General features: G+C 33.0%; 5 protein-coding genes across 5 annotated transcripts; 2 read left to right on the top strand and 3 right to left on the bottom strand.

Moving 5' to 3' along the window:
• The first annotated feature begins 28,967 nt into the window (after positions 1-28,967).
• LOC131629634 (uncharacterized) lies at positions 28,968-33,416 on the top strand. Its single transcript, XM_058900420.1, has 10 exons — positions 28,968-29,359; positions 29,445-29,510; positions 29,629-29,809; positions 29,929-30,125; positions 31,468-31,518; positions 31,623-31,714; positions 32,196-32,338; positions 32,639-32,721; positions 32,833-32,937; positions 33,143-33,416. Exons 1-10 carry the CDS (start codon positions 29,054-29,056, stop codon positions 33,278-33,280), a joined length of 1,362 nt encoding a protein of 453 aa, XP_058756403.1. The 5' UTR covers positions 28,968-29,053; the 3' UTR covers positions 33,281-33,416.
• A 205-nt stretch (positions 33,417-33,621) lies between these two features.
• Positions 33,622-34,450, bottom strand: LOC131629635 (dirigent protein 18-like). The gene has a single exon (XM_058900421.1). It carries the CDS (start codon positions 34,405-34,407, stop codon positions 33,709-33,711), a length of 699 nt encoding a protein of 232 aa, XP_058756404.1. The 5' UTR covers positions 34,408-34,450; the 3' UTR covers positions 33,622-33,708.
• A 5,345-nt stretch (positions 34,451-39,795) lies between these two features.
• LOC131629633 (spliceosome-associated protein 130 A) lies at positions 39,796-44,513 on the top strand. Its single transcript, XM_058900418.1, has 4 exons — positions 39,796-42,944; positions 43,264-43,755; positions 43,943-44,098; positions 44,205-44,513. The coding sequence occupies exons 1-3, from the start codon at positions 39,930-39,932 to the stop codon at positions 44,078-44,080; spliced, it is 3,645 nt and encodes a 1,214-aa protein (XP_058756401.1). The 5' UTR covers positions 39,796-39,929; the 3' UTR covers positions 44,081-44,098; positions 44,205-44,513.
• A 2,924-nt stretch (positions 44,514-47,437) lies between these two features.
• On the bottom strand, positions 47,438-50,939 carry LOC131629632 (caffeoylshikimate esterase-like). The gene is made up of 6 exons (XM_058900417.1): positions 50,747-50,939; positions 50,493-50,649; positions 50,244-50,390; positions 49,835-49,965; positions 48,021-48,158; positions 47,438-47,904 (listed from the first exon to the last, which is right to left on the bottom strand). Exons 1-6 carry the CDS (start codon positions 50,747-50,749, stop codon positions 47,521-47,523), a joined length of 960 nt encoding a protein of 319 aa, XP_058756400.1. The 5' UTR covers positions 50,750-50,939; the 3' UTR covers positions 47,438-47,520.
• Positions 50,940-56,148: 5,209 nt separating this feature from the next.
• Positions 56,149-61,294, bottom strand: LOC131629651 (uncharacterized). The gene is made up of 3 exons (XM_058900435.1): positions 61,072-61,294; positions 60,314-60,942; positions 56,149-56,334 (listed from the first exon to the last, which is right to left on the bottom strand). The coding sequence occupies exons 1-3, from the start codon at positions 61,292-61,294 to the stop codon at positions 56,149-56,151; spliced, it is 1,038 nt and encodes a 345-aa protein (XP_058756418.1).
• Positions 61,295-72,089: the final 10,795 nt, after the last annotated feature.

Raw genomic sequence — 72,089 nt, 5'->3', positions numbered from 1 at the left:
TTTCTTTGGAGGGCTTTTTAATTACTTTTCCTCCAATGTTCTCATATCTCATTGTAGCTAGAGCTTCTTCTCCTATTTTTATGACATCTTTTTCAAATTCTTCATCCTCAAAGTTGAATATCGTGTGTTCTAGAATTTTTGTGATCAGGTTACCATATGGTAGGCATATTCTTTTTCTCTTTCTTCCTGACATGTATTGGACTACTTTATTTTCCCGATTTGTTTTTATCATCTATTTAGTTTTAACATCAAACCTAATTATGAGACCTAAATTTCTTTTCCTTGGAAAGTGTGTGTGATTGGTCATATGATGGATCAGACAGATGTTAGGGTGAATATAGCCTATAGTGAAAGGATTGGGTATCGGGGATGATGAGTCTTTCAAAAGCGAGGATGCGACAGTCTTGAAGTTGAAGTTATCTCCTTGTTCTTTAGGATTTAAGATGGGACCTTCATGGGGAAGATCCATGATGCTTACAAATTCTTCCAATGATAGAGATATATTATGTCTTCTTACTTTGGAGTAAGCTATTCCATTAGTGAATTATAGGTTTGAGAAGAACATCTTGATCAATGATGGATACACCTTTCTTCATGGGCTGCAGAGGAAGGTGGACAATTTTAACTCTGTAAGGAAATTGAATAATTCACATTATTTCAAAACTCCTGAATCCAAAGTGTAAATTCTCGAGACGATTGTGTTAGCAAATTCTTGGGAGAATCTTCCTTGTTATTGTTGGGAGTTGAAATCATCGGTGAGAGTGCTAGAGGCAAATCTAAGCCTCCCAGAAGCCATGATGATGATGATGGAGAATTTTTGAAGGACTAATGTCACATATAACTAGAGAAATAAAACATTTGATGCAAAAGAATGAGAAACGGTTACCTATTTATAGCGGAGCTTCTGACGATTTTGAGCGTGAAAAACTTGCACAAAATCAATGGAGATCATGCTCAATAAAATTCAGAACCAAATCTTCCCGAAAATGCTTGCCCAATCGACTTTGTTAAGGCTCTAATCGATTGGATCATCAAATCTTTAGAGATCTTGAGTAATTTTTATAAATGCGCAAATTTTATTAACTTGGAGACAACGTTTCAATCAAACTTAATTTGAAAATATATGTGCGAAGGTGATCCAATTGAATAGCATAAGGCTTTAATCGATTGGGGTTTTGCAATTCAGCTTTCTTAGTGCTTTTTAGGCCCTGTGCTAGATTTTACTTTGGCTTTCTTATTTTTTGCAACCCCGGTCAGCTTATTTGCACCCCTTTCTATAAAAATACTAAAGAACTCATCCATTTGGTTAGCAACAACATTTTAAATGATGCGGAAATATGAAACATATTTTTTTAAAGTATTAATTAGAGTTTTCCAATCGTTCAAACTTTAAAATAGTGTACTACCATAATTACCAAGTAACTTTGATAAAACATCCCCCTTTAGAGGGAATGCCAACATAACGTGACATGTCCTTCTCTATGGATCTTTGGATACTAAAGTTGGTTAAACAATGAGATTAATATGTCCACCGTAGACTTGTCTTCTCAACCTACTAAGGGGTTAGTAGATCATCATATATCAGATATGTTGAGACCATCCTCAACGAAATATTTGTTTTAATCACGATCGTTGATATACATCATGAGTGGGAATCCTTAAATCTGAGACTTTACGCTAAAACTACTATATATTCGAGATTATATTTTCTACTTTACACGTCTTCATTTAATATGTGCTAAGGCTTCATAAACGCTGCAAAACATTCCTTTAAAACATAATAGGATTTCACCTTTGGTACCCAAATTTTCTTGCGTCCTGGTGCGTTAGTAGTTCTAGAAGGTCCACAGTTACTAACTTTAGACCTTTTCAATTTATCAAAACAAAATGGCTCCAAGTGGCCAAATCCATTGCAACGAGAGCGTTTATAAACAAGCCAATTCAGTTTTTCCTATTTAATTCTTTACTATGTGCTCTACCAGATTTAAACCCTAATCCAATTTTATTTAAGGAATGTCTTTGACTTGATAGGATCAAGTCAAAGTTTTCTTTCCCCTTAGTAAATTTACTTAGTGTTTCATGCAAATCTGTAACTTCCTTTTTTATTGAGACAAAGGTCTCGCATGTTCCAGCTGAGCTTCTAATATTAACTATTTCAAACTTAAGTGTTTCATTACTCTTTTCAAGAAATTTTAGATAATCTTTAAGGTATAAGCTATGCTCTTTGATCTTATTATTTACTTCAATTAACTTAGCACTTAATTTAAACTGTTGCTTATAAGATATCTTTGTTACCTCATGGTCATCTTCCACGTGATATACATTCAAGCAAACTTCATCTTCTTCGTTGGAAGAAGATTCTTCGAGGGTTATTCCTAAGATTGACTCTTATTCATTTATTGAGGTTTTGTTCTCTCTTCTTCTCTAAAAGATTCCACTAGATGATACTTCTTCTTCATATACTCTCACATATGAAGTTCCTTCATTTGATATTGAATTCTCCGACGATTGTTCAACTATTGAGACTCTTCTTGTGAAAGAAACCACATGAGTTTTTTTGTAGGAGTTTGATGAAGTTGTCGAGGATTCTTTAAGCTTTGAGCTTATACATAATTAGGTGTAGCTTTGTAATGTATACATTTCATTATGTCATTAATTCGTCGTTGTATGTACTCAGTACCAAGTTTTTAATATCTTACTAAGATGATTCTAAACACATATTGGTGGGGTGTTACAGTTGGTATCAGAACATATCGATTCTAGACCCAACCATGAGACATTATTAGCAATTATCTTCTCCATGATTGACCACATCATTATCACACAATCTTGCAACCTTCTGATAAGATATGAACTTAAAATAATTTATATTTGATATGTGTAAAACATACAAATATCTATTAGGGTGTGTTTGGTTGTGAGAAGAAAGTGTGAAGAGAGAAAGATGTGAGAAAGAATATGAAGAGAGAGAAATAAGTGAGAAATAGAGGTGATTTGATATGTTGATTGGTATGAGTGAAATATAGAAGAAATAGAAAAGAAAGAAGTATGTATTATTTTTAAAAGTACTAAAATACCCTTGATTAAAAAATTTAATTTTAAGTTATTTAACTTTTAGTTTATTTAAGTTAATTATTATAATTAAATTAGCTTATAGAAAGAAATAAAACACAATAATGTTTTAAAAAAATTTACAAAATTTTAGAAAATCTCTCATTGTAGTATACTGTTTGTAGCATATTATTATTAGATACAGTAATAAAATAACTAGTTGAATTTGATTTTATATGGCTAAGGGATAAATTAGTAAAATAACAAAATATTACATGTCCATATGCTTTTCGTTGCAACTTCTTCTCAAGATTGGAGAGAAAGTATATTTGAGTGGGTCCCAGTATTTTTTTTATCTCTCTCCCCTATTTCATCTCATTCCAAGCAGGAGAAGTTGCATAGATTCTTTCAACTTCTCTCTTCACAAATTCCCTCTTCTCAACTTCTATCAAAACAAGCAGACCCTTAAGATTATTTTTGTAAAAATACCATATTTAAACAATTTCATTGGTTTTTTTAATACTCTTATTTTATTTATTTTACTTGATTTAAGAAATTAATTCTTTTATTTTTAAATTCTAATATTTGTTATTCTTCTTCTTTCACATTTTGCATTGAAAATTATTGAAGTGTCTATTTTCTAACTTAATTTTTATCTATAAATTTCACAAAAGATTAATATATGATAATTTGTCTCCTCTCATAAATAACATGCCATTTAAAAATATACACATATTCAATTTTGAATAAAAAATTATAAAATTATTAAAATTGTTTAAATTTAAAATAAAATAATTAATGTTGTAAATCAAATAAAGAAAATATCAAAACTATAATTATTTTTAATCCCAAAGACTTCAAATATAATTTGGACATCCTAAATTTTATATTTAATATGGACATCCTAAATTTTATATTTAATTTAGCCAATTAATATGGCATTGACGTGTGGTCCGCGGAAAAGGACAAATGTTCTATCATGTCACCTTTATATATTTTAATTGTTTCTTTCCATTGAAAATACTCAATTGTTAAATATGTGTCTCAAAAGTATTTGATATAAAAAATAATAATTTGAAACATTAATTTTGGGGAAGTTGTATTCTTTATTATTATTGTTTTTATTTTTTTGATATCTTTATACATCAATATTATTCTTACATTGCACGGTAATTAGGGGTGTTCAAAACCAAATCAACCCAATAAAAAACTGCAAACCAAACCAAACTAAATCCAAACTGCAAAAATCGCATTTGGTTTGGATTAATTTGGGTCATCTTTTAACAAAACCGTACGGTTCGGTTCGGTTTGCGGTTTGTATTTTGTAAACCAAACCAAACCGAATCAAACCGCATTATGTTACAACCTAACTTTTACTTAACTCACATCCAACTCAAACTTAAACCTATTATACCTTAGCCTTATGATTACGAACAATTTTCTCATCCTTACATATAAAATTTCAGTCCCGATCTTCTCAGATTATCGCACCTTCTTTGTCACATACATCTTCCAACTTCTGCTATAATCTCTACTCTCTTATATTCTTCTTTTTTACCTTCTTATTTTTATGTAAATGTTTCATATTTCAGTTTCGTTTTTATCGCATATCTTCTTCTCTAATCTCTCAACTTTTTTTTTCTTTTTCAACTTCACTAATCTCTCGCCTCTTCTATTTTTTGTTTCATTATAATAATTTTTATATTGTTTTATGCTATTATTTTATGTTTAATAATATACTTTTGTCTAATTTAAGTTTTACATATTAAATGAAAAATTATTGTCAAAATATGAAGAATTTTGTTGTTATTTGATAGTGTATGAATGTCTAAATACAAAATTATGTTATCATCTATATGTGGATGTATGACTCAATAAAATATTTGTAAATAACCGAACCGAACCAAACCGCATTAGTTTGGTTTGGTTTGGTTCGGATTTTTTTTAAAAGTCAACCGAATCAAACCAAACCGCACGATTTTTTCTCTTGCGGTTCGGATGATTTTTTTCGTCAAAACTGTCCAAACCGCACCGCGAACACCCCTAACCGTAGTTACTTTACACGGTATTTTTTGACATACCTTTATACAATTCGTATTGGTGAACAGTATAAGATGATATAATGGAAAAAATAATATTTATTATTTCTATTAATATTATAAAAATAAGTTGAATATAAATTTACATGCTAGTATGATTTTATAAATAGAATCGGAGGTAGTATGATTTTATTCATAAATTTCCACAAACTTAAAACGTAAATTTGATATTATAAATAGAATCGGAGGTAGTATGATTTTATTCATAAGATTTACTTGAGCGTTCTTATGAATCATCGTGAAGGAGAGAAACACTTATATTGGGTCAAACGCTCATATAAAAATGTTCATTCAAGCAAGTGAGAGATACACTACACACTCACCAAAACCTTAAGGTGTTAGGTTGTATGAGTCTTCTCACTTATAAAATAATCAAGGAAATTTCTTCATTGACCTCCTAACCTTCTTGGTCACCTCCGACGAAATTCTCATAATGCCCCTATATTTCGGAAATGCATCTCCGAAATCACTTTTTTTTTGAAAAAAAGTTGATTTTAAACACAAAAAAAAAAGGTGTTTTCGGAGATGTATATCCGAAAACACAAAAAAAGAAGTGTTTTCGGACATGCATTTCCGAAATCACCTTTTATTTTTGGAGAGGGGGTGTCTTCGGAGATGCATATCCGAAATATTCCAATATTTGGTCTTGAAATGTTTCGGATATGCATTTCCGAAAAAATTCAATAATTATTAAAAAAATTAAAATAAATGAGAATCAATACAATTAATAGTATAATTAATTGTATTAATTAAAAGATATTATTAAATATATATCATTATCATTAAAATATAATAATAATTATTAACATATTTTTTTAAATTAAAATATTTTGTAGTTATTATTTATAATTAAATTTTTTATGCACTATTACTTTATTTACAAATAAATTATTTGATACTTTATTTTAATTGAATAGAATAGAATTTAATTTTAATAAAATTAAAAAAACAATGAGAATATTTTTAAAAAAATTAAAAGAAACTTTTTATTTCATATAAAATCAATTTGATAGAAATTATAGTAATAAATGTAAATAGTACTTTGTTAAGTGAATAGAATTAAAATTTAAGTGGATCTCTAGTATAATTATATATATAAATATTAATTTTATTCTTTAATTTAAATAAATTTGAAGAAAATAAACTACTGTATTCAATTATATTTATGTCTGCCAATTAATAATTCTTTTCATTCTGGTACTTTAATTCTATACATAAAACTTTAATTATAAAATAGCTAAATTATAAATATAAATAGTTTAATAGTTAATTACAAAATATAATTTTAACTTTAATTAAAATTTATTACGTTAATTATAAAATATCTAAAAGTAATAAAATTTATAAAAAAATACAATTAAAATTTTAATTTTAACAATTAAAACTTAACTCAAATTTATAAATAAATTAATAAAATTTAAAAATTAAATAGAAAAATTATTAAAATAATAATAATTTAAATTTTTATTGATGAAATGTCATAAAAAAATCATTTGAAATACACAAGTGCACCACGTGAAACTTTGCAAAAAAAAAAAAATTAAGTTAAAATAGTAGTAAATAATTTAGAGGAATCAAAATTTATAATTTTTTTAATATACTAAAAATAATAGTTGATAGATTCAAAAGAATAAAGAAACAAAGTATCAAAATGAAAAAAATTATTAATTAATAGAAATAAATGAATATGACAGTTTTTGGGTCATTCTAATATAATAAATTCATTCTAATTTTGTGTATAATTATTAATTCAATATAACAAATTTCCAAAAATATTAACATATCTTTTTTTATTATGTACTTATTCCATTTATAAGATGTTTTATTTCATCGATCCAAAATTTGAAATGGTTGTTCCCTATAATTAAAATGGATATATTTGTCTTAATTAACTAATAAATAGTATAAATCTTTGAAGATCTTAATTTTAAATCACAATTTCAAAATAATTCTATAATTCAAAACTTCTGCGTTTTTTCGGAAGTGTATTTCCGAAATCCCAAAAAATGGGATTTCGGAAATGCATTTCCGAATTCTGAAAAAAATTTGAAAAAAAAATTATTTCGTAAATGCATTTCCGAAGTAGGGGTATTTAGGAGTTTTCGCTGGGGGTCAGCCCCATGGGGAGGTGAAGAAAGAAATTCTCAATAATCAAACATTCACTTTTCGAAATAAAGTAGGACTTATAACACACACTTGTCTCTTAACATAACTCACTTGTTTCTCAACAATCTTCTCCTCAAGTGTGATTTCATCAACTATTCTCTCCCTCATGCTTCCAAGTGTGAGTTCATCGATTATTCTCCCCTCATGCGGAAGCTTTTCATTCACATAGAAGTACCGTAGTTGACAAACATCCTTATCATGTCAGAGACACTTCAATGTAACACACCGTCTGACCACCACCGTGTAAAAAAAAACTTTTGATTCAAAGAGTCGATCTCTTACTCAAATATTACTAATGTGTTACATGATGATAAAGCATTTATATTGAATCAAACAATCAACTAAAGATCAAAACCAAAGAAATGAGAGAGACTAAATTATTAAATAAAAAAAATCATACTAAACATATTAAAACCAATCATGCTGTTTAAAAAAAATCAAACACATATAATCTAAATTCATAAATTAAAAAATTGATTGATCACTTTATCGATGACAAAAACGTGTTGAGTAGTATTTGTTGTATGTATATAAAAAAAGAAGTGGGTAATAATTCTGGTCCCAGTGTAGATGTTATCTTGATTCATCTGTCGACATAAGTGGCCAAGTTCACCATACAAATACATACCAGTGTCCAAGGGCACGTTCATATCAGTCATAATTTCATCTTTTTACGTAGAGGAGGAGTGTGAGTGTTATCTCCTTCTCTATTCATTTATTTGGTTGGGTGGAGGTGGGGACCCATAACACGTTTATGTTGCATTACATTCATGTCAACATCAAATCACATCAATACAGCAACAAAAGCTTTTAGGGTAATGTTTAAATATAAGAGTGTATGCAACTTAATTCCATTTTAAATTATTGTTGTAAACAATTTAATTTGAAATGAATTAGTTGATTATGTTTAAAACAAATAAAATCATAAAAAAAAATTGTTTTTAAAAAATTAAAAATAAATATTAATAAATTAATATAATATGACACTAGAAGGTATCCGAGTTAATATTTCAATATAATGTAGTTTTTTTTTTTAACAAATTAATTTACAATTTTAAATAAATTGAAATTTGAACACCTATAATAGCAATAAACATATACAGTGCAGATTATTTTACCGAAAATGTTAATATATAGTACATGTTTCTTTATAGTACAAAAGAAGACAAGATTTTTTAAAAATAGTTCAATTAAAAAAATATCCAAAATACTTCATATTTAAAATACTACTAAAAAGGAACCAAAACTATAGTAAAGAAAAAAAAAATTAACACATAATCAACCATTTACAACCATTTACTCTTATTATTGTACTTCTTATCCCAATTGTCATTTATTTTCGATTTGCTTTTATTAATCATTTATCTACTTAAGTATATAAAGGAGAAAGTGTCTAAAATATCTTGTTCTTTAAAATATTTATATTTTTAAATCAGGGCCGTCTCAAACTATTTAGAAGCCCTGTTCTAATATTAAAAATAGGCCTCTAATAAAAACACGTTTTTTTTTTAAATATCAATTTTTTTATATATACAATAAATTATAAATGTCACTAAAAAATACAATTAATAGTTATATGTTGCTTAGTCAAAAAGATAGAAATTCAATTAAACTTTTATTTTGAATTTATTGTTTAACTTTAAAGATAAAAGAAAAAATATATAATAATTAGAGTATGTATTATTAAAGATTAAAACAAGTCCCACAATGATCAATACAGTATATTTTAGTTTCATTTTAAAAAGGATAAAAAAAATTAATTTAAGGTTCACAATTGTTGAGAACTCCCACATCGTTTGTTTGTGAAATTGGAAAAATGAGATATGTTATAAATACCAATGCACATTGTCATATTTATCCCATGAGGAAAATGATTATTTCTCTTAAAAAGGAATCTCAATAAATGCATTAGTGATGATTCGTTTCCTTTTACAAAATAAGCTTTTTAAGATTTTTAATACTAATGGACTGGGTTGAGAAAAATGAGGCCCCTAAAATCATGAGGCCCTGTGCTAAAGATCAGTTTGCACTGGTCTATCACCGACCCTGTTTTAAATAGTCATCTCAAACTTTTGAGAGGCTCTATATAAAATGCAGAAGTTAGTTTCAGTTAAGTTGTGAATTTTTTTCAAAAGGCTCTATGTGTATGGAGCGGAGCCCCTTTTTACTATATCTTCATAGTAAAAAAATGTGAGCCATGTGTGGTACGCCGCCTTACACACCCTCAAAGACGGTTCTGCTTCTAAATGTTTACTTGTGTAATTGATTATTTTGTTCCCTTTCATAATTATAAATGATATGTGAAATAGTGAAATAATCTTTTACTGTAGCGAATTTGTGGTTTTGGTGCGGTGAGAAGAGGGCTGACTTATAACGTGAGCAATACAATACTCAAGTTAGTGAGAGAATTTAAAGTAATATGGGAGTGAGAGTGGATTTTAATATTTCAAATGGCATATTTTTCTCTTTATATAGTAAGAACATTTTAAATTTTCCGCGTGGGTTAAGGTGCGTTGTGCAGATAGTTATTTATAGTGAGAGTAGTTAAAACTGTCTATATGGGTTGAGGCGTGTTGTTTAGATAGTTGTTGGATCTTATCAGACGATGACAGACATGTCAAAGGGGTGGAATTTATTGTCATTGAATGAATGAGGGGTCAAACGCTTCATGCGCTTTACCACTTCGTGGCGTTCTTTGGCTTTTTGCTTTGAACCTTGTGAACGGACCAAAACAATTACCTCCCTAAAAAAACTCTTGTCTCTGCTTTATAAGACGAGGGTTTATTCTATACGTCATAGCCTGAATACTTGGCTTGAGTAGACGAAGAGCCTTGATGGAACGTCACTATCATTGAGAATAGACACATCAAATGTCTTTAAAAATGTAACAGGTAACGTTTCACATGGAGTCTTTGACGCTTGCCCATATACTAGTGAGCAAGGATGCTTCCTCTACCTCAGAGTACGTTGAACAATCTTCAATGATATCTTGATTGTTGGTAGTGCGACTAGTATTTTCCAATGTAACGGATCGAATGATCCGTTATGGTTGAGACACACATGAAAGGGTTCCTGAAGCATCGTTTTCCCCTTCTTTCTTTTTTTTTTTCATTTGTGAATTGAAGAAGTTCTTCTTCTTTGTATTTCCAACTTCGTCCTTTATTGTGAGCTCTTCTGCACTAATTTTTTATTAAGTTCATCAGTGACTTCTGTTGAAGCGGTAAAGCGGCAAGCAGCAAAAGTCTTGGAAATATTTATCCAAGAAATTATCGTGTCCACAGAGATTAGTGCTATTGAATTTCCGTTTGACAGATTCTTAGTTCTTGAGCTTGGGTTAAATGGGTTTTAAGTAAAAACGGAAAATATAACATATGAACATAAAATGAATATATTATTGATATAGAATAACTTATCTGGTTTGAATCTAAACTACTCCTCACAAACTTAGACTTATCACTCCGCCGCACTTAATCTACAATACTCATCAGAATCACCACATATCACTCACATCAATGTCCAATTCTGCAATACCGACGAGAGTTCAACTATATTGCTCTTTCGACGATGTCTCAACCGACCGAACAACAGAGAAGCATTAAACTCTAATATTATATGGATGTTAACCCCAAACCCTATTTCTAGAATCTAGAACTAACAGGTATTCTCCAAATAAAGATTCATGAAACATATTTCTATAACAATATAAATCCGAAGCGATTAAGCAAAAAGATTAGAAAAACACCGATTAAGATTTGTAAAGCAAACTTTATACAACTAGTAGAAAGAGTAACAAACATCCATGGGTTTAGAGTACTTACATACAAACTCAATAAAAGAGAAATACAAAGAGAAGAGAAGAAGGGTCCAAACATTTCTTGGTTTGTCAACACCAATCGATGAGAAATCCGACTCCGGATCATCCGTATGCAAGCTCCAATGGTGTTTTCTAAGCTATCTAAACCAAAAAATGAAGGTTGATGAGTTGGGGTTCCAAAATACCCAAAACATAACCTAAAAAAATAATCTGTTTTCCTCTATTTATACAAAACCTGCAGAGTGTGTGTCGCGCGGTGGGAGGGTGCATCGCGCGGTCTGTGCTTTCACAAAAAATTCAGCTTTAGTAAAATTGCCATAACTTGAGAACCGTAACTCCGATTTGCGCCCTGTTCGAAGCGTTGAAAAGCTTATTCAATTTCCTATATAAAAATGAATAAATAACAACCAATTGATGATTTATTATTCTTTGATTTTGAGCCTTATTCGTTGATGAGTTGCTCAAAATCGCGCGTTTGAAGCCGTGTCTTCGACACTTTATTGCTCATGCTCCAAATATGCATCAATACCTACAAAAATGCACAAAAACCATCAAAAGGTATACAAGTATATGAAAATACAACTATTCACAAAGTATACGGATTTACAAACAAAACGGGGAATTATTCAAACGGTATTAACAAAAAGTATCGATAAGTGCAACAAATTATATACACAAAATAACGATATTTTTGCACTTATCAACTTCTCATTCTGTGGTATCTCTAAGGCGCATAAGCGATCAATAAGGATCTTTTAAGGTAAAATCTATATCTTTTATTATTGTTTTCTCTTTTTATCTACTAAGGTTTCTGGAGAGTGGGTTTATGATAACCCTAATGTTCGAACTTCTGTTATCGGCACATTTGATCAGAGTTTTGTTTCTTTATATTTTCCTTTTTTGTGTCGACAACATTCTTCATAATGAAAATTCCACTTACCATGCTTCGTAAGGAAAAATGGGATAATTCGTCGGTATGGGTGGACCAGGAGACGTTGGACATCGCCTTTACATTCGCCTCTGAGAGTGGTATCGATCAAGCTTTCATACTAGTGGGAGTATTTATTCCCGCAGAAGATAAGAGGGTGTGTAGCAAGTATGATATTGTGATACCCTTAGTATGTTGTAATTTAATTTTGGGCATTCGTAGTTGAAGTAATTGGGTCATATCCTCAGGGACTTTGATAAACTGCAGATGGAGTTTACTACTAATGGTTGCAAGTTTATGCTTAGAGGCGCCAAAATTCCTAGTTTCAAACTCATCAACGACAAATCTTTTTCCCAATTGGTGCACAAAGGTGCAGAGTTATGTTTTATCTCAATGAGTGCTGATGCGTATTCCTCGGGAATGCTAACTTGTCATGCCTTAGAGGCCTTTGAAAATCCTAGTTTTCTTGCCTAGCCCCATTGTTCAACCACTTGAGCACTATGTAGACATTTTTGTTGAGCCAACTGCCTTACCTCCACCTCGCCCTGGATCCAACCACAAGATTCCTATTAAGGAGGGCACACAACCTTTCAACTTACGCCCTTATTAATTATCACCCATGCAGAAAGATATCATTGAAAATATTGTGCAAGACATGTTAGACTAAGGTATTGTGCAACATTCCCATAAAAAAGGTATTGTGCAACATAGCAATAGCCCCTTTGCGTCTCCCACAATACTAGTGCGCAAGAAAGATGGATCTCAGTATCTTTTTGTAGATTTTAGAAGACAACGACATCACAATAAAAGGTCATTTTCCATTCCCTTGATTGAAGATATAACAGATGAGCTTTATGCTTCCATTGTTTTTTCCAAGTTAGATATGCGATCAGGCTATTACCAATTACACATGGATCAAGGTGAGGAGCAGAGGACTGAACTCAAAACTCACAGTGGATACTTTGAGTACTTAGTGATGTCTTTTGGGATCACAAATGCACCTGCATCCTTTTAGGCACTCACGAATAAGGCTTTTTAAGCAATTTCTCAAGAAATTTGTGATTATATTATTTGATGATTATATCACATTGCTCATTTACATATGATATTCCAAACTATTAGGGAGAATAAATTGTTTTTGAACATAAAAAAGTGCTTTTGCTGAATCTAAAGTAGATTATTTGGGACACTTTATTGCCAAAGAGGGAGTCTCTACTGACCCAACCAAAATTCTTGTTGTGAATTCTTGGTCAATTCCAACAAACCTTAAGCAATTGAGGGGATTTTTAGGCTTAAGTAGGTACTATCACATGTTTGTGAAGGACTTTGGCAAGTTAGAAATGTCATTGACTGATTTGTTACAAAAAGATAGCAAGTCTTAATATCTGCACCTGTTTCCAGCTTACCAAATTTTGCAAATACATTTACTGTGGAAACTGACGTCTTTGGGAAGGCCATTAGAGTAGTTTTAATTTAGGACCAACATCCCATTGCTTGCATTATTAAGTCCTTAGGTCCTAAGAAACATACCATGTTTCTGTATGAAATGGAACTTTTAGCTATAGTGTATGCAGTTCAAAAGTAGGGATCATATCTTTCACATACGCCTTTCCTTGTAAAGACTAACCAAAAAATTATTAAATAAGTCTCAATTTTTTTTCGATATAGTGTATGCAATTTTTTTTTCACAGCAGGATGTTTCAATTTTCGATAAGTCTCCTTCATAGGTTTTGACTAAACGGTTTTTTTCTTCTTCTTTTTTATGGATATTGACTGCCTGACTTAATGGTCACGGGAATCCATCATTATTTGCGTAAACAACGGCTAGTATAATTGAGTTAACTGAGTAACTACACTGCCCCAGGTTATGATTAAGGGTTTTAAATTGCATATGAAAGAAAAATTCTACTCCTTAGGCTCAAAAGGGTTTACGAGGGATTGACATCCTTATATCTCCACTGTTTACGAATTAAAACAATGCCTGTACATTGTCAGCATAGTCTGTTCAAAAGCATACTGTATGAGGTTGCGGTATCGTTTTCGTCATCCTCCCTCAAAAGACTTACAACTTAGCAGGAGTTGAGTATCACAAAGCATAAATGAAGTAAAAACGCAGTTTTAAATGAGTGATAGCGAAATAATTTATTCAAGACAAACATATGCAATGCACTAATGATGATTATTAAAACAGATAATGTCTATCATAAGTCAAATGTTTAAACGAACAAAATAGAAATTGCAAATGCAATTAAAACTAATGATCTGAAAGTCCCTCCTTCTAGCCATCCACAGCATTAGCAGTTACGTTAGGAGTTTCAGGAGGATCAAATTCAATTTCCCCAGCATCGATCATATCTTGGATCTTGTTCCTCAATGTCCAGCAGCTATTCGTATCGTGACCAGGACTATCGGAGTGATATGCACACCTCACGTTGGGATTATAGCCACGAGTAGAAGTACTAGGATTCTTAAGGGAGTCCTTTAAAGTGATCAATTCTGACTTCAACAGGTGTTGTAATGCTTGAGCCAGTGACATATTGATATTTTTGAACTAACGCCTAGGCGTGTCTTGCTTGTTTTGACGACCTTTTTGAGGCGCCGGTGTGGAAATCAGAACTGCCCCAACAGATTGGTCATGGTTACTCCTTTTCTCACCATACACATCATTTGAATCTGACTTCCCATTGAAATGCTTCTTTGTAACACCTGAGGGTGTAGCCACTTGAATCTTACCACTTCGGATGCCATTCTCGACACGTTCCCCAGTCAGTATAAGCTCAGTGAACCCAGACGATGAACTTCCCAGCAAATGACTATAGAAAGGACCAGTCAACGTGCTCATAAACATATCAACCAATTCTCTGTCAGCCAATGGGGGTTGAACTCTGCCAGCCAAGTCTCTCCATTTTTTAGCATACTTTTTGAAGCTTTCATTAGATCCCATAGACATGCCTTGTAGTTGCATGCGGGTCGGCGCGAGATCAGCATTGTATTAGTATTGCTTGTAGAAAGCACCGACCAAGTCTTCCCATGTATGGATGTTGGTACCCTCTAGTTGATAGTACCACTCGAGTTGGGTTCCAGATAAGCTCTCTTGGCAAAAGCGGATCCACAGATCCAGTTTCATAGGATCATATCCCCACATAGTTATCATTAAGAAGATATCTTCAAATGTTCTCATCCCAACAGAGACTTAGTTCCTCAACAGAGTTTACATCTTCTGTCGGTTCCCCGTCACTTTTCTCTTCCCCAAACGGGTTTGTTCATCTCTCTTTACCCTCAGTCAGGGTGCGTCAAAGATCAATCATTCAAATCGCTTTCATCCCCAAGCAGATCATAAATCCCCCAGCTGAGCATCTTCAAGACAAGATCAAACATCAAAATCACAACAATACAGAGATTTATTTTCTCAAAACACTCCAAACAGCATCAGTCATACATCATATACATCACATACATATTCATACATTGCATACATTACTTCATGATAAGCATACAGGGACTCGTCATATAATACATGCATCATGACATTTCATAAAGACTAACTGTAACTATTTCAGAATACAGGTACAAACAGATAAACAAAATCTCCAAAGATCTAATTCAGTTACTACGAACGGTACTGACACAGTCAACTCTCAAATATCTAATTCTATCATCACGAACGGTGTAGACACGATCATCTCTCCAAGATCTAATTCAGTTACTACGAACGGTACTGACACGATCAACTCTCAATGATCTAATTCTATCATCATGAACGGTGTAGACACGATCATCTCTCCAAGATCTAATTCAGTTACTAGGAACGATACTGACACGGTCAACTCTCAGAGATCTAATTCTATCATCACGAATGGTGAAGACACGATCATCCTTCCAAGATTTAATTCAGTTACTACGAACGGTGCTGACACGATCAACATTCCAAGATCTAATTCTATCATCACGAACGGTGTAGACACGATCATCCTTCAAAGATCTAAATCGGTCACCACGAACGGTACTGACACGGTCAAAGAAAGAGACAGACAGACTTAATCATAACACCCTCCTTCAGATATGGTCTAACGAAAGGCTCATTCTGATATTCTTCTTCAGATATGGTCCAACAAAGGACTCGTTCTGATATTCTTCTTCAGATATGGTCCAACAAAGGACTCGTTCTGATATTCTTCTTCAGATATGGTCTAACGAAAGACTCGTTCTGATATTCTACCCTCGGATATGGTCCAACGAAGGACTCATTCTGATATTCTTCTTCAGATATGGTCTAACGAAAGACCCTTTTTGATATTCTACCTTCAGATATGGTCCAACGAAGGACTCGTTTTGATATTCTACCTTCAGATATGGTCCAACGAATGACTCATTCTGATATTCTACCTTCAGATATGGTCCAACGAAGGACTCGTTCTGATATTCTACCTTCAGATATGGTCCAACGAAGGACTCATTCTGATATTCTACCTTCAGATATGGTCCAAAAAAGGACCCGTTCTGATATTCTACCTTCATATATGGTCCAACGAAGGACTCGTTCTGATATTCTTCTTCAAATATGGTATAATGAAAGACTCGTTCTGATATTCTTCTTCAGATATGGTCTAACGAAAGACTCGCTCTGATATTCTTCTTCAGATATGGTCTAATGTACGACCCGTTCTGACACACTCCTTCAAATGTAGTCTAATGTATGACTCATTCCGATACTTCCTGCTGATATACACTCCTTCAAATATCTTCAGACACGATCTAGTACACGCCCAATTTTGACATTCTGAAAGATACTTATTTTAGATGGCATCTTTAAGCCTATTTCCAACAAACACTTCTCAATACTCTGAGCTCGGATACAGTCTAATGGACGACTCATTTTGACTCTCATATTATCAACATCCGGATGGCATCTTTAAGCCCATCTCCGGCAAAAGTCCCTATCTCAGCAAGGGCAAATTTCTGGGTATTCTAATGTTCAATCCTCTTCCACCTTCAGATACCGACTGACATACAAACCACTCTACATCTTCAAGTTTAAGAAGATGGAACAGGGGCAACTGTCATACCCCAAAATTTGCCCATCATATTTCAAAATATTTTGGTTCAAGCACTGAGAAATGAGTTTGACTGTCTCTCTCCTAAGCAATCAACCCACAGCTAGGGTTTTGCTTCTCTCAAAGTAAAATCAGGTTCTGACCCCTCAAGTGGACCTCGTGGCCTCTCACATGCCTCAAAGGACCCTCATGCCAACTCTCAAGCTCTGACTCACAAGTTTGATCAGTCAACTGCTCAAATGAACAACAGTCGACCAATTTGACCTAAAAGTCAATTATGGTCAAACCACAGTCAAAATTCCTGATTTTTGGTCAACATCCATATTTTGAAGTCACATTCATCATTTGATCAAGAATTGATCATAGAAAGCTCAGAAATCGACAAAAGTTCAAGTTGCTAAATTAGGGTTTCTAGGTAAAAGTCAACCCAACTTTGACTGATCATATCTCTCTCAACCAAAGCTTATTCTCAAGGAAAATCAATTCTCTACAACTTTGATGTTGGGCCCAAGGTCAAGAAATGCTTTCGCCTAAGAGATATAAGTCAAAACATTACAGGTCCTTCTAGAAGCTCGCAAAAAGCTGTTTTTTGTCAAGGATCATATCATCAAGATAAAATCTCCAAATGCAAAAAAGCTTCCAAAGTGGCTCGTAGAGGACATCTTGAGCTTTCCAGAAAATCCTAGATCATCTCCATCTGATAAAAATTGAAGGAGATATGAGGCCCAGAAGTTGGTCAAAATTCAAGAAAAGGGTGAAACCCTAATTAGACAATTTTGTATTTTTGAGTTAATGGGCCTAAAATTTGGACTTTAAACACATCCATGGCCTGTCTAAGGACCTCAAATCCCATCAAATTATTTTTGTACTCATTATTCATATTTATTTGGTTTTTATTCAACTAAAAGCTAAATAAATTGAATAAAATATAAAAATAATGGAATTAATTTGCATGGCCTTGTTTACAGTCATTTAAGGAGCCCAAATAACCTCACATAAAGATCCAATTCGTGTTAGCATGTGGTTAAAGGGAAAATCTCCAAAATTAGAAAGAATTATCTTATATTTTCTCAAATTTTCAAGATGACTAAAGAGACAAGGTCCAAGCCCAAAAGGAGGCCTAATTTTCTCTCCTATTTATACTCATGAGGTTCAGAAGGAGAGGGGGCGAAAATTGGACAAGGAGAGCCAAGAGTATTAGGGTTTGCGTTGGAAAATTTCAAAGAGAACTTGCACCATCAAGTCTCGACTTGCAGCCACTTTCAAGCGCTCTTAAGGATCAAGCCAGGTTCCTTGACCCCTCAGGAAGAGATCCCATCCATTAACAGGCCTTGAAGTATCGTGAATAATTCCATTTACCTCAACATTTGAAGTTTTGACGCAGAGATCATGAGGTGCCATTGTTGGGGCACAAATTTTCTTGTGTTGCGTATTCACAGTTTCAGCAAGTGGCTACGAAACTATCGTGACGAGACTGTGGTTGAGTTTGTAGCAAAATCGTAGCAGGTTTCATGGAAGGGAAGATGAATAGTAACATTGAAACTTTGACCACACACGCAGGGATTTGATTGGAACTAATCCACTATCAGCGAATGAAGATTGGTACAATTGGCAAGACACAAGGAGGCGGTACTTCAAAGGCGCAGGTTCTGCATGCTTGGCTTATGTATCCTCACTGTGTACCATCATGTCATCATTGTTGGATCTACACGAGCGTTGATGTGAGGGCCTAGGAATGCTTCTCCATGGTGTACTGGCAGGAGACTCCCTCACTGGATCAAAGGCGCCAGGTTTTTAATTTTTATTATTATTTTTTTGTTTAACTCTTTCCTTTATCTATTTTTTTTACTAAAAAAACTTTTTATTAATTCTTTTTTTAAAATTCAATCCTTTTTTATAAAAATAAAATAAAATTTCTTTAAATTAATAGAATTAGAAATTAATAAAATCATATTATTTAATTTTATTAATTTTCTTTATTAAATAAATTAGTAAATAATTTAGTTAATTTTTTTAATTAGTTCATTTTAGGTTAATAATTAATTAGAACAATTAGCGTTAATTTTTTGTTTAATTAGGATTAGGGTTTGCCTTTTGCCTTGATGATTTATTATCTTCGTTCTGTTAACTATGGTTAAATTTTCCCCATTTGGGTTGTCTTATGCCATTTGCCTTGCTTGTTTATTTTTTTGAAATAATTTTGTATCTGCTCCAAAGCCTTGTAATAGATTAGGGTTTCTATTATTTTGCCTCTGCAGGTGTTTATTGTAATAGAGATTTAGGATTTTATTTTTCCCGCCTTTATTTTTCTGCCCACAGGTGTTTATTGTAATAGCGTAGGACTTTATATTTTCTGCCTTTTAATTTCTGTATGATATTAACTGCGTGGTTAGTAATCCTAGGGAGTGCAAGATAATTAATCGAATGTAGCTAACATTATTTACAAGATAAATATCTGAATTGAAATCACATGATTGTGCCACACAAACATCTTTAGGGTAATCCCTCTTGTTGCCTTATTACTGTTGCCTGTTGCCTTAATTTATGAAAGTAGTCAAGACCCTTGATTCCGAGGATACCTAAAGCAAATGTTGCCCTCAGTTCATTCATCATCAAAATTTGTCCCTCGATGTTGCCTCGGTAGATGATGATTTGTCCCCATTGCTAAGGTATCCTCGCCTGTTGCCTAAAGACTAAATGACTATTATATCCTTCCCTTAGATTACCTGCCCTCTTCATGGCAGGGTAAGTCTTATGGCGAACGATAACTTCGATGACCCTTCAAAATCCAATGAAAGGACTACCTGCCCTCTTTATGGTATGGATAGCCCTTTCTCATTAAAGTCTAAAAGAACATTTTTTTATAACTTAAGGGTAATTGCTTTTTTAATTGCTTGCTCTTCTTCAAATTCAAATTCAAAACTCTTTTCCCACTCTTTTTTTCAAATCAAATTCAAAAGACTATGCTTATTTACAAGCTAAAGTTCTTCTTTAAAGCTTTTACTATTCACACACGACACTTCAAACATTTTTGAAAACAAAAGTGAGCTAAGCAATTAAGAGCCCATGGATAACCATGGATACAAAGGGTGCTTACACCTTCCCTTTGTATAACTTACCCCCCGAACTCAATCTCTTTCAAAAAATGTTTTTTTTCTATTCTTTTAGCCTTTCTTTAAATTGGATAAAATAAAAGTCGGTGGAGACTCTTGCTTACCGCGACATTTTCTTTAAAGTCAGTTCTCCCACCGTATTACTGGTACCTTCTGAATTTCCATGGCTTTCATACGTTCTTCCAGCAGCTTGTATTTGTCATCTGGATGTTCACCCTCAAAGTAGTAGTCTCCCTCTTCCTCATAGGGGTTGGCAGAATCATGGTTGCTTTTTGCATCAGTTTTGACGCTGGCGTCGTCCTTTTATTCATCGTCATCCTCTTCGGAAACCTTGACTTATTCAGCTTTCTTGAGTGGTCCTCTGAATCTTCTTCCCATGTTAAGGACACCCACAGATCTTCTAGGCTTTTTCTCCTTCTTGGTCAATAGGGTTTTCAGCTCGTCTTGCCCCTTGGCCAAATTCAGAATCAGGGCTTGGAACTCAGCATTCTGGGTTTGAAGGTCTTTGACTGATTGTTCGAGATCCATTTGTGCTGAAATAAACAGCGAGAGAGGATGAGAGACCTGTATGCGATGTTATGAATGCAGATGCAATGTTTTCAAGGATCTTTAGGAAATTTAGTTTGCGACATTATAGTTCTAGATTTGCTGAAGAACTTTCATTTTTGGTCTCTGAACGTCATTCTTTGAGAATCAAGCTCACCATATCTAGTGGGTCATTGCCTCTGATTCGGGATACTTCTGAATTTGAACGTATATGGCTAGAGGAAAATAAATCCTCTTGCCCCTTGATAGGTACTGAGTCTCTGAATTGGAAGGCAAATGACCAGAGGAAAATAAATCCTCCTACGCCTTTATAGGAATTCAGTCCTTGATAAGAGCACCTGAAATTGTGCGCCCTAAATCCCTAAGATCCTCTAAAGGGTTAGTTAATATGCTGTGTTATGATGTCATGATGTCATGCGAATGTAATGCATCAAGAAAAACATAAGATAGTAAGGACAAACAAGTCCTACAAAAAAAACTGCAAGGAAATCAAAGGGTTAGCAGCACATACAAGCAAGTCACACAAGTGTCCGTAGGTTTAGAGGCTTGCATGGAGTCTGACCGGGTAACTACCCTTCCCCAATAGGTACTTCTAAGGATAAGGATGAAATCAGCAACAGGTCCTACAAAGTTACCCAGAATTGTCAGTCCTTCTAAAGCACCCTCGAACATGATACACACATACCATGCAATGATACTTTGAGAAAGAACCTATCTGAGTTGTAGTATCGGGTACCGACTATGCCCTCAACATACATCAAGAGTATTCCCCCCACTACGTTCCTAAAGGCCAAGATGGGTTAAAGGTAACTAAAGGTCCTTAAGCTCCGACTCACCCACAAATATCTACACGAACCTCCCTCATACAAGAGAAGCATGCAAACACCCAAAGAGGCCTAAATTAAGCGTGAACTCTCATATCGACCAATCCTCCACATACATGAAGGAGGTCGCCATGACTATGCCTCTTCCTATCTCAAGGTGCATTCGAATCCGGGTATAGGATTCATCTTCCATTCAATTCCCAAAACAACCTTGAAAAGTAAAGCAAGCAAGACAAAACAAATATTAAGTGATCTTAAACTTTAAGGTAACCCCTCTTTTTATAAATCCCCAGCAGAGTCGCCAGTTCTGTAATACGGTGGGAGAACTGACTTTTTTGAAATGTTGCGGATAGCAAGAGTCGCCACCGACTTTTATTTTATCCAATTTATAGAAAGGCTAAAAGAACATAAAAAACCTTTTAAAAGACTTAGAGTTCGGGGGGTAAGTTATACAAAGGGAAGGTGTAAGCACCCTTTGTATCCATGGTTATCCATGGGCTCTTAATTGCTTAGCTCACTTTTGTTTTCAAAATGTTTGAAGTGCAGTGTGTGAATAGGAAAAAGACAAGGACTTTAGCTTGTAAATAAGCGTAGCCTTTTTTGAAAGTATTTGAAAAGAGTGGGAAAAAGATTTGAATTTGGATTTGAAAAGAGTAAGCAATCAGGAGCACCTACCCTTAAGTTTAAAAAATATGTTCTTTCAGCTTTTCAGTTTGAAAGGGCTATCCATACCATAAGAGGGTAGGAAGTCCTTTCATTGGATGTTAAAGGGTCATCGAGGAAATATCATTCGCCATAAAACTGTCCCTGCCATAAAGGGGGCAGGTAGTCTTAGGGAAGGATATAATAGTCATTTTAGGCAACATGTGAGGATACCTTAGCAATGGGGACAATCATCATTTTCCGAGGTAACTTCGAGGGACAAGATCATGTATTTATCGTAGGCAACTTCGAAGGGACTATGATCTTATGATGATGAACTGAGAGTAACATTTGTTTTGCTTAGGTATCCTCGGAACCGAGGGACTTTGACTATTTCAGAATCATAATAATAAAAGGCAACAGGCAACAAAAAGAGGTTACCCTAAAGGTGTGTGTGTCACAATCAGGTGATTCAATTCAGTTATATTTATCTTATAATTTAGGCAAACTAAATTTATTAGCAGACTTGCACTCCCTAGGATTACTAACCACACAGTTAAAAACTACAGAAATTAAAGGCAAAATATAAATTCATACACTATTACAATAAACACCTGTGGGCAAAAAAATAAAGGCGGAAGGAAAAATCTAAACTATTACAATAAACACCTGCAGATGAATAGAGGCAAAATAATAGAAAACCTAAACTATTACATGACTTTGGGGCAGTTGCATTATTTGGCAAATGATAAAAAATATAATAAAGGCAAGCCCCAAATGGGGGAACAAGTTAACCACAATTAATAGAATAAACAAGGCAAGGCAAATGGTATAAAGCAAACAAAAAGTTTTGAAAAAGAGGGTAAACCCTGATATTTTAGAAAAGGTTTTTAAAGAAAGAAAGCAAAAAGAAAAGGTTTTTGAAAATGTTCAGGGCAAACCCTGATTTTTAGGGAATGAGGTTTTATGAGAAAAGACACTAAGTTAATGGACGACACCTACCTAAGACTTCTAGGGTTTTAAATTAATCGAGGCTAACAAACCCTAAAAATTAATTATTGGTTTTTTACCTAATTAATTTTAAAATCGGCTAATCCTGATTAAAATAATTTTATGAACCCTAAATTGATTATCCTGAATTAATTCTAATTATTTAAATTAATTAACTAAATCTAAGTTAATTACCTAATTATTAAAATTAACTAATTAAAATTAACTAATCCTAATTATTAAAATTAACTAATCCTAATTAATTAAATTAAAAAACTACACCTAATTATTATTGTTAACTCTAATCCTAATTGGTTAATTAAGCAAGGTTAGTTTTTTAGGTTTATGGTTAAAACTAAAATTAATGACTAAAACTAAAAAAGAAATAAAAATAAGAATATGAAACAGCAAATTAACCAGAGTTAGAATCAGGTGTATTATGCTTCTGAAGGTACACGGTGTGGCTTGCGCTCTGGTCCTCATGATCTGAAGGCGTATGGAGATCCAATGGCTGAAACCTGAGGTGTATCATGAGCCTTTATGTGTAGTGTACACTGAACCTGAAAGTATATTAATTCATAGAAATGTATGTTGGAATAAGGGCTCGAACCCACGCCCCTGGCATAACCAGGTTCTCTCCTTTGCCAGTTGGTCTATAATTACACGCTGTTAGTAACATGGTCAACAAGGAATAAATATACAAACATGCATTAAATGGTTAGTTCAAAGGAAAAGTCAAGGTGGGCCATGTGTATGCACGCATGAACGAATCAGGAACAGAGAGAGAAAACATTTTGGTTGACCGGCCAATGGATTCTTGGGATTCATCCACGCGTGCAAGTCAAAGGATGAATGTTACTATTCATCTTCTTCCTCAGATTTCCTGCGGATTTAGCCGCAGAATCTGTTGCGTTTTTTGCTGCAAATAAACCTTTGAATCTTAAAACCTACAAAAATAATGTTAACAAGAACAAAGAACGACCCAGATCCATGTAAAATCGCCTCCTGAATTCAAATATGAGGTTAGTTTTATCTTTCGGGCACTATAACTATGAATCTGATCAGTCCTAAGAGTTAAGCCCTAACCATGGCCAATGCCGATTTAGGCTTTAAACTCCCCATGTTTTACGTTAAAACTGCTCCACTAAACCTCATCAACACAATAGAATGATTAGTTTCCATTAACATTTAACAATAATAAAGAAACGAAACTTTCAGCATGGATGAAGAACAATTTCATGATGCATGCATTCTGAATGTTTTAAAGCGTGCCATTTGATTGATACCCACCCTTTGATACCTGAATAGGATGTTAGGATGGTTGATTAGGCTTGAGAATGGCTGCACCAAGGAGCACGATTTGCACTTCTTCTTTGATTTTTTCGTAAGGTTTAGAGAGCTCTTGGAGGCTATTCTTGATGCTAGGTTTTCGTGAGCCCTTATATTGAGCATGTTGTCATATTTATAATAGTGACATTATGGTTATAAACTTGGAGAGCAAGCAATGTAATTGGTGAGGAGAATATTGAGAAAATATTTGATTTTATTTATATAAAATCTTGCTAATTTTGATTCAACCACATTCCAATCTTCTATTCCACGTTCTCTTGAGCTTCATGAATCAATTAAGATCTCAAAACATTAATCCCACAATTTTGAATGATTTTATTTGATTTAATCATGAACTTATGTGAATAAATTCAAAAATAAAGGAAATAAAAACCATAGCATGTCATAAGATTATTTTATGGACCCCCTAGGTGATATTAGATTGAAACAAATATTGAAAAATTAATCTCTCAATCTTTTATCATTTAATCCTAATTTCATTTGATTTTATTTGAATTTAATTGATTTAATTCAAATAAAAATGAAATAAAATCAAGAAATAAAGGATAATTGGTTAATGGGCCAATATTAAGCTTATAACCACGTGAGAAACCCAAAACCATAGGCCTAATACTCAAAACATGAATTTTGTCAATTATAGTTTCAAGCATTTCTCAAAATTTTCCCAACTTGTGCAAGCCATAACTAATTCAATATTTGTCGTATGGAGATGATCTAGGACTTTTTGGAAATCCCAAGATGTCCTCTATAAGCCACTTTGGGAACACTTTTTGCATTTGAGGATTTTATCTTGAAGATATGGCTCCTGTCAAAAAACAGCTTTTTGAACTCTTCTAGAAGGACCTGTAATGTTTTGACTTATATCTCTTATGCGGAAGAATTTCTTGACCTTGGGTCCAACATCGAAGTTGTAGAGAATTTAATTTCCTTGAGAATGAGCTTTGGTTGGGAAATTTCTGATGAAGTGTGAGAGAGTTATGGCTGGTCAAAATTCAGTTGACTTTTAGGTCAAAAACCCTAATTTAGAAACTTTGGGTTTTGTTGACTTCTTGATGAATCATGATTAAATTTTGATCAAATGATGAATGTAACTTCAAAATATTGATGTTGACCAAAAATCAGGAGTTTTGACTGTACTTTGACCACAGTTGACTTTTAGGTCAAATCAGTCGATTGTTGACCATTTGAGCTGTTTTGTGAATCAAAGCTTGAAATATAATGGGCAAATTTTGGGGTATGACACACACCCACATTCACACTTAAACAAATTAATCAACTTAAACAGCATAATCGACTAGAACGACATATTCAACTTCAACGACTTGATCAATATCGAAGTCCAACATCAGCAATATCATTCACGACAATACAACACATTTCCCACATATATTCACGACATTCGAAACATTAGTTACTCAACTTTGCAAATCTTATCAAAATAGCAACATACAAGTTAAGGAAGACAAAAAAAAGAGATCCTCAAAGTCTACCAAGGCATAAACAACGGATACACAATAATTAAAGCTTCACGGAGGTCTAAACGACACTTAAAAATAAGTTACGGTTCAAAAGATACATCGTGTCAAAGTTTAAACGAATTCTATGCAACAGGATCCGCTTAGCGACCCTCGAGCGTGCTTATGCACCTGCAACATCAATAACCCCGCTTCAAGCGGACCACAACAGAAGCGAACAATTTCTGAGCTCCGCTTAGCGGACTGGCTCCGCTTAGCGAGATCTCTTTAATTTTCAAAAACAAACAGCATCCGCTTAGCGAACCTGAGCCCGCTTAGCGGGCACGTGATTATGCAGAAAAATCACCTTCGTGACAGAACTGCGAAACCTCACATCCACCACTCAAAACCCATTCTAAACATCAATTAAACACATACAAAGGCATCAGCAACCATTATTCATCATCAATCATCCATAAAAACATGCTTTCAATCATAAATTTCATGAAAACTCATCACAAACCTAGGGTTTCTACAACACACAATCCATGGTTCAACATATCATCTAAACCCACCCTAAACATCATCATACATCCCTTTAGCATGAAAGAATCTCACCCTTACCTTAGGATTTGGATTGAAGACAACTCTATCTTCGACCTTGAGATTCTCTTCTTCTCTTCTCTTTTCTCTTCTTTCACAACTTTGCCAAATGAGTTATAATTCTCAAATCCCCCCAATTCCCTTGTTTTGGTTAAACCTAGGGATGGCAAACAGACCCAAACCCGCGGGGCCCACCCGCACCCGAACCCGAGTCAACGGGTGAAAACCCGAGTTGATTGGGTTTGGGTTCGGGTTCGGGTGCCACCCGATATTTTGGGTGCGGGTTTGGGTAGTGTGAAACCCGCGCCCGAAACCCGAAATCACACCCAAATATATATATATATATATATATATATATATTATATATATATATATATATATATATATATATATATATATATTATAATATATATATATATATATATATATATATATATATATATACATATATATTATGGAAAGTTGTAAGAAAATTGTAGGAAAAATATATTTTATGTATTTTGTTGCGGGTTTGGGTTTGGGTGAAAAAACCCGAACCCAACGGGTGTGGGCGTGGGTGTTATTTTGTCACCCGAATAGCTTTTGGGTTTGGATTCGGGTTCGGGTGATAATTTCGGGTGCGGGTTTGGGTAGTATAAAACCCGCACCCGCGGGCACCCGTTGCCATCCCTAGTTAAACCCTTACTAAACCTTATTACTAATGGGCTCTAATTAACACCCCTCACTTACTAGTGCCAACATAGGCCCAATAACTCACCTAACTCACTAACTTATGCTATTTACTATTAACTCTCAATAAATAACATAAATATCACATAAACATTTAATTAACACATAATAGTTTAAATAAATCACATAGCACACAATTAAATAAGAAACGAAAATAAAACGGGCGTTACAGTTCCCAAATTAATTTCTTTCAGAATCGATTAACAGTTTTTCCAGCAATTCAGTAATACAACCAACATAAGAAATCACACGAACATCAAATATATGAAATAAAAGGAACAACAGATTTTACAAAATACAATTCAACACAATTGCTTTGGTATTCATCAACAGAAACGATTTCATCATAAATCTCAAAACCACTTAACAACAAAACACCAAAAACACACAAAACACAGATGATTTTATAACTCAAACCCCATATATTATCGATCATATTCCCGTTTATAGAGCTAGAACCCCACCCCTAGGGATGGCAAGCAGACCCAAGCCATGGGGCCCACCCGCACCTGAACCCGAGTTGATTGGGTTTGGGTTCGGGTGTCATCCGATATTTCGGGTGCGGGTTTGGATAGTATAAAACCCGCACCCAAAACCCGAAATCACACCCGCTTATTTATATATATATATATATATATATATATATATATATATATATATATATAAAATGTATTGTAGAAAGTTGTAGGAAAATTGTAGGAAAAATACATTTTATGTATTTTGCTGCGGGTTCGGGTTTGGGTGAAAAAACCCGAACCCAACGGGTGTGGGCGTGAATGTTATTTTGCCATCCGAACATCATTTGGGTTTGGGTTCGAGTTCGGGTGTGGGTTTAGGTAGTATGAAACCCGCACCCGACCCGTTGTCATCCCTACCTACCCCTTACCTTGGTTTGAAGGTTGCTCTAAATTCTTTCTCCGATTAAAATCCCCCAATTTGCCTCTACGTGACTTTTACGTGCTCCTCTCCAAAACCCTTGTTCTGCTTCTATGCCTCTATTTTTTTTCTCTGCTAAAAACTTAAGTGTACTAGGCTACCTCTAATTTGTTTCATAATTTTGAAATGGGCTTATAATTTCTTCCCTCCGTACTGCTCACTTCACTTTAGCCCATAAAGAAATATACACACCTCCTAATATTTGTCTATACTTTACTTAACTAATTTATTTTATTTAGCAACTTATCTCATAAAATACTACTAATTATATTATTAATATTCCTAATAATAAAACTACTAATCAATACTACTAGAACTCGACCGACTACTTAGTTAAAATACCCGACTCGACAACTCAAAACGCAACAATTCACAATAAATATTCAAAATTAACTAAATTAATAATTAGTCGCATTACGGGTGTTACACGCGGGCCGGTCAGGTGGGCCACGACCCGTTGTGCCACCCTATGTGACCCATTTTATTGAACTAAAAAAACCACTTTCAACCAGTGTGGTGCATTAAGTAATTTTCATGTGTATCATAAATCCTCCAAACCCTACATTGATTGGACAGAACATTCTAGAAGCCCAATTTCAAAAAAGAAAACCCAATCCAAAAGTTTAACACAAAAAATACAAAAAAAAAAAAAAAAAACTTGTGGCTAGTTCTAGTGTAGTGAGCGTAGTGTAAACATCTTCTCCCAGCTTCAACTCTAAACCTCGCTCGCGCCTAAGAACTACCGTCATTTCCTATGGCTTCTTTCACCGAATTTGCTTCAAGCTTATTATGTATTGCTTATCGCAAACCCAAAACCCTCAATCTTCTCTCCACCAACACAAGAATAACGAGAACTTCTTTTTTACATCGCTCAAACTCATCTCCGGTGTCTAAACTATTATGCAACAGCATCCACACCACACCACTTCGCCGCTTCACCGTAGCATCATCAACTGCCTCACCGTATCAAACCGATGAAGACGAAGAACTCTCCACTGTTATTCCACCGGATAATCGTATTCCGGCCACAATTATCACCGGTTTTCTAGGTTCCGGCAAGGTATCTTATCTTATCTCATCCTATTTCCTCTCATTTTCATATTCGTTTATGAAATTGATATTTGACTTGACTTGGAATTGAACAGACAACGCTGCTGAATCATATTCTGACAGCGGAACATGGAAAGAGAATTGCAGTTATTGAAAATGAGGTATGTGGCGTTGCGAATTATTACTGTGTTGGTGACGTGTTTCTGGTGTCTGTGCTTCGTAATTTATGATTATGACTATTAGTGTGATTATAATTATGTTATTTTGTATCGATTTTAGTTCGGGGAAATTGATATAGATGGATCTTTAGTTGCGGCGAAAACGGCTGGTGCTGAAGATATTATGTTGTTGAACAATGGCTGTCTTTGTTGTACTGTGAGGGGTGATCTTGTTAGAATGATTTCTGAGTTAGTCACTTCGAAGAAAGGGAAATTTGACCATATTGTTATAGAGACTACTGGTAAGTAACTAATCAAGTTAAAAGATTATGCTTTGATGTAGATTATATTTGTGAAATGGAACTGCTTGTTAGGGTTTTAGTGCTTGATGAGATTTTGTTTATTGTTTGTATTTCTATAGGTTTGGCGAATCCGGCGCCGATAATCCAGACCTTTTATGCTGAGGAGAATATTTTCAATGAAGTGAAGTTGGATGGTGTTGTCACTTTGGTTGATGCGAAACATGCTGGTCGTCATCTTGATGAGGTTAAGTCAGAAGGTGTGGTCAATGAGGCAGTGGAACAGATTGCTTATGCTGATCGAATAATTATTAACAAGGTATATTGATGGCTAATTTATTCTTATTGCTGAATCACTTTTAGTTTTTCGTTGATGAAGAATATAGATTGTTGAGAAAATGGTGCATTGATTTAGGTTTAGTAAGTAGCTAAGCTAACTAAATAATGTATAGTGTGGTTATGGTTATATATCCTTCCATATATCGAATTCGGAATTATTCTAAAAGTTCTACATCAGGTTATGGAAGGAAATGAATAATTTCTTTGTGCCATTTGGATAAACTTCTAGCAAAGCACTTCGGTGTTGTTAAATAAAGGCTATAATGCCGACATTGTTCCGCAATACGCTATTTAGTACAAAGTATTGTAAGATGTGAACTTTACTATTGTTGCGTAGTGGAATTTTAACAAACCACTAATTTCTGCTATATGCGATTGGCAACATTGAAACACTTATGGAAACAAGAAGTATTAAAAGAATCTTGCAAGAATTATGAGTTTTTTAAAAACAGATATCGGCTGATTTATTTTTATTTAAGAATGGCTTTTACTTTGATGACCGCAGTGTAGGAGCTGACCCCAAAATGCCATAATGGGATGGCCGTTATTTGAAAATTTTATACATGCATAAATATTCTACAATCTGCTGTTACTTGCACGAAGAGAGGGAAAATGACAATAGGAGTGAGGTAGAGTGAGAGGAAAGCCCTAACACTGTTTTGGTATATTTCAGTTGTAAGTTTCTTAAAATACTCAACTAGGAAGCCCCGACATTTAAATCTTAAGGGCTTTTTTGGAACTTTTCATCTCATTATGAGGTGCAGCACCATCTCGCCGCGACAGAGGGCTTTTTTGGAACTTTTCATCTCATTATGAGGTGCAGCACCATCTCGCCGCGACAACTGTTGTTTCGGCTGCTATGGTTTCCGATGCGGCTACTACACTGAACTGCTCTGCTACTATAGGGTGTTATTGCCTACACTATATTGCAGTATGGTCGACCTGGTCTTTCTACGCATCTAATTCATCAAAATTATTGTTGAACTTAACTATGCAGCAAGCTATGGAATGAAATGAATACTTTCTTCGTTGTGCAAGATATAGATTCTATTGGATAAAATTCTCGAGAAACATTTGTGCAAAAAGAAATGTTAAAAGAATTTTACAATAATTATGAGTTTTTTCAAAAATAGCTTCTCACAGAGTTTAAATTAGTTACTGCATCTGAAAAATATCTTATTTTATTTCTTCATGAACATCTATGAGCTTTTAAGGACTTTCCTGCAAGGAATAGCCATAAACTTATTTTAACTGGGAATTCTCTCTAAGCTAGACATTAATACAAAGTGGTTCTGATAATACTCTTGTTTATCTTACCCCAGACTGATCTTGTTGGCGAATCAGACATCACTTCTTTGGTCCAGCGGATTAGGGTTAGTCTTTCTCTCTCTACTGTATCTAAGCGTTCTATTCTAATCTTAATGTTAATTTATTACTTTGAAACACGTGACTAATGTTATTGCATTATTTATTTCAGAAAATTAACACCTTGGCCAATTTGAAGCGGACGGAGTATGGAAAGGTGAACTTGGATTATGTTCTTGGCATTGGAGGCTTTGATTTGGAAAGGTACATTTTTGTTTTGTTTCATTCTTTTTCAACCGTTCAATAAAAAGGTAAATTTTAATGTAGGTTTACTTGTTCTCTGCTCAATTAGTTTTGCTTTAATCATGTAGATGCTACTAGCCGGTTCGTATTCTTCTTTTCATTTCTTAGTGGATCATATACTAAAATCATTATAATTTTCCTACCATATAACTTTTAAAGAATTTTTGGTGTCTTTCTCTTCCTAATGTATCCAACTGTTTTGTTATTATTTTTATGACTCGTTCTTCTACCTAAGTTTTCGTTTGCATCTAATATTTTAAGTAGTACTCGCATTTTTCTACCCTTGTCAAATGCATTGATTTTTACCATGTAACTATATAAGTCATAACCTTATGTTGGTAGGTATTTAGATACTTCTTTTTTTCAATTAATATCTTGCTATGTTTTTACGGTTCAAGCCTGACTATATATGATTTGCTCGTGTCTACTTGATCTTTTGAAGGATTGAGAGTGCCGTTAATGATGAAGGATCAAAAGAAGATGATCATGCCCATAGCCATGACCATGACCACGAGCATAACCATGAGCACCATCATCATGATCATGACCACCATCACCATGATGAGTCACATGACCACAAGCATGGTATCTATAAATTTGTCTTGTGTGTTAACTGAATTTGTGTCATATTGTTCTTGTTTTAACACTGTTTTATGACGTTTATCATTTAAGTTTGACTTGCTTAATTACACATTTTATTTGGATGCCTAGAGATCTATATCGTTGTTCCATCTAGTTTTAGTATTTGGATGGTCACCATCAGTTTTTACCCATTTGCTTCCCAGTTCAAATTCATAAAGACAGTATAATGATACATCATGTAGAAAATTCTTAATTTTACTGCATAATTTTGCTATGAAGGATAATTTTTTGTTTTATATGCAGATCACCATTCTCATGATCATACTCACGATCCTGGAGTTTCATCTGTGAGCCTAGTTTGTGAAGGAAACTTAGATCTCGAGAAGGCTAGTGCTTGCAATTTTTCTGCTTCAAAACAAGTTCATTAAAAAGTCATTGTTGGTATTTATGTACTGCCATACTGGACAGGGTAACTAACTAACCTATTTATTCTTCAGGCTAACATGTGGCTTGGTACCTTATTGATGGAACATAGTGACGACATTTATAGGATGAAAGGTCTTTTATCTGTTGAAGGAATGGATGAAAGATTTGTCTTTCAGGTGACTTAAATTTACATTTATCCTATTTATTGTTGTTGTTTTCAATCAAGCGGGCTATAATATCTCCATCTCTTCTCATCATCTGTGTTTGTCCATGCCCGACATACTTTCACTGCTATCTTACACTATGTTCAGTTTCACCTTTCACTGCTATCTTACACTATGTTCAGTTTCACCAAATTAAGCGTGATTTTTTCTGTAACAGGGAGTTCATGACATATTTCAAGGATCCCCGGAAAGATTGTGGAGGGAAGATGAACCAAGGACAAACAAAATTGTTTTCATAGGGAAGAACTTGGATACTAAGGAATTGGAAAAGGGGTTCAAGGACTGTTTAATGTGATTTCTAAAAAATTTATTACAATGTCCTCTATTCTTTCAGATGGTTCGTATTGGAGGTGTTTTTGTCTGGATACGATATAGAATAATGAGACCCGTTTACTATTTATGAATAGCGAGAAATATTTTTCACTTCTACATTAAGCGTGATCTATTAATGGAGATTAAGTTTCATCCCTGAAACCACGACTGAATCAATGCCAACAATCTTAGTGTGTAAGCGGGTGTGGAAGTATAACGACTCGTTTTTCAGAGTTTCAAAACATCAAATGGAAAATGTCATGCAAGTAGTAGATATTGATTACTGAGTAAAGTAGAGATTGAAATGGAGATCAAAATGCAAAATCCATATAAAGTAAAATTACAGTACTATAGTGAATATCAGAAAACACAAATTGTGACTGTTTTTCAAACACAATACAATACAAAGTACTAACTAAAATACACATCAAACAGAAGGAATTTAGAACTTATAACTTTTCCTTCTACTTTACTAGACCCTACTTTATCAACAACCTTAACAACAGCATAACCATTAGCACCATAGTATTTTCCAGTTCCTCCAATAACAGCAACATGTGACTCAAAAACATCACTTCTATGAACTCCGAAAAGTCTCAATCCATCTTCAAACGCACCTTTCACAAAACTCACTGTCATAGCCACCATATGACTACTTCCATCTTCTTCACTAGCAACATAAACCCCTTGTGCTTTTCCGAGTTTCCTTAGTTCATCTCCGTCACCACCGTCAACTAGTAACTCCTCTTCGATTGGTGTTACTGATCCAAATTCGACCTCTTGAAATGCTGCTCTTGTAGGAAAAGAGAAACCAATGGTTGAAAGATCAAGTGTTTGTGTTTGAGTTGATTGTGGAATAGGTGACACTTCATTTGGAGGGGAAACTTCTTGAGGTTTTGGATTTGTGACCTTAGTAGTGGTAGGTTTCTTTGAATTATTATTAGGGTGTGTATCATTTAGCATATGTGGCATTAAAAATGTTATTCTATGATGGCCATGATAGTGATTAGGAGTTGGATTAACAAGAGTTCTAGCTGAGGAAGATTTGTTTATGGTGGTGATTAACAAAAGTAACATGATAGTTGCTAGAAGAGAAGAGAGGTTGGCCATTGTTGCATTGATTCTCTTGACATTAGTTTGGTTGATTTATTTATATAATTATTGTTAGGGTTCAAATATAAGTGTAGTGGTTAAAAATTAGAATTAACTATGATCCAAAATTAAGTGGTTGGGTTGTGGATGAATGGAACAAACTCAACCAATACATGATTTAAACAAAATCATAATGCTTTTGTTGATTAGTCAATAATCATGATTAAGTTTTTGAAGATATATTGTAAAAAAGTAGTTTTTGAAGATATACATTAATAGAAACCAAAAAATAAAATAAAATGAAGTGTAATTTGTTGTGTAAATGGATTTCCTATATTGAAATTCTCTTATATTTTCTCCACTAGAGCAATTTCTCACATTCAAACACCCTAATATCTTTTCTCTATATCACACAACCTTTTTACCTTTCTATTTTTTTGGAATAGATAATTCATTTCTGTAATTTGTTTGGAATAAATCTCTCAAGTTTACAATTAAATAATTTTAAATAACGTTAGTAGCAATTTGATTAATTTAAATTATTTGTTTAAAAGATAATGAAAGTTTGATAGTTTTGAATAAATACAAAGGGTCTTTTGGTTAAAAAAATACAAAGATATTGAGGAATTTAATTGTAACAGATAAAATTATTAAAAACTACTCAATAAAAATAAGACTTAATCACATCTTTACACATATAGAGCCTGCTTGTTTCGGCTTTAAAACAATGAATTTTTTTTTTTTTTTTTTTAAAATAGATTTTCCAAAGCTGTTTTTCAATATATTACAAGTTTTTCTAAAATGAGACACTAACTTTGATATCCTATAACATAACCAAAACTAAGTTAAAATTGTATTTTTATCAAAAAGTTGTATTTTAAAAATGATTTTTTATGAAAATCTATTTGAAATAACTTCAAAATTAAGTGATTTTTTAAAATTCTTTTTTTATAAATAGATGAAATACCTAAAATCACATTTTACGAATAACTATTCAAATCAAATATTCATTGGAAAATTTTATAAAAAAAAAAATTGTAAAATTTGTCTACATAAAATTATATAACACCAAAAAAATTATGTTTAAAAAAAGTCAAAACAAACAAACCGATATTTTAAGTTATTCAAATATTTTCTCATTTATATTTATGTACTTAAATGATGATGTCTCTATTTTAAATAATTTGTGATTTATGAAATAGGACAAATCATTGTATATGAACTTTTTAGAAAATTGATATTTAATCAAATTATCAATGAAAAGGTGCAAGGGAGACTAAAATTTTAAAATAGGGCGATCAAATTCTCGCGACTTAACTTGTGGCAAAAAAAAAAAAAACTCATAACTTAAATTATAATTAAATATTTAAATGGAGATTAACTTTAATCCTAAAAAAAAAAAATTAAAACAATTCAGTTTCAATATTATTTATATTTTATTTGGTTGTTCAAGGAAAAAGAGAAAAGAAATATAAAATTAGATGATAACATACACAAAGTCTCTTACTATCTATATGAAGTTGATTCTTTTCAGGCTATGTCGTACTATTTGCAAGTACATCTGACTATTTGCAAGTACATCTGACTCCAACCATCAGGTCTCGATAAAACTAACAAATGTTGGGGGGAGTATGATAGACAAATTGTTTAGAAGGGGGGTTGAATAGATCATTCTTAAAAAGACCAATTTTCATCACGTTTTGCTTTTCAAAATTAGAGTTTAATAAAATGTTTACTAAAATACAATAAATGCGATTGGAATGATTAAAGATAATAACATGATAATTAAAAAATAGAATGCAATCACGATGAAATTACTAAACAATTAAGTAGCAATTAATCTAAATTTGAACGTACACGAGAAGTATATTTTGAACTTGTTTAACTGATAAAGAGTCTACGATCATAATTTTCAGGATTAATCATCAAGAAGATTGTCCAAAGGCTTAGTCTAACACATGCCTACTTTAACACAAGAAATCTCTTTGAAAACAATAAATCCTAACTGCGCGCAATTTCTATAAAAGCAATAAAGCCTACGTATACAACATCCATGCAAAAATAAAAGAGGCAAGGTTATAGAAAATGCACGCAAGATTTATGGTGGTTTGACTCATTCGTCCTCACTAGAGCTTAATCCAGTATTCAATGGTTTCATCGTTGAAAATTTGTAGGGTCTTCCACTATTATGGATAGTTAATACAAGAGTATTTTTGGTACAATGGATAATTAACAACGCGAACACTACAAGCCAACAAATGATTTGAGTCAAACACATGTCTAAATTTATTTTCCCTTATATTGTAACAGAACATTGAAACTATTAATCTTTCAAGATCTTACTTGATCTTGATTCAAAAATCTTGCTAGAACCAAAGATCGTGCTCCAAGTTTTTGTTTTGTAGTGACCTTTACTCATTTCTATTGATTTCTTGTCTGAGCCTTTATTCTACCCAAGATTGATTGGAAACTCAACTTTGTTTTGCAACAATCTTTACACGGTTCTACCAAAGTCTTCAATGGAGTATATATAACACTTTTTCTCTTTGCTGGGAAGCTTTATAAAAACTTCATAGAAAAACTTTACTCATAGACACCAAGCGATTTTTATCCTGATACACATAGAAAAACTTCATAGAAAAACTTTACTCATAGACACTAAGCGATTTTTATCCTGATACACATAGAAAAACTTCATAAAAAATTAGCTTTCATAATGTATCTTGGATCTACCGCTCACAGTCAATCTTTAGAACTGTGTGCCACTACACTGGTTTCTTGGTTCAAAGTTGAAGATGGTGATGATTATATCAAGAATCTCACATAACAGAATCTAGATTTCACAAGATCAATGTTCTAGGATGTTTTTCACCAGGTTGTAATAGGGAGGGGATGCGTTTGTGAAAGGAAGCATACACATGAGTTTTTCTCAAGATTTGCGAAAGTATAGAATTTTTATCTTACTTGTTCATGAAAAATTCACCAAACAAGTTTTATGAATGTGTAAGAAAATTATATTACGTGTTGTTCAAAATTGTTATGGAGAAATACACAAAAGTGAGAGAAAATAAACATTGAGCAAGTCAAATCATACAATCATGATCTGAATCACATGAAAAATTATTTGAATAAAGGTAATAAAATCTAGATCTAAAAAGATTTGATTCCAATCATTATGCGATACATATGATTCAAGTCAAGTAATTCCTTGATTCGAATCATGGTTAATTTCTTAAAAGTTTGTTTGATCATGATTCAAGTCATGAAGTCTTTTGATTCGAGTAAGAGAATTCCTTGATTTAAATCAGAAATACAAAGTCAAAGTCCTGATTTCCAAATTAATTTTTTGAATCAAATCTTCCATGTGTTTGATTCAACTCAAGATAAAAAGCACTATTCTAACTTGTGATTCAAGGGACACATATGTTGATCTTTGAATAACTTGTTCATGATAAAAATTATTGAAATGGATAAAAACTAACTTATTGAATGTAAGGAGTAACACAAGGTAAATCTATAATGATTGATCAAATTAAAATCAAATTAATCAAAGCAATGAATCAAATTTTACAAAAGTATCAAAACACATATGAAAAGATCGGGGATAACATTGTTACCGACATCACAAATTCAACCTAGACCACACTCATTCAAATTTTACATCGCCTTAGGCACCTTCTTCAACATGGTGAATCGATGAGTCACAACCACAACTAGCAGTCTGATCTGGACAACCAAGAAACTTTAGCAGAGATGTGAGCTCCTATGGAGAAGCTACGTCGCTCCAATTAGACCCTGTAGGCAAACATTCTAACCCTCTAGGAGTGGCACGATGAGGATTTCCAGGAAAAATACAAAGTCCTAGATCCCTAACCTCTTTTTGATGAGATTTGGGGCGCTCTAATACCAAAGAACTTCATGTCGTCATCACTGGTGAAGTTTGATGGGAAGAGTTACTCCTAAGAGCATATAGTCGCCATCAACACCTATATAGGAATCATTGGTGCGTTTGATTATTTGAAGTGCAAAATCATATCCTACATTTTCAAAGAAGCGGCCCTAAGGTTTTTCATGGATCCACTCAATAATCAGTTTCTAGGATCTCTCTAGGAAGATGATCCACTTATTCTCAGCAAGAAAACACCGAAAGGTTTCTACCACTAGTCTTGATGCTCCCGAGTCTCAAATGCCGCATTGAATTTTTTCTTCATGATTTTGATTAATGAGGTATTATGTTAAATTTTTCTCCTTTTGTTTATATGTAAATATAATTATTTTGTTTAGTTCCTTTGAGGGCATCAATGGTTTGTTTCTTCCATGTGAGAAAGTTTTTATAATCAAGTTTGGTGGAGAGTGAACGAGATAATGGTAGGGAATATGCTTCTTTCATAGAGATAAAATAATTTGCTCCATCTACAGTGATTGATATTTAACTTTTTTTTGCTATTAAAGAGGGCCTAAGCCCGAAAAAAACTTAAAAACATCAATTACAGGGAGAATAATCCCGTTAGCATCTACATCCAAAAACGGTTGCAAGAATTTCGGAGCCTCCTCCTTCAAATATTTGTAAGTTGAATGTTGACGGTGGTTCATTTGGCAACCCACAGACTTCTTACCATGGTGTAATCATCCCCAAATCTGAAGGTGATTGACTCATTAGATACTTTGTCTATTGTTGTCGCAATCACACTACATATATAAATGTTAAAATATTGACAATGATAACTAAAAACACTTGCTTTCGTTTCATTATTTCTAAATATGACTCAAGTCAACATTATTTCTCTCATATATTACTTCTTTAAAAGACAAATCATTCATTGACTCACCCTTATACACCATATGAATCAAATATATAAAATATATTTATCTTATAATTAGAATCTTAGTTTCACTCCCGTGAAAGAAACACTCATTAAACTACTAAATAAAATGTTTTTTCTATGCGATGATCGTCATTCTTCTGCTATTTTAATTTAGCGTCGACTTTCATAAAATTGCAGTGCGTTTCTAGATTTACACATAAATTACCTTTTAAAGCTTCTTTAAAATCACGTTAGAGTAATGTCTAAATATGAATTTAATCACTAAAATGCCAAACCAAACAAACTATTCATTCATGTCCTTTCACCTATCTTTTCCTCTTATTTCTTCATGCAATGAAAGTTGATTCTTAAAAAGCTTACATTAATTCATTTTGTTTGTTTCTTTTGTATTCTCACTCATAAAAAAAATTCTTCGATACTAAAAATTTGAAGAGAGACATGCTTATTGCACTTATTTTAAATTTAATGGGAAATTTTTCTACTTTGTGAATTTAAAGATAATTAAAATTATATTTTTTCAAAATTAATGAAATTACTCACTCTTAAAACTCTAGAACTAAAAATACAAGCATATCAAAATAGGGTTTATAATACCCAAGTCCAACTCAATGTTCCCGCTCCGCTTCACATAGTTAAGAACCATAGAATAGAATGTTCATCTCAAACCCAAACACAAACCTCTAAACCCTAACCGTCTCACTCAAATCGGCAGCCATGTATCTCTACAATCTCACTCTCCAACGCCCCACCGGCATCATCTGTGCCATCAACGGCAACTTCTCCGGCGGCAAGGGCCAAGAAATCGTCGTCGCCAGAGGCAAAGTCCTCGATCTCCTCCGCCCCGACGACAACGGCCGCATCCAAACCGTTCTCTCCGTCGAAGTCTTCGGCGCCATTAGGTCGTTGGCTCAGTTCCGTCTCACCGGTGCTCAGAAGGATTTCATCGTTGTAGGTTCGGATTCCGGTAGAATCGTTATCTTGGATTACAACAAGGAGAAGAATGTCTTTGATAAGATTCATCAAGAAACGTTTGGGAAGTCTGGTTGCCGGAGAATTGTTCCAGGTCAGTATATCGCTGTAGATCCCAAAGGTAGAGCTGTTATGATTGGTGCTTGTGAGAAGCAGAAGCTTGTTTATGTGTTGAATAGAGATACTGCGGCTAGGTTAACTATTTCTTCGCCTTTAGAAGCGCATAAATCGCATACTCTTGTTTTTTCGATTTGCGGTGTTGATTGTGGGTTTGAGAATCCTATTTTTGCTGCTATTGAGTTGGATTACTCTGAGGCTGATCAGGATTCTACTGGTATGGCTGCTTCGGAAGCGCAGAAGAGTTTGACCTTTTATGAGCTTGATTTGGGTCTTAACCATGTTTCTAGAAAGTGGTCTGATCAGGTTGATAATGGTGCTAATTTGCTTGTTACTGTTCCTGGTGGTGCGGATGGTCCGAGTGGGGTTCTTGTTTGTGCTGAGAATTTTGTTATTTATAAGAATCAGGGGCATCCGGATGTTAGGGCTGTGATTCCTCGGCGGGCTGATTTACCTTCTGAGCGTAATGTTCTCATTGTCTCCGCTGCTATGCATAAACTGAAGAACATGTTCTTTTTCCTTTTGCAGACTGAGTATGGGGATATCTTTAAGGTAACACTGGAACATGAGGGGGACCGTATCTCTGAATTGAAGATTAAGTATTTTGATACTATTCCGGTTACTTCTTCTATGTGTGTGCTCAAGTCGGGGTTCTTGTTTGCGGCCTCCGAGTTTGGAAATCATGCTCTGTATCAGTTTAAGGCTATAGGGGATGATGATGATGTGGAGGCTTCGTCTGCTACGTTGATGGAAACTGAAGAGGGTTTTCAGCCTGTGTATTTCCAGCCCAGGAGACTTAAAAATCTTGTTAGAATTGACCAGGTTGAGAGTTTGATGTCTATTATGGATATGAAAGTCAGTAATCTGTTTGAAGAGGAGACTCCTCAGATTTTTACTCTTTGTGGGCGCGGACCACGATCTTCTCTAAGGATCTTGAGAACAGGCTTGGCTGTCAGTGAGATGGCAGTTTCTACGCTGCCTGGTACACCTAGTGCTGTTTGGACTGTGAAGAAGAATGTTATTGATGAGTTTGATGCTTATATTGTTGTGTCGTTCCTCAATGCCACACTTGTGCTTTCCATTGGTGAGACAGTCGAAGAAGTCAGTGACAGTGGGTTTTTGGACACTACCCCCTCCCTTTCCGTTTCTTTGATAGGTGACGATTCTCTCATGCAGGTCCATCCAAATGGTATTAGGCATATTAGGGAGGATGGTCGTATTAATGAATGGAGAACTCCTGGGAAGAGGACAATTGACAAAGTTGGGTCGAATAGACTTCAGGTGGTTATTGCTCTGAATGGAGGGGAGCTTATATATTTTGAAGTGGATGTAACTGGTCAGTTGATGGAGGTCGAGAAGCAGGAAATGTCTGGCGATGTTGCTTGTTTAGACATTGCTCCAGTGCCTGAAGGCAGGAAAAGATCCCGTTTTCTTGCAGTTGGCTCATATGACAAGACAATCCGAATCTTATCACTGGATCCTGATGATTGTTTGCAGACTCTAAGTATACAGAGTCTTTCTTCAGCTCCAGAATCTCTTCTTTTTCTTGAAGTTCAAGCATCTATTGGTGGTGAGGATGGTGCAGATCATCCTGCTAGCCTTTTCCTGAATGCTGGTTTGCAGAATGGTGTCTTGTCTAGAACTGTGGTGGATATGGTCACAGGTCTGCTTTCTGATACCCGCTCCCGATTCTTAGGGTTGAGAGCCCCAAAACTGTTTCCGATTATCGTAAGAGGCAAGCGTGCTATGCTCTGCCTTTCAAGTCGCCCTTGGCTTGGTTATATTCACCAAGGACACTTTCTCTTAACACCCCTTTCATACGAAACCCTTGAGTTTGCTGCCTCATTTTCATCTGACCAATGTGTGGAAGGCGTGGTTGCTGTTGCTGGTGAGGCATTGAGAATTTTTACCATTGAAAGATTAGGAGAAACATTTAATGAGACAGTTATTCCACTTAGATACACACCCAGAAAATTTGTGTTGCAACCCAAACGGAAACTGTTGGTGGTGATTGAGAGTGATCAAGGAGCATTTACTGCAGAACAGCGTGAAGCTGCAAGGAAAGAATGTTTTGAGGCTGCTCAAGCTGGGGAAAATGGGACAGGAGGTGCAGACCAAATGGAGAATGGTGGGGAGGATGAGGATAAAGATGACCCCCTCTCTGACGAGCATTATGGTTATCCAAGAGCTGAATCAGATAAGTGGGCATCCTGCATCAGAGTTCTTGATCCAAGAACTGGAAATACCACCTGCCTTTTGGAACTTCAGGATAATGAGGCTGCATTCAGTGTATGCACAGTAAATTTCCATGATAAAGAATATGGAACCCTTTTAGCTGTTGGCACAGCAAAGGGACTGCAGTTTACACCCAAAAGGAGTTTAGCTGCAGGATTTATTCATATATATAGGTTTCTAGAGGATGGGAGGTCTCTTGAACTACTACACAAAACTCAAGTTGAAGGCGTTCCTCTTGCGCTAAGTCAGTTTCAGGGAAGGTTACTTGCAGGAATAGGACCTGTTCTCAGGCTGTATGATTTGGGGAAGAGAAGATTATTAAGAAAGTGTGAGAATAAACTATTCCCCAACACAATTGTCTCTATTCAAACCTACCGTGATCGAATTTATGTTGGTGACATCCAAGAGGTATGTTTCTATTCAATGTTTGTCTCTATTTGTTAAATATCTGGATATTTGAGTTAGGCATTATAACAAACAACGATTTTCCATTATAATTTCTGGTATTTTCTATTAACTTGTCTTTGGACGTTTTGTTAATATTTGAATTTCACTAAACTGGTTTATATTAGTGCTCCAAGAGGGATTGTTTGTTCTATATTTGAAAACTTAGCACAGATAAAACTTTCTTAGTATGCCTATTCACAGATTCAATGTACTGCCAGTCTCTGATTTCTGTTTCACTTATAAGATCTTCATCTAATTGTGTTTTGTGCATTCTCTCCAGTCTTTTCACTACTGCAAGTATAGACGGGATGAAAACCAACTTTACATATTCGCTGATGATTGTGTTCCGAGATGGCTTACAGCATCATACCACATAGATTTTGACACCATGGCTGGTGCAGACAAGTTTGGAAATATCTATTTCGTGCGGTTGCCACAGGACGTATCTGATGAGATAGAAGAAGATCCTACTGGCGGGAGGATCAAGTGGGAGCAGGGGAAGCTGAATGGAGCTCCCAATAAGGTGGAAGAAATTGTACAATTTCATGTTGGCGATGTGATCACATGCCTGCAAAAGGCCTCTCTTATACCAGGTGGTGGAGAGTGTATTTTATATGGAACTGTTATGGGAAGTATTGGGGCATTACATGCTTTTACTTCACGAGATGATGTTGATTTCTTTTCTCATTTGGAGATGCATATGAGACAAGATAACCCACCTTTGTGCGGAAGAGACCACATGGCGTATAGATCTGCCTATTTTCCTGTTAAGGTATACCTAATCTATATTACGCCGTAGATTCTCTCTGTTATTATTACTACGTACTGTTTGCCATTCATGTTTTCATCATGCTTCTGGTGAAAATCTTGACTTGTCCTAATATTTAATTTTGTTCATTTAGTGTATTTTAACCATAGTATGAATTGCTTGACAAATTGATTTCTTTGTGTTTGTGTAGGATGTTATTGATGGGGACCTATGTGAGCAATACCCAACATTGCCAATGGATTTGCAGCGAAAAATTGCTGATGAATTGGACAGGACCCCAGGAGAAATACTGAAGAAACTCGAGGAAGTACGAAATAAGATTATTTAAGAAATGATGATTAGAGAGGTATGATCCCCCATTTCTGTTGAGTTACTCGCTATAATACTATTATGATTTATAGGGTCGTAATTCGTAAGCGATACTTATAGAAGTGATTCTGTATTTTGTGCAGGTGTAGACGGAATCGGCGGAACCATGTTATTCAAGTAGGTTGTTTGCCCAATGTTAGAGTCACTAACAAAGTGAAGAAAGCATGTGTTTTTCATTCATACGGGAAGGTGGAAGCTGTGATTTACTTGTCATATTATGACTTTGTACTCTTGCATTTATAGTGTCTTGTCGAAGTGAAAACACATAACCCGCAGTAGGCAATTTATGTTGTAATTAGTGATACTTAACTGTTAATTTCATGCTTTGTGGATGTGATAAGCAAGCCATCTCTCTCAATCTAACCTCTCAGTGAGATTTTAGATTATTTCAACAGTTTTTCATACTTGCACGCAATATTTACTAAAGCAATTACTAATAAGTTGAAAACTTCAACCAGTCGCTTTAAGTCATTTATCACCAACGTCTTGAATGAACTAGGTGTGTAGAAATTTTCTTCATTTTATCCGTTAGTCAGTGAAGTCGACTGGAGATTGGTTTTTGATTTTGACTGATTGGGATAGTTTTTGAATTGATCGCAATGTATAAAAGCTAGTTCTTACTACTGTTCATGATAATTTGTTATGTTTTTTTTAATTATCATTTAGTTTAAGATCAGCAAAAATAATTGACATACATAACTGGTGCATTGGAATGGTTTTTAATATCCGATGTTGTTGTTGTAGTACTCTTAAAATGAGAAATATAATTATACATTATTATTAATTATATAAATCTAACCCTAAATCAAATTTGAAAGACTAGATTTCATTATTTAAAGGGAGAAACATTTTACCTTTTAAATTGCTTTAACAAATGTGTTGATTGAATTGCTTTTTTATTTAAAATTTAAAAGTTATATTTAGTACATGATCCAAAAATCTAACCCAATCCAATCCATTGATCAGATTGATTTGGTTTGAGTTTAGTCTTAAAAATACAATCGAAGACTAATCAAAGACTATTGATTGGTTTGTGCAATCAAATTTGATTGATTTGTGTGATGGAATTCGAACAAAGCCAAATTCATCGATCATGAGGTTGGTTTGGTTTGAGTTTAATCTTAGAAATACAATCCAAGACTATTGATTGGTTTGTTCGAACAAAATCAGTTTGCGGTCTCTCTTAAATTCAATAAATAGTTTGTTTAAATAGATAAATAATCTGTACCTAATAGGCTTTGCTTAACAAACCCTTACAATAAAATAAAATCTAAATAGAGATAATATAAAACAAACTAAAGATAAACAAAAAAAAAATAAAACAAACTCAAACTATTATATACAATACCCCCTTAAATTGAAAAATGAGTATTACTCATTCCAAACTTACAAATAAGTTAGTTGAATAATTTAATTGATAAACTTGCTAACACATTTGCCAACAAATAACCAAAAGGAATATGGTAATTCTGATTGATAGTGGTAGTACCCATAACTTTATCTAAGAAAGGCTAGTTAAGTCACTTGGGCTTAAGGCCAACCCACTTCATCTCTTAGGATTATGATTGGTAATGGTAACGAGATAGAATGCCATCATATTTGCCCCAAGTCAAGATACATATCCAATCCCACACTTACATAATTGATGTACATGTGTTACAAATTAGCGGTGCAAATATTATGCTAGGAGTATAATGGATGAAATCGTTGGGATCTATTATGATTGATTACAATTTACCATGAAGTTTCTCCAAAAGGGAAAGATGATTGAATTGAAAGGAGAATCAACCTGTCATCACTCAATAGTTATACTCAACACTCGCTGGACTCAGGCAACATAACCACGTATTGAGGTACAAGTGCAATGGCAAGGTCTCCATGCTGATGATACATCTAGGGAGGATTGTAAGACTCTTAAGGTGACTTACCACATTGAGGAGTAGGTGCTTCCTGACGAGCTAGGAAATATTATGTGGACCAAAGAGGAGATGGTTGAAGAAGCCCACAACGATGTCAAAGGAAAGCCTAAAATAAAGATCACTAAGCCAAAATTTCTAGAAGATCATGTCACTCAAGGTGCAACAAATTTAATTATGAAGAAATGAGTTAGTAGCTTATGATTGGCTTCATCAAATCTTACAAAGATCTTTCTCTAGATTCGTCTTTTTCAATATATTTAGTCACAATTATTTTGTTATGTAATGCTTATAAATAGAATGTATAAGGAATGAATGAGAATAAGCAAGTTTTTGTCTCAACTTTTCTCTTTCTCTGTTATTCTAAGGAGGCTCCTAGTTCTCGAATTCTAGGCTCACTTTTCCCTTCCTAATAGCGACCAATGTGTGATCAATGTGTGATCTGCGAGTAGGGAAGGCAACGGAATGGGTCAGAACGGTTTTTATCTCCCCTAAATCCAAACAATCTCCGTTCCTCGCCCCAAACTCAAACGCGGATGGAGAATTAAAATCCAAATCCATCCCAAACGGGTTCGGGTTGGATTCGGGTATCCCGTTCCGCCACCATCCATTTAGTAAAATCAATTTTTTTAATGAAAATATTTATTTTTTTCTAAAATCAAATTACATTATAAATAGTAAAATAAAACAATATCAAAAAATTCTATATATACATTTCAAATATTTTAAATAATAAATAAAAATTAATTAATGATGAAAACATAGACCACATATTTAATATTCTAAATTATCAAAAGTAAATAGTAATGTATATAACAAAATAAACGGGACAGATTCGGATGCGGGTTCGGGGTGGATATTAGTGTCCCTATTATCCGACCTGTCACAATATTTTATAATCGGGGAAAACCCAAATCTAGTCAAAGCGGGTTTTCCCCGTCAACTTTAGGACGGGTTCAAGTGGGAACCTACGAGTACAAATTTTGTTGCCATGCCTATCCGCAAGTGTGAGCCACATGCCGAGAATTTGGTCCCGCTTGCTCAATTTTTTGAGATAAAGACATTGACGACGTAGTTGTTGACATTAAATATATGATTTACAGTACACGAACAATGATAAAGAGCAATTTCAAATTTTCTTTATCATTGTTCGTGTACTAAAAATAACCTATAATACGGAGAGCCATCCGAAAATTCAGAGATTGTTATTTTTGTGATCAATAAGATTTAATAACAAATTGTACAACTATCGTTAGAAGAAAAAAAACCATAACTAACCGCAACTAGAATTAATGCGAAAATAATATCGTCAACTTTAGGAGCTCGTGATACCATATAAAAAATGTTTTTATATTAAGAAAATATAATTCAACAAATACTTTATTTAGAAAGATAAAGAATTTAAATCTAACAAACTTTACTTTAACAACCGTTTCATTACAATAACAATTAATCAAAGATAAAATAAAACAAACTAAAATTATCAACAAGAGTTACTTTCTCTTGGAGAATCTTCATTTTCATGTTTCAATTCTCTCTCAATTCTTGTATTACCATACTTAGTTCTCTCCTCTATCCACCCAAAAATATCTGAAAAAACAATCTCCAAATTCTCTGGTGGCTCTCCATACAACAAACCATGCCACATTTGAGGGTACAATTTCAATGTCTTATCAGAGCTTGAAGCCACTTCATATAACTCTCTACTCACTGATACATCAGTTACTCTATCTGCTTCACCATGCAAAATCAAAAATGGCAATGAAACTTCACTTAATCTTTCTTCAATTTCTGTTGCAACTCTATTAAGTTCATAACCTGTTCTCAAACGTGGCTTTCCTTTAAAGCAATATTTATTAGCTCTAATCTGCAAAATCATAAATAAATAAATAAATTACAATTTTATTTTTAATATATATTTTTTGCATGTATAAATATATAAACATATATGAATATATTAAATTTATATATTTATTTATATACCTGTTCTCTAACTTCAGGAACTTTAAAAGCAATATCAACAATATCTTGAGTTGGGACTATTTGCCAAGTGGGAGTGAGTTTGCTTAGTGCACTTAATAAAGTAACCAACAATGTATTAGGTTTTATATCGTCTGCGATCTGCACATAACATTAATATTTGATTAGAGGTTAATATCTGACGATAACATTTATTTATATTAATATATAAATAAATTATTGATATTTACAAAATAATAATTTTTAAAAAAATTATTTAATTAGTATTAATACAAGTTGTAAACACTTTCACATGTCATGTGAATGCAAGAATTAGTATATGCTTAATAATTATGATAAGAAAATTTCTAATGTAAGCAACCATGCATAAATTAATAAATCACTTTCATAAAAAAATAAAGTCTTTATATTTGTGATGTGAATGTGATTTGGGGGCAACTATAGCAATAGATTAGACTTTGGGGTAATAAAAATAAAAATGTGATTAATAAGATAACTAAATTAAGAAGCACTCTAGACCTAAAAGTCAGAGGACTTATTATTATTAATTTATCATAGATTAGTATAGTATAAATAGGTGGGACCATAATTGATATTCGAATGGGTCAGTCATCATTCAATTATTTTGCTTTAACGAATCAACTAAAGTTAATATTAATATATAGTTTCATTGTCACATTCATTTGACTTTGTATTTGCTTCTTTTTTTCAATAAAAAATAATTACAGAAGTTGAAAATTTTAATATCAATGTTTCTAGATTCAACACTCCAATTCCAATTCAAAGTTTTAGAATTGTGTATTAATTTCTAGTAGTTTACTATTTTATCTACCAATAAAAAATAAATTAAAATAATAATTATCAATTTTTTCAAATATGTTTATAAGATATATCTCTAATTTAATGGATTGCATGATCATATTACTAACGTTATGTTTGCTTCAACTCAATAAAGAGGTAAGATTTGAGCCATATATGACATGATGAGAGAATCTTTTCCCCACAATTTGTGGATATTAATGAAAATTAGATAAAGAAGCAAGAATATATTCTCCACAACAACAAAAGATAAATGAAAAAAAAAAGAAAAAAAGAATCACGTAGAAGATACACTCTCTTGAGAAGAAGGAAAATAGCACAAATAAAAACAAAATTTGGTAATTAACTAAATGTAATCTAATAAGGAATAGTAGTCTATTATTAAGAAATAGTTAAACTCATTTAATTTATTTAATTTCAGATAAAAAGAATAATAATTGAATTCCTAAATAAATATTTTATTTATTTTTATTTAATTATTTATATAAAGAAAGTTTACTGAAAAGTAAAATATGTATTAATTAAAAGATAGATATTTTGGTTATTATGTTAATATACAATCAATCAATCAATAACAATAATCATAATGCCAACATTATTTGTCTATAATTGTATATATTTTAAAAGATACAATGTACCCAAAAAATAATACAAATTAATCAAGTTTGTAACAACCACTTAACTAAACAAGCATATGACAACTATTCATCATAAAAATATTATATTTTCCTTAAAAATAATGTTTATAGCTAAACTATTTTTATAATAAAAATAAAATAAAATATTTTTCATATTTGAAATAGTATTTGAGGGTGGTGTATTATGCATAGAAGGCCGGGAACAAAAATATGTGTGGACAAATAAGAACAAACGTGCAGACACGGTTGCAGAAATTGTGTTTTTTTCTAATCAATATGAAAAAATAAATTAGTATGCATATGGTGCACATTTTAGACTATAGTATATATGAAATTTAATTAAATAAAACAAAAACAAACCTTGCACATGGGTGCTGACAAAATAGCACCATCCCAATATTCTGGCTTTTTCCAGTGCAAAAGCACAGCCACAGCTCCTCCCATTGATTCTCCTAACAAATATCTCATCTTCTTCTTATTCTCACCCTTTTCTGTTATATACATCAAATAATTTCAAAAATCAAATCATCTCATATAACAAAAACAAAATAGAAATAACCCACATCATAATTCATGAAATTTAAATTTAATGGCAAATCATAAATCAATCGGCAAGAGAAGATATTGCTACGACACATAATCAAAATTTCAACATATTATTATATTGGACGTCATAACCAGAATATGAACTCTGAGTTTGAATTCTGGTACTTGCGATTATACAGACAAAATGAATTGAATTTTATGGGAGATAGAGAATTTATCTAACCACATATTTTGCTGAAATGATTGAAACAATCATCAATGACATCATCAAAATTCATAACAAGACCAGCTAATCCATCTGATTTTCCATGTCCTTCATAATCTATTCCATAAACTGCATATCCACCTTTTACAAGTCTTCTTGCTGTGCCTGTTTAATTCATAATCAAATCATAATCACAATCACAATTAATTAATTACTTAATTAATCATCATATATAATATATAATTAAAGAAAAAAAAAGTAAATTACTGTTCATGGTGATGCTGCATTCCATGGCATATCCATGACACATGAAAATCAATGCTTTTGGATTTTCATTTGCAGGAATCCATTTCGTTGCTAATAGTTTCATTCCTCGAGAATTCAACACATATTCTTCTTCATATTTGATTTCAATTTCTTTCGCCTGCAAAAAAAAATTTAAATTAAAGAAAAAGTTAAGAAAATTAATTACCAAAAAAATAATAAAATCAATCAAGAAGAAGAAGAGAAAATTAAAATACCATGAAGAAGAATAATTGAGGTTGAGGTTTTGAAGCTTTTTTAGGTTTTATTTATGGTTTAAGAATATAGATATAATTGGTTGTAACAATAAAAAAAAGAGAGTTTGGAATGAAAAAGGTGAGGGAGAGAGTCTTTATGTGAGTATGAGAAATAATTGCATGAAAATTAGGATAAGAATTATAAATTTTTGTGTTTTGGATAAGAATTGGGTTCACTATTTATAGAACAAATAGTAATAAAGAGATAAGAGAAAAATCATTATAGAGAAAACGTGTGGGATTTGATACGATTCTATTTGATTTGATTTGATTTAATCAAATCTCAATACTTTCTCCAACTTGCTTAGTGGTGTATTTAATTAGTTGCTGATTAAATTGTTTAAGTACTTAATTGTAACTTAAACTATACTGTACATGGTCAAAATAAGTTGCGTCAATAACTGAATAAAGTCAACGGTTCCATTCAAAATATCTCATTAACCATATTGAATTTATTAATTTCAATATTTCATATCAATTCAAAAATTATTTGATACTCCTTTGACATGAAAAATATTTAGAATATTTAATTTATAAAAATTAATTATGCTAGGAAAAAAATTAATTATGTGTTTGCATTAAAGTATAATGAAGTGAAAATTAAATATTTTTATTAATATGATAACTGTAATTAAAATATATTTAAACTATCTTTATGTATGAATTAAATGTATATAAAATCTATAAATAGAGAGTAATTATTAAATTGGATTTTTATAAATATATTGTATTAAATATTTATAATTATTCAAAAGTATTTAAATGGGGTGCAAGAGGTTTTGAATTTAAATTCAACTGCTTAGTTTGGGATAGAGATAAATAATTTTTTAAAGAAAAATACAATTATAATCGGATTTATATTATATATTATATGTGTATTTTTTTTTTTTATAAAGTTGTTGATCTATAAATAATATTAACAATTTATTTATATTTGTATATAAATATAAATAAAGGATGTTATTAAATTGATAAATTTTTTGAAAAACATTCATGTTATTAAATAATTTTTTTTCTTCATTTTTTCATATTATTAGAATTATGAGGTCTAGCGAATGATTTATTGATGTGACCAATAATTCAATAGTTTAACCGGTCTAAAATTTAAAACATTGTGAGTTGAACAAATTATAAATGTATGTTCAATTAAATTATTTAAAAATTTGTTTTTATTTTATATCAGTTATATTAATTAAAAATAAAATAAATATTTTAAATTAATTAACGGTTGTGACTGATTGACACTAGACTGCAAATATATCTTAATTAAATTCATATTAAAAACACTCTTGAATTTAGTTGTAAAAATATATTTTTAATATTAACGTGCAACCAGTGGCGGAGCCAGAAATTTTATACAGCCTGGGCAAAAGCTTTACACCATTGATTATTCATCTGTTTTAATTTTCACACCCTATTTTTACTAATTTTGCCCCTAATTTTATCTAAAAATCGACTATTAAATTGTGGGGAGTACATAGAAAATAGGGGTTGAGCCCGGGCGCTTGCCCGGGCTAGCTGGGCCTTGGCTCCTCCCTGCGTGCAACTTGACTTTCTTTTTTTCCTTATGTTGGAGCGTGTGACTGAGCTTTTTTTGACCGGATTTTGAGAACCTGGTGGGCCGCATGGGAGTAAATTATTAATTTATTATAGTACACTCCATTTTCATAATTCTGACTCACTATCACTTTTTAAAAAAATATTTCTTTATTTTATATGAAAAAAGATTGTTTTAAAAATAAACTGTTAATTCATTCGAGGGAAATAGGGAGCTTGCCATAACAGTTTCTAGAATTGTTAAAATAGACTATTAAGTCCTAAACAGACCGTCTTGCAAATTCTAAATTTTTTAAAGTAAGGCCAAAAAGTAATGTGTAATGTGGGCTCAAAAATTATTACCTGAATCCGACGTTAGATGGTCTTTGAACTATTGATTTTAAACGGTTTTTTTTTTATTTAAAAAATTAATTCATAATATTTATTATAGATGAAATTAAAAATTATATTATTTTAAATGTAATACATTTTTAAGTATTATATTATCTCTTATAAATACTATATTGTGTTTTTAAATATAATATATATCTAATTTTTATAAAATAATACTTGAATATTAAACATAAGAGAAAAATTAATATAATACGATAAAAGAATGTTGATTATATTAATGTATATTATTTAAAAAAGAAAAATTGAATAGAATAGAGATAAAATTTAGTGAGATGAGAAAAATTAATGTGCTATTTTAGAGTAAGACAATATAAATAAATATTAATATAATTTTTTAAATTTTATAATTATGAAGGCCCAATGGACTATTCACAACCTATACAGGCTAGTTCTAATGAGTAGCTGGCTTTTCAGAGTTGGACTAAAAAAACCTTAAAATATAGAATCTAATTTTAAAATTCAAACCCAATAATTTTCCAGACCAAACAGACTGGCCCATATGAATTAGTCCATTTTAACAACTCTCCCAATTTCTCCCTCCAATGCTGATGCATCTCCCTAATCGCTATTGTGGTGTACTTAAAACTATGGAGTTAAAAATAACATCTTCGTGCCATTTTTTCTAAATCACTTTATGAAGCTAGGAGTCAATACATCCATTTGCTATTTCAAATTCATCAATTCAATTATCCTAAATTCAGGTTGAGGCCAGTTTTAACTGTGATTGAAACACCTTTTCATGCCTACCTAGCTAGTCGTGTTTGTCATTTTGACATGAGAGATGAATACCACATAAATGATGTTCCAGTCAGAGATAAATTAAAGGAAACACCTTTAGTTTGTGGAATTCGTTCTAATTTCCATCACCACACTATGTAGTAAACCCTTCAATATGTAACATAGTCTACTTGTCATCTTCCACATAAAAAATAACGAAGACATGATTCTTATAAACTTTAGGTCGATGCACTAACTTTTCCACCCATTCCGGATAATGTTTCATAAATATAGGTTTGATGGGAGGATTGAAGAACCTTTACTCAAATTGAGCTTAAAGTGGAGTATTACATCATATTAGTATTGTTTCTCATGAGAAAGTTTCTGGCATCATTGGTGGGTTATATTTTTAATGTAGATTACAAATTCATGTATGTATACTAACCTATATGTTGGTTAAGAATATGGACCATGCACGGTTTATAGACCTTTCAAATTTAAAATTATTTGAAAAAAGGTTTTTATTAGAGTTTAAAAAAAAACAAGTTTTGTGTGATAGAAACAAATTTTGCATAAAAGAGATTATGCTTATATTTGAGAGATTCACAAATCTCCTTAATGAATTTATAATATATCCAGTTGCGTCATTGAATTTCACAAAAACACAAACTAATATAATAGTAAAATCGTACTATTTCACAAGATGTGTTATCGAATAATTTTCAATTATGAACAATATTCCACTATTACAATCTTTAGACTTAATCAAGTCCGACCATGTGCAGGAGCAACAACCTCTACAGCACTGAGCCCCAAATTTTGGAGGGCCCAAAAATCTTAAAAAGTTTAATTTTTTTACATTAAAATTAATAAATATAAAAAATGTTATTAAAACAATTTAATAAATCAAAAAATGTAATGATAAAAACACAATAAATTAAAAAAAATGAGATTGATAACTGAATAATTTTTTATTAATATAGAATTATATTTTTAATGTGTTATTTTAAATTATTATAATAGTATATTTTTTTAAAAAAATTGAGCCTATTTTTTTAATTAGAATGAGATCTCCATTTTAATGGGCCAGTCCTGGACTTAATCCACACTAAGACAAGGTCAAAATACTGATTCTAATAAACCTTACAACTTATGCAAAAAATTTCTACTAACACATAAACTTATCAACATGAAATTCTAGAAAGCAATACAAACTACTTAATCATACGATCAATTATGAAATTTAAATGAGTGAGAGAGGGAGAGAGAAGTGTACACTGGGATTTATAGTGGTTCGACATGTTCTTCCTCGCTTTGTGCCTAACCTACTTTCAAATGGTTGCCCATTGAAAATCCGTTGGTCTTCCACTATGATTTGCAACAATATTACAAGAATTCGTACAATCACTAATCCACAATTAAATGTTGGAAATAAAATTTCTTCTATTGTGGATCTTGACTTGTACACAGTTCCACAAACTGAACTCTATGCAAAAAATTTACTTGAGATAGTTTCTTGAATCTTCCAGCACTTACAAATTGCTCCTAAGTCTCAGTATGTGGTAATTTCCACACAATTTTACTGGCATCTTGAGCGGTGATATGTTCGAAGATAAAAAAGACTCCTACCATGAATGCATACTTCCATACGGTACTACAAATGTCAACTTGGAGAGAAGAACCTTCTTCTTTTAAACTGAAATTTCCACAACCAGTCAAACCATACACTCTTACAAGCCTCTGAAAACTTAAACAAATCTTCAAAGAAACATTAAATCTAAAATGAATCTCCTCAATCAATCATGAATCTTTCAAGATAAGATTTAGATCCATGCATCAGTGGCATAATAATGAGGTAGAAGATAAAAGAAATCGATTGAAAATTGTTCAAGAAAGATTCAAAGCTCTTTTTAAAATGTAAGAACAAATGATTTGTGAGTTTTCAAATCATTAATGAAAGAATGTGTTTTCTTACTTATGAAAGGTTGAGAGATGAAAATGATTTATGTGTTGGAGATGAAGCACAAAAGTTAGTGAACAAATTATGTTTGATTCGAGTCAAGAGCATTTGGTGATTTGAGTCAAATTAGTAAAGTAATATGGAACAAGATCTATAGTTAAAAGGATACCCATTTTTCTGTGATTCGAGTCAGGGATAATGCATGATTCGAGTAACAACTTAGTCATGATTCGAGTAACAACTTAGTCATGATTCGACTCAAACTTGGAAGAGGGTGAAGGAGGGTTTGTGGGACTCACGCACAATCTTCAGACTTAATCCACATTAAGACAAGGTCAAAATACCGATTCTAACAAACCCTTTAACTTATGCAATAAATTTCTACTAACACATAAACCTATCAGCATGCAATTCTAGAGCAACATAAACTAACTAATCATATGATCAACTATGAAATTTAAATGATTGAGTGGGTGAGTGAGAGAGAAGTGTACACCGGGATTTATAGTGGCTCGACAAAGATTACCTATTAATAATTCGTTGGCATTCCACTATGATTTGTAACAATATTACAAGAGTTTGTACAATCACTAGTCCACAATTAAATGCTGAAAGTAAAATTTCTTCTATTATGAATCTTGACTTTTACACAGCTCCAAGAACTGAACTTTGTGCAAAATCTTTACTCGATATCACTTCTTGAATATTCCAACCCCAACATCTTGCTCCCATGTCTCTATCTGCGGCAATTTCCACACAATTTCGCTCGTATCTTGAGTGTTTGTTTGAAGATCAAAAGAAATCCTACCATATATGCAGACTTCCATACAGTACTACCAAGGTCAACTTGGAGAGAAAAACCTTCTTCTTTTACACTAGAATTGTCACAACCAATCACAACACCATACACTCTTACAAGCCTCTGAAATCTTAAAAAAATCTTCAAGGAAATGTTAAATCCAAAATGAATCTCCTCAATCAATCATGAATCTTCCATGATAAGATTTAGATCCATGTAACAGTGGTAAAATAATGAGACAGAAGATAAAAGTAATCAATTGAAATTTGTTCTAGAAAGATTCAAAACTCTTTTAAAAATGTACGAACAAATGATTTGTGAGTTTTCAAATCATTAATGAAAGAATGTGTTTTCTTACATTATGAAAGGTCGATAGATGAAAATGATTTATGTGTTAGAGATGAAGCACACAAATTGGTGAAAAAATCATGTTTGATTCGAGTCAAGAACATTTGGTTATTTGAGTCAAGTTAGTAAAGTTATATCGAACAAGATCTATAGTTAAAAGGATACTCATTTTCCTGTGATTCGAGTCAAGGATAATGCATGATTTGAGTCAGAACGTAGACATGATTTGACTCAAACTTGGAAGTGGCTGAAGGAGGGTCCGTGAGACTCATGCATAACTTGTGATTCGATTCCCACTGTGTATGATTAGAATCAAAGCAAGTTATGGTTTGAATCATGTGATGCAACAAAGCCCTGATTCCTTTCTGCCTTATTTGATTCAATTCAAGGGAATGTGTGATTCGAATCACACTTCCAAAATCTCAAAAACTCAAGATCTCAAGGATGTTTTGAGATTCTACTTTTGGGCATGACTTAAATCAATTTCAATTATGTTTCTTGTTCAAAAAATTGACTAATTTACTTAAAGCATAATGATCATACTCAAACACGAACACTTTAAATTATGAATGCTGAAACACAGATCAAAAACTCGATCCTTAAAGATGCACAATTGAATAGGAGACTCAAATATGAAACTAAATTCAAAGTAAAACTTAAGGAACAAGTAACAAAACCACACAGAGATATTAAAAATAATTTTGAGGTATCTCAATGGAACCTCACATTGCGGTCTTCGGTTTCCTAAAGGAAGCAGGTATGGCTTAATTGTTTTTTTATTATTTTGATTTTGTCAGTTGCAAATCGGATAGGAAAAGTACTAGTGGAACTAGTGGTCTTGGCACAGTAAGAAGTAGCATAATGTTACTTTTTCTACCATCGAGATTGAATATTTAGCCACTCGTAATTATTGTGCATAACTCTTATGGCTAAAGCGACAATTATTGGATTATAATTTAAAACTCAGTTGCGTTCTAATCAAATGGGACCACACTAACACAATCATCCTATCTAAGAATTATGTACTTCATTCACGTACTAAATATATAGAGATCAGGCACCATTTCCTTAGGGACCATGTTGAAAATGGGGGTGTTATTTTTGAATATGAGGATACGAAAAATCAGCTTGTTTATATTTTTACAAAATGTTATCCTCCGAATCTTTTCACAAGATACGTAGGGAATTGGAAATCTTATATTCATCATGCTTTAAATATATTTGGTTTCCTATTTCCATTTCTTTTGCTATATGTTTATGTTGTACACTAACATTCTCTTGTAGAAATTTATTCTAACCAAAGCTATTAGTATGGCTCTTGAACTCTCTAATTTTCTTAGTATTTTGTCCTATATGTTCATATGCTTACTTCTTACATTTCTTATTTCATTGATTTATTCATAAGTTTCTATTTTGATTATTCACATGTTACATTTAATATCTTTTTAAATATGTATTGTTAATTATGTGCATTTCATCATTATTATGTTCATTCATGCATTATTTAAATCTTCCATTCATATCATTTTTTATCACATATTTGTATTTTGTTGTGTAGTTGCATGTTTATTGGCTCAGTTGTCGCATTTAGCATGTCTATCTTTGTATTCCATATTCTCACCCAACACTATCCACCAACTAGTCTTACTAAGGCTCAATCCATCGGGATTACACTAGCACCGAGATATCAGGTCTAGGTGGGTGATAAGTGTTAAATTATAGCTATTTTTGTATATAGTTTTGCGGCACTTATCGTCTCTTTTTCCTCAACTTGTGCGTGAATACGTACGTTTTCGTTATATTTGTACATATTACGTATTCTTCGAGTTTTCAATTCATTTATGTACCGTTTGATATTTTTCATTCATTTTGTAGGTATTCATTCATAATTGGAACATTGAGTAATAAAGGCCAAAGGCTAAACTTCAAGAATATAATTTTTAGCAATTCATCAAAGAATAAGGCTCCAAATAAATATGATAAAAATTATCAATTTGATTGATATTTAGTCACTGGTATAAAGAACATTGAATAAGCTTTTCAACGCTTCGAACCGGTGCAAATCGTAGTTACGGTTCTTAAGTTATGGCCAAAACAAGATTTCAAGTTGCAGTAGACCGCACTTAGCGAGCTCTACTACTGCTAAGCGAGATCTGTGGGTTTCAAATTTGTATTTAGGGAAAAAAACACGTTTTTAGGTTATGGTTTGGGCATTTTTAGTTCCCAACACCATCACCTTCATTTCTTTGATTCTTGGATGATTCTACAACATATTTGGAGCTTACATCTTGAGGATTCGGAGTCGGATTAAGCTTCAATCGCGTTTGACACCGTGGGAGTTGGTTGATTCCTCTTCTCTCTTCTCTATGTACTTTCCTCTTGTATGGTTTTATATGTATATTTACTTTGATTCCATGTACATCTACTGATTATGGTATTGTATAAAATCTATTTCTCAAATCTTTATCGGTGATTATTCTTGATTTTTGCTTTATGCTTGGAGTTTGGGTTGCTATAGACATATACTTCTCGAATCTCTATCTATGATGATTATCTGTTAGATTCTAGAGATAGATATAGGTATGATGTTCACAGTGGGTATCGGTTCTTAATGCTTTTGTGTTATTGAGTTGCGCGTGACATTGCCTCCGAGACAATATGATTGTTCTCTCAACTTTGTGTTAGACATAACCTTGTTATGAGAGATATGTGACGATATTGACGAGTGATTTGAGTTGAGTGTAACTAATCATTAGGTTTAAGTAGTTGATAGGTGGATGTAACATAAACCTGTCGGATTTTCTTGGATTCAAAGAGGGAATTCTTTTTATGTTCATATCTTTTAATTCCCGCATTTACTTTAAACTATTCAAACCCAAGCTCAGAAACACGGAAACCATTGAATGACATTCTAACTAGACCATTCTCTATGGACATGATAAATCTCGGAATACTTCTAATCTTTTGCTTCCTGCTTCACTGCATCAACAAAATGACGTCGTTGTCGGGAAATGGTTTTTTGTGTTGGAGTTGCATCGCAATAGTTTCCTTAGTTTTGAGCTTTGTATATATCGTATATATTATATATTTTCACTTGTATATTTTCACCTGTACATGTTTACTTGTATATGTTGTCTTTTTAAAAATATGAAAAATAAATTATATTTTTTTATAAAATCAAATCGATATTTCAATATAATAAATTTTATACAGAAATAAAACACAAAAGAACAACAAGTTGCGCCACTATTTTTTTAAGGACAAAACCAAAAAAAATTACACCCTAAGGTGTTAAACACAAGATGCCATGAATGATTTGAAAACTTTGCCATGAAACAAGATTTTATAAATAGACTTTCATATCAGATCATACTTTTAAAAAGGTAGAACAAGAAAAAAAAAGTCTATAATAAACTATAGACCAAATTTAAACCTTAAAAATTTATGGTTAATCATCTCACACTTATTAATTATAAGTGTTTTTTTTTAATAAGCAATGGAATTAAGGGAGTATAAGGGGTACTCCGCCCGAGGAAAATAGAACGGAAAGCTCCTCCTACCCAAAACATGAGAGCGGTAGAATATTCCAAGAGTAAAAATTACAACTCACCACCCGATTATAAAAAGAGCAAAGCCAACTCCAAGAGGTGAAAACTATGTCCGACATACAATCGGTGAAGCTAAAGGTCTCGTTTTTTAAAATAACCGCATTCCTCTTTAGCCATAAACACCAAATCGACGCTAGCCAAATCACCGCTCCAATAGTCCTCTTTGTCTTGTTAGCCAACTTTTCGCAGTGATGGAAAAAATTCAGAAATTCCTTTAAAGTAATATTTGTGTAGGCTCCAAACCACTCGTACACCCTCCGCCATATACGCAAAGAAACCTCACAACTCCAAAACAAGTGCATAAGAGATTCTTCTTCCATGTGACAAAAAACACACAACGAATCATTTCCCTCCACCAAAATTCCCCTCTTAATCAATTGATCTTTAGCAGCTATTCTATTATGGATAAAACGCCAACCAAAAAACAGAATTTTCGAAGGAACTTTAATCTTCCAAAGATGAGTTAAAGCCTTTACCGTATTTTGATTTACTGCTGGCCCCGAGAGTTTTTCTTTGAAACACACATAACAAGATTTAACCGAAAACACTCCTTCATTATTAAGCCGCCATGTGAACTCGTCGTCATCACCTACCTCCCGAGGGCTATGCTGCTGCAGAATTGCCATCATTTTTTCCTGCAGAGTCGCAAGCATGACCTGCTGCTGCCCACCAGTTCCCGCGCTCACAGCAGGAAGAAAACCCTCTGCTGTCCAATCACAACCAGCTGAGAAAATCGCCTCCGCATTCCACCTCCAGCAGCTCTCTACAAAAGTATCTGCATTCAACACATTCACCTTATGATTTTCAGCATATTGGAACAGTTAAGGATAAGCTTCCATAAGCGGCTGCTCTCCCGTCCGGTTTGCATACCAAAAAGGGATGTCAGCCCCACTCCCCACACTACACGCAACAGCACCGGAAAAATGATCTTCATGTAAATTCGCATAATTGTCCGATAAGACGAGATCTCTCCACCAAATAGAATCACTCTTCTCCACTACGGAAATATCCCTAATTAAAACCTTCAATTTTAAATTTCCATATCTAGCTTCAAGAATCTCTCTCCACACCGCCTCCTTGTCCGTTAGAATCCTCCACTTCCATTTACTAATCAAAACCGTGTTCATAATCTCCACATTTTTAACTCCCAACCCTCCATTTACTAATCAAAACCGCGTTCATAATCTCTACATTTTTAACTCCCAACCCTCCTTCATTGTGAAACTTACACATCGTTAAAATCCTCCTTAATTATAAGTGTATGAATTAACATGTATGATTTAGTTTAATCTATAAATATTTCATCAATTACCACTATTTTCTTTTATATATAAATATTTATCATATATAATACTTTCCATTAATCAAATTTTATGTCTATATATTGGACATGTTTCATTTACATTAGACATATCATAGTTTGAAATGGAGCAATGGACATAAACTCTTTCAAGGACGTGTGCACCGTTCGCACTATGCTTAATTCTAGTGGCCTCTATATTTGAAATTAAATGGATGAAGAATTAATGATTGGAGAGGAATTTCGTCAACCAAAAAGAAAATTGATTTGAATAGATTTCAAAGTCTAATGCTTTTGCAATTTATTATATACCCACTTTAGTTGATTATTTGAAATACTAAATTCACACATCAAATTTCACTATACAAAAAAGCAATTTATTCCATCTCCACATTTAATTATTTTTATATAATAAAAAATACAACATTGTGCAATGCCGTCCACTTAAAAAAACAATTTCCTTTATCCATATGTCATTTAATCCAAACCTCTAAGTAACACATTAACACAAAAATCTCACAAGTTGCTATATAAGGACAAATTTCAGAAAGAAAAAATGCCAAAGATAAAATCCATGAAAGACTTGTAATAATATTACCACACAAAATAAAATTCTTGTATCTTAATTAATATTTTAATTAGTATTGTATCTTAATATTAATTAATAATTTCAACATCTTGTAGAAAAAGTGACAACACAAAAACAGAGATATTTCTTGTCCCATTCAATTGTCCTGTTTTCTTTATTTTTATTTATTTATTTATGGTAAATTCTTATCTACCAAACTCAAAAAGTTGGGTAAGGTTACCTCCTTTGTAAAATGCTTTAAAAATAACAAACATTTATAGTATTTTAATAAATAATTAAATATGTTAAATGAGATGGAATCATGTGATTGGTCGAAGGTACTCTATCCAACTTATTGTGACGGGTAGAGAAGTTGTTCCCTTTATTTATTATTATTTGGAAAAGAAGATCCAAATTTTATTTACAAATATTATGTTCATCTCTGACTGTATGCAACTCAGCATATGTCTATATCAATTTTAGTTGACTAAAGCCTGCTTCATAATATATTGTTTATTTGGAAACTTTTGTTAAAAATAATTAAGTACTACTACTTTTTAGTTTTTACTGTAACCTTAAGTTTTAATTAGATATTCACGTGAATGAAAAAGTTATGTATGTTTGGAAGGATAATCAATGGATGAATAAAACAGAATTATGTGAAGATTAAATTAGCTGTATTAATTTGATGCTTACAATGTTTTACTAGTTGTATTTGATGCCGGTTTTTTCCTCATTATCTAATTATCAAAATGTTATAATTTTTATGAGCCAAGAGATTATTATTATTTCCTTAATGGCTGAAAATGATACACTCTCAGGTCACACTTTTTTTTTTTTTTTACATTTTACATTTAATATATCTAGTTCATATATGAATTCGATATATTGACAGTCAAATGTACCAAAAAAATATAATTTGCTTATAATAGTAATTAGAGGGTGTACATCACACCTCTAAAAATCTAAATTTATTTTTCATAAGTGAGAAGTATTTCGGAACGCATTCAAATATACATACATATGTTACAACTTTGTGAGTGAATAATTTCTATCTAAATTATATTGATAGAGATTATAAATATTAATAAGTCAAAACACCAAGACACTTTAGTTAAAGAAAATTTTACATGACACACAATAATTATTTGATTCTGAAAATGAAATTACCACAACAAGAACAAAGCTCTTAAATATAAAAAAATCTATACATAAAATTTTCGGAGGAGGAAAAGGTATCACTAATAAATCATCATGACTTTTAAGAATTCATGAATTAATTTTGATAAATTGAAAACTTCATTTAGAGGGGCAGATATATTATTATGGAGGAGCATAATTGAATCGGCTGCACTTTTTCTTGGAAACAATCAAGGTTACGGAAGTGCATCTCAACAATCGTTTGGAGCTTTTGTCTCAATTTGGCGGCAAATTTTGAGGGGGTGATTTTTTTATACACCCCTATATCTTTTTAGAGATCCGCAGTAAAATCTCTAAAATATTCTTATATTTTGAATATACATATCCGAAGATATTTAAAAAAAAAGTGATTTCGAATATGGAAAACACTTTTTTTAGAAATGGTGACTTCGTAGATGCACATCCGAAATAATCCAATATTTGATCTTCGGATTTTTCAGATATGCATATCCGAAAAAAGCTCAATATTTATTAAAAAATTAAAATTAAGGAGAATCAATTGTATTAATAGCATAATTAATTATATTAATAAAAATATATAATTAAATATATACAAGATATATAATTAATTAAATATTTAAATCAACACATTATTCTCATAGAAAATTAATTAAAGAAAAAAAGTTTATATAAATTAAAAATTATAATGTTTATAATTAAAATATCCTATATAAATTAAGATTTTATTTAATCTTTTTATTCCTTATTTATAACAATTTGTATTTAAGTTATTCTTTATTAATAATAACTCACTCTAATTATATTATAACTAGAGAAAATGGGTGATGCACTGACAGTGTAAAAAAGTTTTACACTGTCAACCAATCACGACCATGAATCAGGACAAGTCAGACTGTAATTTTAGAAAAACTTATATGACATGGCAAAACGATTTGTTTCTATTGGATGACAGTGTAAAACTTTTTACACTGTCAGTGCACTATCTTTAACCTCTTATAACTATATTATAAATAAATATTATTTCAAAATAAAATCAAAAAAATTTTGGAATGATTTTTTCGGATATGCATATATGAAAAACACTTGACATTTTAAATTCAATGTTTAAATGAAAAAGTTCAAAGAAGGGTGATTTCAGATATGCATATCCGAAATAATTGAAAATGTGATATAGGTGTCTTCGAATATACATATCTGAAGGATGTTTTTAGGTTTTTAGGTTTTGAGGAAGTGCAATTGATAAAAAAATACGGGTAAGGATGTAAATCACCGCTTTCTCTTCTCTTTCTTCGCTAATATAGGAAGAAAAAGAAAACACACGGGCCCTACTAATTTATCACCTCTCTTTCTTATTTCTCTTCATTTCAAGTAAGAGAAGTTTAACATCTTTCTCCAACTTCTCTCTCCTTTATTTCATCTAAACCAAACACAGTGTAAACGCTTTCGACAAATGTTTATAAGAAGGTTTGACTTTAGGATGGAAACTATACACTTATTCACTTTTCTTGTTAGCCATCAAGCATAGATTGACACATTCATCATCTGAACTTGATAAGGAAGATGAAGAGGAGCTCATATCTTCTTCTTCTCAAGCAATATGGACTCTATTACCTTTGGCATATTTGCTCTTCATCTTGTAGAATTCCTTATCCTTTTTTCTTATGATGTTTGTTGATACTCGAACGTGTTGTTCGACAATGGCCTGACTTTTCACATTCATATCATGCGACCTCTTCTTCCATTTTCTTATGTTCCTTCTTGTGCGGATGATACTTCTTAAAATTAATCATATTTTTGTCAGAATGTTTGAGCTTATGTTTCCTCATATATTGATTGTATCGGTTGATGGGTAACCCCATATCTTTTTCCTTAGACGTTTCTTCATCAGAGCTATCACTTCCGTCCTTGGCTTTCTTTGTCTTTGACGACAAAGCTTTCAAGGAAATAGACGCTCACTAGCTTACTTTCCTCCTCATCGAAGGAAACTCTTTTCTCCTCACCAACTTTCCACTTTCTTTGAGACACTGGTCTCACTGAGGGGTCGACGGCTAGGAAATATCATACCACTTTGGTATTTTTGCTTTGCTTGTCGGAAAGGGTCAAGCAAACAATTTGACGTTTCTTCTGAGTTGGTTGACTAGTTTGCACTCTTTTTCTTCGGAAAGCGAGGTGTCTATGTTTGTTACTTAGGCACCCAAATTGTAACACCCTTCTAAACCCCGCGGCAATTAAATGAATATTTCAGAGTAAATGAAAAACAAGGGTGTCACAATTCAATAATTAAATAACCATCATTCAGTTATGTCATGCGTTCACTGAGGCAATCATCATCAATTAAAAACATTTCATGTTAACACAACGGAAATTAAATCATACGGATTAAGTTTAACATCTTTAAAACTTATCCTTCAAAACATCAAAACATAACCAGAGTTATAAAACATAAACTCTAAACATCGCGTCCCCAGTGTTACAAATATCAGAGCATGACACCTGACGCTAACTAAACAACTGACTCATGAGCTAATCCTCACCGAGTCGAACAACCGTTATCCTCAATCTGAAAATGATCAACAGTAAAGGTGAGTTTCATTCACAATTAAACAATGTTATCAGTTCATAAACGATAAACATTGTCATACCCCAAAATTTTCTCATCTCATTTCACCTTTCCATCTCAGACAAAGGTTCAAGAATCAAGGTTTAACCTCAAGCACACTCTCCTAAACAAAGGCTCAATGTACTAGGGTTTTGAATTCTCTGAAGAAAATTAATGAATCAAGGTCTCCAATGGATTTCATATGGCTTATGATGGTTCAAATTATCTCTATGGCAAAGTACAAGCTTCAATGCCAAGGATTGCTCAGTCAATTGTCCAAAAAGTCAACAGTCGACTAGTTTGACCTAAAAGTCAACTGTGGTCAAAGTACAGTCAAAATTCCTGATTTTTTGTCAACATCCTTATTATGAAGTATCATTCATCATATGATCAAGGATTGATCATGATTCATCAAGGAAAGTTCAGAAATCAACAAAACCTAAAGTTTCTAAATTAGGGTTTTTTAACCTAAAGTCAACTGAACTTTGACCAGCCATAACATTCACATGGAACATCAGAAATTTCCCATCCAAAGCTCATTTTGAAGGAAATTGAATTCTCTACAACTTTGTCTCTCACAAGCCAAGTCTAAAAATGCTTCATTTGAGAGATATGGATCAAAAGATTATAGGTCCTTTTTGAAAGTCAACCAAAAGCAGTTTTTTGTCAAAGCCAATATCGTCAAGATAAAGTCCTCAAATGGAAAAAATCTTCCAAATTGGCTTGTAGAGGACATCTTGAGGTTTCCAAAAAGTCCTAGAACTCCTCCATATCTTAAAAATTGAGGGAGATATGCCTTGTCAAAGTCGGACAATTTTGAGAAGAAAAATGTGAAATAAAAGGCTTCAAAATGGATTTCTTTGTAAAGAGGCCCAACTTTTTAAGATCCAAACTTGTTCTTCAAGCAATCAAGGAGATCCAATCTGAATTCCACGAATTATTGAAGATTATTTAATTTTACATGAATTTTTTATTCATTAAAAATCAATTTAATCAAGTAATTAAAAGGGAAAATACCAAGAGATTTGATTTCTTTTGCTTCCAATCAATTACCAGTCATCAAAATATCACATAATTGACTCAATTTCGTGGAGAACAAGATTGGTGAGAGAAAGGATTGATTTTGGCCAAATTAAGAAACAATCAAATATTCTTTCAATTATTTTTCAATCAAAAGATTTGATTTCTTCCAAGCTTTCAACCCTAGTTTCATTCACTATATAAGGACAACAATATTTGGCATAAGGGGGACGAAAAATCAAAGGCAAGGGTTAGGGTTTTCAAGACTTCAAAATATCAAGAAAGGTGAAGAGTTCGTGTAGATCACTCGAAGCATTTTCAAAGCCTTTCAAACGTTCCATTCATCTCCTAAGGTAATAAAAGGAAGGTTTGAATCATTAACCATGCTCAAATACACTTAGAAACTCGCATGCCATGCTTATCATATTTATATGCATTCTTAGATATTGTATCTCATATTCCAGTGCGTTTAAACGCAATCTAACCACATGAACAAGTTCTGGACTGTGATTAAGACACGTTTGATACGTTGTTTGCAAGCTTTCACGTGTAGAACACCAATCACCATGGCTAGGGCAAAACGAAGAGAGCCCTTCGTTCTCGTGTCTCTAGAGCGTTTCAGACCACAACGATCCAACCATTGGATTCGTGAGGTCTGAATTAAGAGATCCGGGCTCTTGTTACGCATGATTGGCTTGTATTTTGCAGTTGTTGCGTTTTGCAGGTCTGCTACCATGAAATCCGAGCTAAACCGTGACTAGAGTGAAGCAATTTCGTAGCTAAGCTTTTGAGGAAGACAATGAATAGTAAGTTGGAAAGTTTGACTACGTGTGGAGCAAATTGGTTGGTCGGTCAGCAGTTCCAAGTCTCTCTCCTCTTGCGATTGGTAGCTCGTGACTCAGAGGGCCCCACTTTGACTGAGTTTTGATTTTTCTCCACTAACTTACATTTTTGTTTTTTCTTTTTCTGCGATGATTGGTTAACAATTATAAACTGCAGCGCAGCTGGTTGAGCGTTTTGGCTGGTATACTCCAGGACCTGGGTTCGATCCCTGGGGGTTGTATTTGTTTTTTTTTTAATTTGTTTGTTCCTTGTATTTCATAGATCTAGCGCCTCTTGTCCATATATGTCCATGGTACACCTTTAAGTCTCAGCCATTAGATCGCTACGCACTCAGATCCAATGTGGGAGAAGGTGCTGGTCCACCATGTTCCTTCAGAGCCAATCCACGCCAGATCAAAGCTAAGTCCCTTTAATTTTTTTTTATTTTTTATTATTATTATTATTACATAAATCTTTTTTTATTTCTTTTGCCTAGTTTTCTTTTTTTTAGTAAAAAATATTTTAACTAATTCTTTTAACATTCAACCTCTCCTTTTTTATATAAATAATTTTAGTTAATTTAATTTAAGTTAATAATATTAAATTAATTAGGGTTAGGTTTATAATTAGTTTTTTTATTAGGTTAACTAATTAGATAATTAAGTTAGGGTTTTTAATCTAGTAATTATTTTAGGGTAATAATTTAATTTTTGGCTAATTGGTTATTTTTATGTTTTTTAAACCTTGATTTTATTTTTGTTAACTATTTTTCATCATTACTACTAATCACTGTTCTCCCTTAACCCTAAGAATTCCATTACTGGTAGGTGTTGCCCATTAACCCTAGTCTAGGTTTTTATCTATTTCTTCTATTAACTCTGGTTAACTTTTGCCCATTCAGGGTTTGCCTTTTGCTTTGCCTGTTTATTTGTTTGCCTAAATTATTACAATTTTAATTTTTGATACATTACAACTGTCAAGATCTTTAATGCACTAACCCTTATTTATTTTCCTTTTAATTTTCAGAATTGATCAAGGGTTCGAGGAAGATCAAGGCATTCAAAGATTTTGATTAATTATTGTTCCCTCTTATTTTCTGCCTTTATTTCCCTTTCCCCGCAGGTGTTTATTGTAATAGCGTAGGACTATTAAACTGTTTTACTTTTTTGCTGTGGTTAGTGATTCTAGGGAGTGCAACCTTGAATCGAATTAGGATAACTAATTACAAGATAAATAATTGAATTTGATCACTTGATTGTGCACCCACACACCTTTAGGGTAACCCTTCTTGTTTCCTTGTTGCCTGTTGCCTTTATTCCAGAATAATAGTCAAGTCCCTCGATTCCGAGGATACCTCAAGCAAGGTTGCCTTAAAGAATAAAAATCATCTAGTCCCTCGATGATGCCTCGGAAAAATAAGATGATTGTCCTATTGCTAAGGTATCCTCGCATGATGCCTAAAAAGATTAATGACTATTCTATCCTTCCCTAAAGACTACCTACCCTCTACATGGTAGGGACAATTTTATGGCGAACGATATTTCAATGACCCTTTTTAAATCCAATGAAAGGACTACCTGCCCTCTTTATGGTATGGATAGCCCTTTCCCATTAAAGTCTAAAAGAACAAAAATTCTAAACTTAAGGGTAATTGCTTTTTAATTGCTTGCTCTTTTTTTCAAAGTCAAAATTCAAAATCTTTTCCCACTTCTTTTCAAAGAATCTTTTCAAAAAGACTACGCTTATTTACAAGCTAAAGTTCTTATTCAAATTTCTATTCACACACTACTTTTCAAACAATTCTAACATTTTTGAAAACAAAAGTGAGCTAAGCAATTAAGAGCCCATGGAAAACCATGGATACAAAGGGTGCCTTACACCTTCCCTTTGTATAAATTACCCCCCAAACTCAAAATTTATTTTTAAAAGGTCTTTTTCTGTTCTTTTAGCCTTTCTATTAAATTGGATAAAATAAAAGTCGGTGGCGACTCTTGCTTAACCGCAACATTTAAAAAAAGTCAGTTCTCCACCGTATTACAAACATCAACAGTATAATATTCACCCAACATCAACATATATTCAGGCAAGTTTCATCATCATAAACAACCAACACATCATCAATATTTATAACACTGGAGAAACATCCAATCATGTTATAAAATCATGCATATGAATGCAACTGACCCTATGCATGTGGTACCAACATCATCAAATGGGAATAACCCATGACCGATCCAACATCATCAAGATACGGCCCTGCCAGCACAGATTCCACACAATGGGAATCATGCCTTTCACCGATCCAACACATCATCATGGATACAACATCAACAATGAATATGAATGAATGCAAACATACATGAACATACTTATACCATCGTCAAGTCTAATGAGTAACATCATCAAATACTCGTTTCATCATAATCATCATCATCATCAAAGCATGTTTATACATACATACATATATATATATATATATATATATATATATATATATATATATATATATGCATCATTCAATCACAATCACATCATGGGATTTACATCATCATAATACCACGTATAACACATCTATCACAATTCAACATATTGAATTATCCACCATTGATATAACATACATTCATCATGTAACAATCATAACAATACATAGAAATTATCATTCATCAATTCCATGTATCACAATTAGCACCTAATACACAATACCCATACATGTTATTCTTAAATAACATTAATCCATGACATACACAGATACAATTACATGTCATTTTAAAAACCACATAATAATTAAATTATCTAGTGCTAATTAATTTATTTTAATCATAAATAGCATTCCGTTAGCTTTATAACGCTTCGAACGGGGACCCAAACGGAGTTACGGTTCAAAAGATATGAGTTTTACAAAAACAAGTATTTTTTTTAAAAATGTACAGTGGTAACCGATTACCCAAACACCAGTAATCGGTTACTGAAGTTCAAAACCCCAGATTTGCTGTTTTTACTATGGGTAATCTGTTACACCCCTTTCGATAACCGATTACCTCGTACCTGCAACCCAAAAACCAATTTTCAGCATCTTCAATCCCCCCAAACATCCCCCAATCGAACCAATACGATTCTACACGAAAAACAGAGGGATTTCACATGCAATGTGAGTTATATCATCAGTCAAACAATACTTTTAACATCAACAATCATTACCAACAAGTACTCACATAAAGTTCACAAAAATTGAACCTAATGTCTAAAACCCCAAACCTAAAACATATTCTCTATCGAATCAATAGTATACAATTTCAATCCTAACGCCTACGACCCGATAATAGAGGTTAACCGGAAGAGTCCCCCCTTACCTTAAGGTTGATCTTGAGTCTCCCTCTCTTCGCGCTTCTTCACGTTTTCTGCTCTTCTCATGTTCTGAACTTTTCTTCTCCTTTGCTTCTATTCTCTCATTTTCCCAATTATCTTATTTTATGAAAATAAAGCAAAATAACTTTAGTAATAGGGCCTACCAATCACACCCCCTCCATTACTAACCACAACTTGGCCCAATAATCTTATTTTATAAAATTTCTAGTTTAAGTACAATTTAAAATACCAATAATCCAAGAATTTAATTTAAACTCCAATTAAATTAATAAATATAAAATATGGGGTGTTACACAAATGACCTATCTGAACCTCCTTCAGTTTTTTTTTGGGTGTGAGCCTCTCGTTCTCCACAACCAGTTTGGAATCGTACTCGCGGTGTTTGTGTCAAGCGCTTCGGAAAAAAGGGAAGCCTCGTGGGAGACACCGTCCTTCGTCATCGCCAGGCTACTATGATAACATTCTTAGGCACTTTCATAATCTCCTCGAATCGTCCTAATTTTCCTGCTAGGTAACGTGTATTTCAAGATCAGGTACTTGGTGCATATAATTGCCCTTAACAAATTGATGGTAGACATGCCACCAATGACGTTATAGGGCGATAAGGCATCTACGACGAGGTAGTTGACTTTGATTGCCTTCGAATATGCTCCTACACGGTAGATCGTTTCTAGGGTTATGTGACTCCTTAATTGCACTTGCTCGTGTGGCAAGCTTGCGAGAGAGCCCTCAAATGCCTTAATGCTGCCTTGGTCGAGTTGGAGCTTTTGGAAGGTGCTCCAAGATAGGATGTATGTTGAGCTTTCCGAGTCTACAGAGACTCGTTTGATATCCCAATTATCGTTGCACACTTACTACTAAGAGGTCATTGTTACTAGGGTAGACTCTGTTGGCATTACTTTAAAAAAAATGATTCTCTCCCCTGGTCCTTTCCTCGCGGCTTGCTAGAGGCATGTGGATATTATGTTAGCAACACCTACCTGGCGTATTTCCTCTAAGAAGAACGAGAACTTCTCACGTTGGCAAAACATCAGACAATGGTGTTAACCATGAAGCTTAGATCTTTCTTGGCCATTTTCAAGATAA

The sequence above is a fragment of the Vicia villosa genome, unplaced genomic scaffold (genome assembly GCF_029867415.1).
Source record: "Vicia villosa cultivar HV-30 ecotype Madison, WI unplaced genomic scaffold, Vvil1.0 ctg.000587F_1_1, whole genome shotgun sequence".
NCBI lineage: Eukaryota > Viridiplantae > Streptophyta > Magnoliopsida > Fabales > Fabaceae > Vicia > Vicia villosa.
This window is presented reverse-complemented; position numbering and strand designations above follow the sequence as displayed.

What these genes read in the sequence shown, in the direction of transcription:
- LOC131629651 (XM_058900435.1), bottom strand. Translation starts at nt 61,294, where the DNA reads ATGAACACGGTTTTGATTAGTAAATGGAAGTGGAGGATTCTAACGGAC. An exon ending in TTTTTCCGGTGCTGTTGCGT is followed by an intron (nt 60,943 to 61,071) that starts GTAGTGTGGGGA and finishes TGTTGAATGCAG; the next exon opens with ATACTTTTGTAGAGAGCTGC. An exon ending in CAAAGAGGACTATTGGAGCG is followed by an intron (nt 56,335 to 60,313) that starts GTGATTTGGCTA and finishes TTAAGATTTCAG; the next exon opens with AGGCTTGTAAGAGTGTATGG.
- LOC131629634 (XM_058900420.1), top strand. Translation starts at nt 29,054, where the DNA reads ATGGCTTCTTTCACCGAATTTGCTTCAAGCTTATTATGTATTGCTTAT. An exon ending in GGAGGCTTTGATTTGGAAAG is followed by an intron (nt 31,715 to 32,195) that starts GTACATTTTTGT and finishes GATCTTTTGAAG; the next exon opens with GATTGAGAGTGCCGTTAATG. An exon ending in GTCACATGACCACAAGCATG is followed by an intron (nt 32,339 to 32,638) that starts GTATCTATAAAT and finishes TTTTATATGCAG; the next exon opens with ATCACCATTCTCATGATCAT.
- LOC131629635 (XM_058900421.1), bottom strand. Translation starts at nt 34,407, where the DNA reads ATGGCCAACCTCTCTTCTCTTCTAGCAACTATCATGTTACTTTTGTTA.
- LOC131629633 (XM_058900418.1), top strand. Translation starts at nt 39,930, where the DNA reads ATGTATCTCTACAATCTCACTCTCCAACGCCCCACCGGCATCATCTGT. An exon ending in ATGTTGGTGACATCCAAGAG is followed by an intron (nt 42,945 to 43,263) that starts GTATGTTTCTAT and finishes CATTCTCTCCAG; the next exon opens with TCTTTTCACTACTGCAAGTA. An exon ending in CTGCCTATTTTCCTGTTAAG is followed by an intron (nt 43,756 to 43,942) that starts GTATACCTAATC and finishes GTGTTTGTGTAG; the next exon opens with GATGTTATTGATGGGGACCT.
- LOC131629632 (XM_058900417.1), bottom strand. An exon ending in ATGCAGCATCACCATGAACA is followed by an intron (nt 50,391 to 50,492) that starts GTAATTTACTTT and finishes TGAATTAAACAG; the next exon opens with GCACAGCAAGAAGACTTGTA. An exon ending in TTCCTGAAGTTAGAGAACAG is followed by an intron (nt 47,905 to 48,020) that starts GTATATAAATAA and finishes ATGATTTTGCAG; the next exon opens with ATTAGAGCTAATAAATATTG.